This window comes from Delphinapterus leucas, chromosome 20 (genome assembly GCF_059928025.1).
Source record: "Delphinapterus leucas isolate spDelLeu-1000000601 "Yukka" chromosome 20, BTC_Dleu_Yukka2, whole genome shotgun sequence".
Taxonomy (NCBI): domain Eukaryota; kingdom Metazoa; phylum Chordata; class Mammalia; order Artiodactyla; family Monodontidae; genus Delphinapterus; species Delphinapterus leucas.
In genome coordinates this window covers 24283907-24351297 of record NC_143148.1, presented here as the reverse complement: position 1 = coordinate 24351297, position 67391 = coordinate 24283907, and the positions used below count along the sequence as shown (strand labels likewise).

The 67391-nt window shown below is 38.5% G+C and overlaps 2 protein-coding genes across 2 annotated transcripts; both read left to right on the top strand.

The window, feature by feature from the left end:
* Positions 1-7574: 7574 nt before the first annotated feature.
* HDIP1 (HDAC and MIER1 interacting protein 1) lies at positions 7575-58229 on the top strand. Its single transcript, XM_089902981.1, is given in 6 exon segments — positions 7575-7731; positions 8070-8274; positions 8277-8395; positions 13827-13923; positions 26086-26268; positions 32465-58229. Coding segments are annotated over 6 exon segments (789 nt in total). The 5' UTR covers positions 7575-7665; the 3' UTR covers positions 32584-58229.
* On the top strand, positions 56479-61418 carry CEACAM18 (CEA cell adhesion molecule 18). The gene is given in 5 exon segments (XM_089902469.1): positions 56479-56710; positions 57174-57213; positions 58019-58151; positions 58153-58537; positions 58540-61418. Coding segments are annotated over 5 exon segments (1026 nt in total). The 3' UTR covers positions 58776-61418.
* Positions 61419-67391: the final 5973 nt, after the last annotated feature.

Sequence of the window (67391 nt, the reverse complement as noted above, 5' to 3'; positions counted from 1 at the left end):
ACAAGCTGCCCATGAGTTTTGGGCTTCTTCACTGGAGGAATGTGGAGCAACCCAGTGTATTTGTGTGTGAAAGATGCTTAGGAGTCAGCCATGCAAAAGTCTGGGTAAAGTGGGTTCCAGGGAAATGAGCTGCCTCATTAGAGGCTCTGGGGCTCTCAGAAAAAAAAAATTTTTTTTTAATTAATTTATTTTTGGCTGCTCTGGGTCTTCATTGCTGCATGTGGGCTTTATCTAGTTGGGGCGAGTGGAGGCTACTCTTCGTTGCAGTGGACAGGCTTCTCATTGTGGTGGCTTCTCTTGTTGTGGAGCATGGGCTCTAGGCGCGCAGGCTTCAGTAGTTGTGGCTCGTGGGCTGTAGAGCGCAGGCTCAGTAGTTGTGGCGCACGGGCTTAGTTGCTCCGCGGCATGTGGGATCTTCACGGACCAGGGCTTGAACCCGTGTCCCCTGAATTGGCAGGCGGATTCTTAACCACTGCACCACTAGGTAAGTCCTCTCAGAGAATATTTTTTGACTAAAGAAATGAAAGTATGTTTCTAACACTAGAAGGCATGCGCACATGGCTCAGTGATGCTTTTGGGTGTTAATACTTACTCTGTCACACAGAGCCAGTCATTTCTTTCATATGTTTTCCATTCTGATTTTATATTTTTTTAAAATGTAGGTGGCCTGTCAGAGACCATAATTAATGGCCTCTTTATGATTTTTTAACTAGATTGCAGTTACTCTTTGTGGCATTTAGGGATTAAGTTGGGATAAAGATACCAGGATGGTCCTCTTCCTGCCTCTTTCACTCATGACAACATGCTATGTCTAATCCATGAAGGAGAGGAGAGTTAAGGAATCTTGAAAGGTTAAGAGGCGAGAGGACATCCTGGAATGGATCTTACCTGGAGGGAGAGAGAGACACAGAAAGGGAGGGAAGAAGGGAAATGGAGGGAGAGATGGAATGGAAATTCTCTAAAGTAGAATTGACTATGAGCCCAAGGATTAAGGACCATGGAATGGATTACTGCAAAAAAGAAAAAAAAATTGTCCTTTCCTTTGGGTAGATGCAACCCTGCACTATGACACATGGCTTGGTGAGCAGAGCATAGGGTGCTTTCAGTCCTAATTTATTCCCTGGCTGGATGCCCTGGTTGGGAGTCACGTGTTCATTTACTACTCCATCTTTGGGTTTATCAAGGAATCTACAGAGTTTCTGTGGACTCTTGCTTACTCCCAGGAGAGTGAAGCTTCTGATTAGTTCAGACTGATAGGGTAAGAGGACTAAGACCGGAAGTGTGGGAAGGACTTTACTTCAAAGGCAGCACAAGGGTGAGGCTAAATAGTAACAGGGTGAGAGGCAGTGGCTTGGCCAATGGGAGAGAAAGTGGTGTTTCTGGATGGTAGTTGTTCTATGACCCATCTATCCTTCCCTCAATTCTCAGACCCCTTGTCAGACTTCCAGAGCTGGATGCTGAATTTTGGTCTAAAACTATCAGTGGATATCCTTGTCCAGCCCAAATCAGTGTTTCCGGGATGGGTAGGAAACCCAAATAGGAGCAGTGAACATGATGAGACAGGAAAAGGAGCAAATATAGGATGGTGAGCTATCTTAGCCATCTTCCCTACCACCTCCAACAAGGGGTGTAGACCCAAGAGACAGAAACGGGCCCTGTGGTTCTTGTGAGGACATGGATCCAGTTGTGCCTGAAACTGGTACTACTTATCAGTGTTTTTTGGTTATGTGAGCCAGTAACCTTTTTTGCTTAAGCCATTTTGAGTTGGGTTTCTATTTGGGAAAAAAAAAATTCCTGACTGATAATGCTCCCTGAGCCTTACATTATTTAACTGTAACCTTTGCAGGGCTTGGGGAGGAAGAGGGACAATTAATGTAAAGGACAGGCACAGAGTAGATGCCCAATAAGTAGTATTTAATACTATGAGAGAAAAAGCAAAAGGAGGCAAAGCGAGGCGTAGGACAACTTTGGAGGCCCCTCTGTGTTCAGGGCAGGCCAGTGGGCTGAGTTCAGTGCTCAGCGAAAGCTGGTACCTGTCTCGTACTGTCCAGAGGTACCCAGCTGTAAAGGAGGGCTGGCTTCTTGAGTTGAGCCTGTGGCTTTCCTGCAATGAGTGTTCCCTGACCCAGTGTGTTACTGGCCTCACAGGAAGGAAAGAAAAGCTCTCTTTCAGGACAAAGATGGCATCTTCTTTGTTTGTTATTTGTATCTTTTTTTTTAAATCATAGACCATTCCATTTTGGAAATATGGAGTATAATGTGAACAGAATCAACACAAAATGACTACATTTTCCTCATTGTGATGATCATCTCTCTGTTGCTTTGGAAAAATAGGAACTACAGCTTTAAACTTCTAACTCTTTAATTTAGGAGCTATATTGGGTTTTCAAGAAAAATGAGAAATTTTATACACACCAAGACCTCCCAAGCATCCCAGTCCTCTTGTTATCCTTTCCCAGAAAAGAAAGAAAAGCTTTAAAAGGTTCCTTGGTAGAAACTTTGGTTTGTTTTAGTGTCAAAATAAAGGAGTTGAGATGGAGGCTGTTACATCTCACCTCCCCTTACCCCCCAGGAACTTGGGTTGTAATTACAAAAGGGGATAAAAAATGGCTTTGAGAGAATTCCCCGATGGTCCAGTGGTTAAGACTCTGCACTTTCACTGACAAGGGTTTTGGTTCGATCCCTCGTTGGGGAACTAAGATCCCACAAGGCGAGCAGTGCGGCCACAAAAAAAAAGAAAAAGAAAAAGGCTTTGAATAGCCATTTTGGTTTCTCAAGTACATAATGCCTATATTAAAATAGTTCCTGGGGACTTCTCCAGTGGCGCAGCGGTTAAGAATCTGCCTGCCAATGCAGGGGACACAGGTTCGAGCCCTGGTCCAGGAAGATCCCACATGCCAAGGAGCAACTAAGCCCCTGCCCCACAACTACTGAGCCTGTGCTCTAGAGCCTGTGAGCCACAGCTAGTGAAGCCCATGCTCCTCAACAAGAAGCCACTGCAATAAGAAGCCTGTGCACTGCAACGAAGAGTAGCCTCCCCTCGCTGCAACTAGAGAAAGCCCATGCACAGCAACGAAGACCCAATGCAGCCAAAAATAAATAAATCAAAGGAAATTAAAAAAAAAAAGTTCCTGCCTGGTCTAATTGCTTACTATGAGACTAGAGCACCTACAGCCACTTCAACAGCACACATGAGGATCTTGAGCAAAGTTAGAAGTAGCATCGAAAGCCAGTGGAAAGTGGGCTCTTCCAGCACCCATCCTCAGTATGTCAGATTCTCTCTTCCTCTTTCTTTTGGTGCTTCAGCCATAATAGCTTCCTTTCATTTCCTTTTACCTCAGTTAATTTGCCCATGCTGTTCCTTCTGGCTGAATATTTGCTACTCCTCTTTACCTCATTAACTCTACCCATCATGCATATTTCCTCCAGGAAGTCTCCACTTCCACAGGGAAGCCCCACCCTACCACAGGTCAGATCTCCTTGTCAGTGGCCTTAGAGCCCCAGAATAGTACCTTCATAATTGTGATCACTGTAGTTATATATTTATTTGTATAATAGTATGTGTTTGTATGAGATTCACAACAGCAGGAACTTTATTTTACTCACAAGATTGTATCCCCATCAAGAGCACAAGGTCCAGCACATAGTAGGTACCTAGTAAGTATTAAATGAATGAATAAGTGTCAGGGCCAGTATCATCCATTTTGTAGAAAGCCCTTGTTTTGATAATGGTGTAAGTAAGGAATATGTTTGACAGCAGATAATTGAAAACCTAATGAAAAGTGGTTTAAAAAGTAGGTCTTGTTTCCTATAATTTATGAAAAATTTCAGACATACAAAATACTTAAATTTTACAGTGGACACCTGTATGCCAACAGCCTAGATTGTACCACTGACATTTTACTATACTGTATTTGCTTTATCACTTATCTACCCACGTAGCCATCTTTTTTTATGCATTTCAATATAAGTTGCAGGCATTAGCACATTTCCCCATAAATACTTCAGCATACATATCATTACTTAGATTTCAATATTTGCTTAAGGTTTTTGTTGAGATAAAATTTAAATTCAATAAAACGCCTAAATCTTAAGAGTACTTTTCATTTTGACAAATGCCAGTACTTGTGTAACACAAACCCCTATTAAGATACAGACTATTACTATCAGCCCAGGAAGTTCCCTCATAACCCTTTTCATTTTATCCCCACCCTTATCCTCCAAGAGGCAAATGCTGCTCTGATTTTTTTCTACCATGGAATAGTTTTGCTTGTTCTAGGACTGCATATAAATGGAACTACAGTATGTGCTCTTTTGTGTAAGGCTTCTTTTACTGAGCATAATGTTTTTGAGATTCATCCATTTTGTTGTATGTATCATTAATTTGTTCCTTTTAAAAGCTGATTCATATTCCATTAAGTGAATATACTACAATTTATCTATTTATGTTTACCTATTGATAGACATTTGTGTGTTTTTTCCCCCATTTTGGGTCCATTATGAATAAAGCTGTTATGAATATTCTTGCACAAGTCTTTTTGTGGACATATATTTTCATTTCTCCCGAATAAACACTTAAGATTGGAAATATGGGTCATAGGCTATGTGTATATTTAGTTTTCCTAGACCTTTTTCGAAAGTAATTACAGTATTTTATACCCCCTTCCACTAACATTTGATGTTATTAGTCTTTAATTTTATCTATTCTAGTGGGTGTGGAGCTGAATCTTATTTTGAGCTATTTTCTGCCTTTCATATTATAGGGCATCTAGGGAGGCAGGTCACAACTGGGGTGCTACTCAACAATGAGCAACCCAGGCACTTTCTAGTTTTCTATTCATCCTTCTTAGTGGATTGATGATAATTCCATGCATGGCACCTAGGGTAGCCAGCCTCTAAGATGGCTCCCAATGATCTCTGCCTTTTGGTGTTCTTGCCCTTGTGTAATTTCCTCTCATTGAGTGTGGGCTGGACTTAGTGACTTGCTTCTAATAGAATACAGCAGAAGTGATGTGATGCCACTTCTGAGATTAAGTTATAAAAAGAATGTGGCTTCTGTCATTCTTTCTCGGATCACTCATTCTAGGGGAAGCCAGTTGCCATGTTTCGAGGCACATCTGTGAAGAGCCCATGTGATGAGGGACTGTGGCTGCCAACAATTAAATGAATGAACTTAGAAGTGGATCTCCGCCTAGCTGAGCATTCAGATGAGACTGCAGAACCACATCTGTTTTAAGCCGTTAATTTTGGGGGTAATTTGTTATGAAATGATAGATAACTAACACAACACCTCATTGTCTCACTGTCATAAGATGGCTGCTTTACCTCTAGGGCCTCATATTCATGCTCCAGACAGTAAGAAAAGTGTGAAAGGCAAAGGACAAAGAGGTTTTTTGGTCATGAATCACTTCATTTTTATCAGGAACTCAGAGCCTTTCCAAAAATCTCACTTAGCAGACTTCGGTTTACATCTTATTGGCCAGAGATAACACCACATGACCCACTCCTACTTAGAAGATGGCTAGAGAGAAGGGGGGACCTGGATGAAGTTTGCATCAGACAGCTGTCAGTGCCTGCCATGTAAAGCACTTCAAAAGCCCCACAGAGATGAAGACCTCTTCCTTAACACTCACACCAGCCAAGTGCCCTTTTGGGGAGATTTCCATAAAAAGGACCCAGTCAAATGAAATTTTCAGAAAACTCCTCAGGACCAGGATTGCTGGGCCTGGGTTCCCGATTCATGCCCTACACCATTCTCCTGGGAAAACTGAGGCACTATCTTCCACTGCTACTTCTATTCCTCCATTTCTTTGCATTGGAAACTTCAGAGTCATCCTGAAAATGTCCATGACCACCACTCTCCCCCAGCAAAATAGCTCCTTAAGTTTTGCTAATATTATGGCCTTCATATTTAAAAAATTCCGCCCCTCTCTTTATTGTCCATCCTCTCCCCATGCCTCAGGTCTAAAACCTGAGGTATTTTTCTGGCTCAATCATTATCAACTTCAAATATAATCCTGTTACTCCCCAATTTAAAACCCTTACTGCCCCATTGAACTCAGTATGAAGTCCAAACTCCTTCCCATGGTAGCAAAGACCCTGCCTGCATAGCTGGATATGATCCACATCTCCAGCTTTAACTGTTTGCCTTGCACTTTGGTGTGCTCACAACGCTAAACTCCTGACCTCTCTGCCTTTGCTTACACTGTCTCATCTGCCTGGTGAGTTCTCACTTTTGATTGGGCAATTCCACCTGACTTACTTAGGGATTCAGTTTTGGAGATAACTCTTCTAGAAAGCCTTCTAGGACCACCAACACCCTCAACAGTGGGTCAGGTGACCTCATTAGCTGTGTACAAATCCTTTTCCCTTTTGCGGGGGTGGGGGGTCATATTAGGTTAACCTAGTAGAAAATTCAAATAGTACAATAGGATATGGAATATGTCTCCCTCCTCTTCCTGCCCTCCAGTTCCTATTACCAGTTTCTTAATGTATATGCAAGCATAAATAAATATATTTTCATATTATTTTTGCACAGTCTTAAACAAGGTGTACTATACTTTGTTTTTCTAGTTAATACTATTTTGGAGATCATTATATCACTTTACATACATACATACACATACATACATACATACTGCAATGACATTTCGTTGTATGCATAACTTAATTTGCTCAAGCAATTTGTTGATGGACACATGGGCTGTTTCTGATTTTGCTTTGAAAAGCAGTGCTGCGAAGTGCAACATTTTTGCACAAATCCATTTGAGCACATGGAGAGTATCTTTCCAAATTCTTAGGTATGGGATTGCAAGATCAAAGGCGAGGTGAATTTTAAATTTTGATATAACACTCTAGTCAACCGACTTATTCTTTCCAACAACAACCCAAATCTCCTGTATTCGAATGTTGGGCCGTCTACACGTCTAGACTACGTGTTTGAGGGCAGGCACCTCCTAGTAGTCACATTTGTGTGGCAGAATTGGCCCTCAATACATATTTGACTTAACGAATTTTATACCTCGCAGAACCGAGTCCAGGGCTGGCATATAGCAGATTCATCAGATGTCTATTACAATTCCTCAATGATTAGACTCGCTAACATTTACTGAAGTTTATCAAACGGCAGGATCTGTGCCAAGCGCTCTACCTCCCACCGCCTTTTTCACTCACGTTTTCCTTCCTCCGGGGGAGGGGGAGGGCTCAGCACCACGACCCGCCCTGTCTGTGCATTCGTTGGTCGAACCTGACGCCCGTTACTGCCGAGTCCCGGCCAAACCACGCCTCCGCGCCGTTCGTCTGGCCCAGAGAGGGCGTGTCCATCGTCCCGCCGGACGATCCAGTCGGTCTCCTCTCTTGAGAATCGATACGCCCTAGAGGACCGGAGCGGCGTGGGTGGGGGCGTGTTCCGCGGTCCCTCGGAGCCCGCGCACGCCGCGCCCCGCCCCCTCAGCACGCAGGCTCCGCGCGAGCTCGCGCACGCGCGCGCGCGCGCGCTCTTCAGAGCCTCACTCTGGCCTGCGGGGACCAACGGGCGGAGGCTGGGTTGCTGAAGTACGAGGGGCGGAGCCCGGGCCGCCGCCGCCGCCGCCGCTGCCGCTACCGCCGCCGCCGCCGCCGCCGCCGCCGCCACTGCCGTCGCCGCCGCTGCCACCAGAGAGGAGCATGTCTGCAACTCGAGCCAAGAAAGTGAAGATGGCCACCAAATCATGCCCCGAGTGCGACCAACAGGTGGGCGCCGGGGGCCGGACACCGGGCACACGGGCCGGTGGGGCGGGTGCGCGCGGGCGGGCGTCCGTTGCCGGCGGCCGCTGGCTGTGGAGAGGCCGCCTCGCCGGGGTCCCAGCGGCTGAGCGTGTGGGCCGGCCCTTGAGCTCTGGCCATCATGGGAGCCCGTAACCGGCCGGATAGAGCCCAGGGGTTGCCGGGGAAGCGCCCGGGGCCGCTGCCCGGCCGGTGCCCACCTGGCGGCGGTCAGACGGGCGAGTATCTTGCCCTGTGGCCAGCCGCGTGAGAGGGGGCGTGGATTTATTGTGAGCTGACGGGGCGCCCTGTTCTGACCCTCCCAGAATCGCTTGTCCGGCTCCGGTGACAGCGGCAGGAGTGTGGGGCAGCAGCCCAAGTGGACGAGTTCGGTCCCTCAGCCCCCTTCTGCCCCGAAGAGAATCCCCGATGTGTCGACTCTGAGTCTGGGCTCCTGGCTCCGAAATCCGCCTTCTGCCAGGCAGGGTTGCTTTGTTCCCGTTTCAGATGTGTACGGTGGACCCCCAAAACTGTCCCCCCGCGACCTGGGCGGATGCTTAAATGTGACAGACAGGCCCGCAGTGTAATAGTTTTAAGTTTTGGCGAAATATGGAGATTTTTTTCTCTTAAATATATTTATTATATTTTTGACGTAAATAATCGTGAATCCTTTCTGTACATTGTTTTAAATGGAACGTTATTGAATGACGCCCCCACTGAAGCCCTTCCTGAGCGCTCCTCACTTGCCCCTACCCGCCGCGGTATCCACTGTTAAAAATTTGGCATTTTCTGCTTCCAGATCTTCTAAAATATATATATGTGGTTTTATGAATTTTAAATGACTGCTTTCTACACAGAATTAATGGTGTCATAGCTGTAAGTTAAAAAAATCTCATCTTACCGTTTTAGTTTAAGGATGCCTCATTTTTTACTAGAATAATAGAAGTTCCTCTAAACCTTATAATCGAATGAGTTAAGACTCTCAGTTAAAAGCATTAGTAAGGGCCCTATTTCACGCCAACATGCAGATCTGGGTGTGTTTTTTTCTTTTCCACTGAGAGGATTTTTTCAAAATGATTACCTCTTCTCCCTTTTTCTTTCCTTTTTTTTTAAATCAGGAGTAATTTGAAATGGATGAAGACTTTTTTTTTTTTTTCGTTACGCGGGCCTCTCACGGTTGTGGCCTCTCCCGTTGCGGAGAACAGGCTCCGGACGCGCAGGCTCAGCGCCCATGGCTCACAGGCCCAGCCGCTCCGCGGCATGTGGTATCTTCCCGGACCGGGGCACGAACCCGCGTCCCCTGCATGGGCAGGCGGACTCTCAACCACTGCGCCACCAGGGAAGCCCTGAAGACTTTTTTAATAAGCTGATTTTAGTGCATACTTTAAGGAGCAAGCTTAAAGGTTGATCAAATCTTTTAACAGAAAATGTTACATGTTTTATTCAGTATCTTTTATGGGCAATGATAGATATGCTGATCAGAGGAAGACTGTGCAAGGAGAATTACGGTTTATTGATTGTTTGAGTTTATTGAGTATGCATTCTAAAAACAATTTAGCCATGTTTTCCAAAACAGAGTTAAATTTCCTTTCTTTTTTTTAAAATTTTTGTTTGCGTTGGGTCTTTGTTACTGCGCGTGGGGCTTTCCCTAGTTGCGGCCAGCGGGGGCTACTCTTCATTGCGGTGCACGGGCTTCTTATTGCGGTGGCTTCTCTTGTTGTGGAGCACGGGCTCTACGCGCGAGGGCTTCAGTAGTTGTGGCTCGCGAGCTGTAGAGCGCACACACAGTAGTTGTGGTGCGCGGGCTTAGTTGCTTCGCGGCATGTGGGATCTTCCCGGACCAGGGCTCGAACCTGTGTCCCCTGAATAGGCAGGCGGATTCTTAACCACTGCGCCACCAGAGAAGTCCTAAATTTCCATTCTTACCATTAAACTAAATTTGTTAAATTCTGAAAAAGTTGGACTTTTCTATTTAAGTCTCCTTGTTGAAGATTATTTCAATATTTAAATCATTTCCATTTGTTCCGTTTAATTGTGCAGAAGTATAAGGTTTACATGGTATGCATTATGCATTACAGTTTCTGTAGGGCATCAGTTATTGCAAATCCTGACCTTGTTGTATTTGGCATACAGTAACCTTTTGGGGAAAATAACCTGTTTTTAATATCCTCGTTAAAAAAAGAGGAAAGGATAGTAAACTTGTAGGAGTCCCTGTAACTATTCAACAAAACGTGATCAGCATTTTATTTGGAAATATCACATTCTGTTTTGTTGTTACACACACAACCTCCACTCCAGCTGCCATAACAAAATACCATAGATTGGGTGGCTCAAACAACAGTAATTTATTTTGTCACAGTTCTGGAGGCTGGAAGTCCCAAGATCCTGGCAGAAAAGAGAGCTTTCTGGTGTCTCTTGCAGGGACACTAATGCCATCCTGAGGGCTCCACCCTCATGACCTCATCTAAACCTAATTATCTCATCTCCAAATAATACTATCACGTTGGGGGGTTGGGGCTTCAACATACGAATTTGTTGCTGGGGTGTTTTTGCGGGGTGGAGACACAATTCATTCCATAACAGGCTACAACAACATAATTTAAAATGTTGGTTTGTAGTGTTCTTTATTCTAAATACTTAAGAGAAGATAACATACATGGTGACTAATTCAAACTTTTGGTGATTCTTTTTTTTTTTTTTTGGTGATTCTTAAAAGCGATTTATCTTTTACTAAAAGTAACTCAATTGAAGAAAATAATAGATTAATTTTAGTTTTCTAGTTATTTGAAAGTACAGTTTCTTATAAATGAGAAAAAAATTAGAATCCAGAAAGCCATTTTTAAAAAAAGCTTTAGAATACTGCTGTTATTCTAAGTTGCCTGATGAATATTAAATTAGAATTTAGATATAGTTTATAAACATAAATATAAAATCTTTAAAGTTTGAGGAGATTGCCTCAGTTGAGTAGATTTACATAAGTTCTGTCTATGTGTGTGTAAGTTTAAAAACAGGTACAGAGATCAGCAAACAAGAAAGACCTAGATTTTCAGTTGCTTTATTACGTCCCCTTTTACATTCCCCCATTTGGAAATATAGTTCTGAAACATCTAAACCACAATACTTTTCATTTTCAACGGGTTTCACATCCACTAACTCAAGTACTGAGCCATTTTGAGTGTAGTAGTAGTCAGGATTCTTATTATTTTTCTGGGATCTCTGGTGTATGTTTCTGTTTTTGCTTTTTTTTTTTTCTTTATTACATCAGCTTTTTCCCCCTTTTAGGAAAAAATGTTAGGAAATTTTATGTGACATTTAGCAAATATGTCTGCTGTATGTAACTGATGCTCTTAGCAACAAAGAGTATAGATGGATTCTCTGTATTGTGGTTATTTTTGAGCTTTTTGAAGTCAGTGAAACAATATAGGGTCAGGATTTTGTTTTTTGCAGTTGTTTTTTAAGCCTGTCTTACTTGTAAAACATGCCTACAATCTAAATACCTATTTTTCAAGGAATAAATTGATTCACAAGCCATCAGTAAACAACACTTCAAAGTTTTTTCCTTGCATTTTAAAATCCTGCAAGTATAGCATTAGAACTTTCATTACTGTTGTCTTTGGCATTACAACTGAAATTTCATGGAAGTTTAGGTGTTTGTTTAAAATCCAAATTATACAATAATTTAAAGAGATTAATATAACTGAAGTTGTCTACCTCATTTAATAATTCTTTTTACAGGATCTGTATTGTGGTGGTGGTTAGTTGGGTTTTCTTCAGGGTTGGTGTGAGGGGAAGGAACTTTACATTTTCAAAAGGACCTTAGGGTGACTTAGCTCAGGCGCATGAATGTTCCTTGAGCATAAGACACTTTCATTAAGGGATGTAAATCAGCCTGTCAATTGAATTAGTCATCCCAAAGCCGAATGTACATTTCTCATCTAACTGTAGCACACTGTTAATTCTGGACATGGGTTGATATAATTTTTTTGTGTATAAGACAATTAAATTTCAATTTGTTGAGTTTCAATAGCTGAAAGAAAATGGTTGTTGAGTAGCAAAGGGTATGTTGAATAAGAACATCACGTTCTGTGTTTTTTTGGGTAGCATTAACTTAAAACAATTTATATTGCTGTGGATGCCGTTAATGATGTGTTTAAGTATAAAGGAAATGAGTCAGTACCTTTGAGCTTGGTTTCTCTGAAGATGTGAAATTTTTAAAATGACAAAACATACCTATTTTAGGCAGATTTTACACTATTAAGAAATGTAACATTACATTTTCTGTCATGGTTTGGAAGAATCTCGTTACATTCTTTTTTTTTTTTTTTTTTTTTTTTGCGGTGCGCGGGCCTCTCACTGTTGTGGCCTCTGCTGTTAAGGAGCACAGGCTCCGGGCACGCAGGCTCAGCGGCCATGGCTCACGGGTCTAGCCTCTCTGCGGCATGTGGGATCTTCCCGGACCGGGGCACGAACCCGTGTGCCCTGCATCGGCAGGCGAACTCTCAACCACTGCGCCACCAGGGAAGCCCTCGTTACATTCTTGATAAAGCAAGCTGTTAGACATACCTGGAGTTTGATTATTTTTATAGATTCATTGTTATTTTTCATAAATACAAACTAGAATACTTTGTTCAGTATTTTTATGCAAAGAAAAGGAATTCTGGCCAAATTCTGATTTAGCTTATTTAGATCACATATTTATATTCTAGAACATGAGGCATTCTCTACATAAATGGATGAAAGCTTTATAGTAGTGATTAAACTTTTACATAAGCAGGACAGTGGGCAAATGGAACTTATCTTACAAAGGGAATTGTAATTAGTATTCTGTGAGTACTTTTTGTTGAGATTAATTTCTGGTTTTCAGTGAATGTGCCCTGAGTCCAAGAATCATTAAGGTTAATATTAGTGAAACAATTGTGGAGGAAAAGCTAAAGCTTTTTTCAATGATTTTCAGTAATATTTGGCTTTATAAATTTATTTATTTATTATTTTTTGCTGTGTTTGGTCTTCGTTGCTGCACGCGGGCTTTCTCTAGTTGCGGTGAGCAGGGGCTACTCTTCATGGCCATGTGCGAGCTTCTCATTGCGGTGGCTTCTCTTGTTGCAGAGCACTGGCTTTAGGTGCTCGGGCTTCAGTAGTTGTGGCACACGGGTTCAGTAGTTGTGGCTTGCAGGCTCTAGAGCACAAGCTCAGTAGTTGTGGCGCATGGGCTTAGTTGCTCCGCGGCATGTGGGATCTTCCCAGACCAGGGCTCAAACCCATGTCCCCTGCATTGGCAGGCGGATTCTTAACCACTGTGCCACCAGGGAAGTCCCTAACATTTGGCTTTAGAAAAATATTGACAGACTTGAAATGGAGAAAGGAGACACTTGTAAAAATAGTTTACAGATTTAGAAACAGAAGCCTGAAGAGCTTGTGTTTTATCTGACGTCCTTCCTGGAGCTGAGACTGTAAGATACTAGATCTCAACTCCTGCTTTGTCCCACATTCTCTTTTGTTTGTACAACACTTTTGCCCCTCAGACGGGTTGTTGTAAACTTTTTTTTTTCTATTGGTAGTAATCGGCATCTTACCTGCTCATGTTGGAACCTGGGTTGTTTTCAGTTCTTTACCCTTTTGAAATGTCTTGTAGATCTACCTTCTCTCCATTTCCATTCTCACTATTCCAGTGGGGCCCATAATATTATGCTGGGATTACTTTAATGATTTCCCAATCATGCCCCCTTTTCCAATTTATTCTATATAAACTGCTTTCAAACTAATATTTTAGGAAATGCTACCTTTTTCCCCATATATTTTCCTTGGCTCTGACCCTATTGTGGTTTTCTGTTGTTCACTCACATCAGCACATGTTTACCATGCATTTGCTACATTCATGGTTATTGTAGTGTGTTACTAGAATGTGAAGATTTAGAGGACACAATACCCATCTCATAATTTGTTGTCAGGAGGTGGGGTTTAAATAAATCCACGATTCCTACTTCAAGTAATTTATCATTCAGTTTAGGAGAGTACATAAACACTGAGAAGTTTAAGAACAGAAAAATAGTAATAATAAGTTGTTTCTTTTTTTTTGTCTACAGGTTCCTGTTGCATGTAAATCATGTCCCTGTGGTTACATATTTATTAGCAGAAAACTTTTAAATGCAAAACACCCAGAAAAATCACCATCTTCTACAGGTAATTGTGAGAGTTTACCACATTTTTAGCTTTTTGATGTAGAAATTTAAAATTAATTTTTGTGAATTTACTATTCAATTTTTGTTGAAGTTAAAAATTAAAGTCTATTGAAGTATGTGTTTGGTTTTTATTAGCTATTGGAAATCAGCTTATGACATTAGTATGCCATTCATTCTATTTAAATGTTAACCCCCTTGTAATGCTGATAACGCTTGTAACAAATTTTCTATTTTTTATTTTTGGAGTATGGAGAGCCATTGAAGGGTTTTAAGCAAGGGAGTGACCTAATCTGATTTTTTTTAAAAAAATTTAAATGTTTACTAAAGGTATAATTGACTTCCAATAAATTGTGCATATTTAAAGTGTATGTTTGATAAGTTTTGTCATGTGTTTACACCAATCAGTCACCACAGTCAAGATAATGAACATGTCCATCATTCCCATAAGCTCTCTAGTTCCCCTTTGTAATCTTTCCATCTTGTTTCCCACTCCCCCAGATAACCACCGATCTGCTTTCTGTCACTATTTTAGAACTTTACATTATATAAATGGAATCATACAGTATGTAATCTTTATTGCCTGACTTCTTTCACTGAGCATAATTTAAGATTCGGCCATATTGTTGTGTATATCAATAAGAATTCATTCCTTTTTATTGCTTAATAGTATTCTTTGTGTGGATATGCTACAATTTGTTTATCTGTTTACTGCTTGATGGACATTTTGGTTTTTCCTCTCATAGTGCTGGTACAATGTGTAACAACTTTAAAGTAGGTTTTTGTGTTTTTTTTTTAAATTGGTGACTGAAAAAATATAACCTGATTTTGGTGTGAATATAATTTTTAGATACATTGGTTATTTTTTGTAATTCCCTGATATAGAATATCTAAAAAATTTTTTGTTTGAATTTTACCTTCCCATTAATATAGACAAATTGGATTTGTTCAGCAGATATATTTATTAAAAAATGAAATGTTGTTATTTGTTCTTTGATAAAGTCAGAACTTTATATGTTCATGATCCCCAAATAAGAGTAGATTGATTGCAAGTGTATATATGAGCACCTGCTGTATGCTAGGACTGTTCTAATGGGCCTAAAGTAATGAATGAATTTACTATCAAGGCGGGTTCACTGCTGTCATGGAGCTTAATGCATTCTTGTAGGCAGGAAATAGAGAACAGATAAACAGGGAGAATATCAACTTGTGAATAAACGCCTTGTAAGAAATTAAAATAGAGTGCTGAGGTGTGTGACTGGAAGGCTACTTTTGATTGAGTGGTTTGGAAGCTTCTCTGAGAGGTGACATTTTAGGCTGAGGCTGAATAGGAACAGGGGGGTAGTAGCCATGATAAGATCAGGAAGAAGACCATTCTTGACAGATGAAATAGCAAATGCAAAAATTTTAAGGTTGTTAAATTTTGGTATATTTTAGTAACAAAAAGTCCAGCGTGTTTGCAGTGTAGACAGTAAAACCAGGAGAGTGTTCGATATGAGGCCAGAGGGATAAGCAGAGGCCAGATTATTTATTTAAGGCTTTGTAAACTAGAGTAAGATTTTGGTTTTTGTTCTTACAGTGTGAGGAGAAACTATCCCTGGGATGTGCAATGAGGTGAGGGGAGGGTGGCATGCTCTGATTTGCCTTTTAGAAAGATCATTCTGACTTCTGTCTAGAGAATAGTTTGTGGGGTTACAAGGTGGAAGTGAGCTTTTGCAGTATGTTAACTGAGTGAGGATGCCGAGTTAAGCAAAGAATGGTTATAGTAGGAGATGATTCAAGAATTACATATATTTATGTCTGTGAGAGGTCTGTTTATCCTAGGTCTGTGGAGAGATGGGAGGAAAGCAGTTTTAATTCCATTTCTGCCTCTGAGTTTGCTCCCTTTCAACATGGTAATGGACTTACTATTAATTCATTAGTTCTTAAAGGCTGTTGCTGGATTGGTTATATAGGAGTCATCCAGAGAACTGTTAAAAATCAATTCCTGTTTCTTGTTTCCTAAGAGTATGATTTGGGTATGGGAACCTTGGAATGATTCATTCAGTAGATTTGCTGGGGTGGCATGTCAACTCAGTTCTGAGGCTCCAAAATGAATAAGACATGGTCCATGCTATTAGTGGGACAATTGTGTTTATTAGTTTTTCACTCAACAAATATTTTTGAGACCCTTCTATATACCAACAATTCAGGTGAGAAATGAGGTAAGGAAGAAATGTAAATGAGGACAGAGAAAAGGGACAGATGCTACAAGTGTTAAGAATTTAGAATCATTTGAAGGAAAGGGAAGACTTTAGAATGACTTCCAGATTTCTGACTGGGATTACTGGTTAGAAAGGGAAGATAAAAGGGAAGACAAGTTTTGAGGGAAAGATGAAGAAACTATGTTTGGATATAGTTGTGAAATATCATCCGTGTGGATTTTTTTTTTTTTTTCCCCAGTTGGACATACAGTCTGAAGCTCAGGGAATAGCCTCAGCCGGAGAGAAAGGTTTGAATCATCATGGTTGTTGATATCATGGAAATGGATGAGCCAGTTCTATAGAGTCTATAGGGTAGGAAGAGGAAGCAGGTTCAGGGACTGAACTCTGGCAGACTCCAATCTTAAAGGGTAGAAGTGGGTAGGGAGGTCATGTCAGCTGAGAAGAAATGTCAGCCGCAGGAGAACAGCCAACAGAGGTGGTGTTACATAAGTCAGTGTGATGAGTGAGAAGCAGTTCATTATTATTTTACGTTTGGAGTTTCCTAAGGTTCTGTTGTTTAATAAGAGTAGACTTGCGACCTTGAAGTGAAGATGAAACATTGAAGCCTAGAAATCCTAGGGAGGAGGAAGAAGAACCAGCAAGACAAAGAATAGAAAGGACAGAGAAATATCAGGGATAGACTGTGCTGTAGAACAAAAAGAGGAAAGGGTTTTAAGAAGGATTAAGAGTACTCAAAGCCTGGAAATCAGTTTGGTATAGTACAGCCATGTACTATATGTTGTTATATATTATATGAAGATCTGGCTTCAGATTCAGATTCCAGTTTGGACACTCTCTAACAGGTTAATTAACCTCCAGGGGCAGCTGCTGTTTACTTGTGTTTATGTAGGTTTATAGTACCAACTTAGAGGATTGAAGTGTAGATGAAGTGTATATGAAAATGTCTAACATAAAGAAAGCTTGGTATGTTATAGGTACTCAATAACTACTAATTTTTACAATTAAATTTCTTTTTAAAAATTTTTTCTGGCTGCATTGGGTCTTCGTTGCTGCACACGGCCTTTGTCTAGTTGCAGCGAGCGGGAGCTACTCTTCGTTGCTGTGCGCGGACTTCTTATTGTGGTGGCTTCTCGTTGTGGAACATGGGCTCTAGGCAGGCGGGCTTCAGTAGTTGTGGCATGTAGGCTCAGTAGTTGCGGCATGCAGGCTCAGTAGTTGCAGCATGCACAGGCCCTAGAGTGTAGGCTCAGTAGTTGTGGCGCATGGGCTTATTGCTCCACGGCACGTGGGATCTTCCCGGACCAGGGCTCGAACCCATGTCCCCTGCATTGGCAGACGGATTCTTAACCACTGCACCACCAGGGAAGTCCCCAAGGAAGGCTTTTATTTGCATAATTAAACATTTAAAACAAAAAAGAAACATCTTTAAAGCTCAGATTGCACTTATCTTAAAATCAAAGCTATAAAAGATTATTTGAAATTTCAGTGGGTTGAAACCTCTTATTTAATTATTGTAACTTTGTGTGACATGCAGGAGGAAAATAATCTGTTAAGTCATAGATTTATCTAGATTTGAAATGTTGAAAACTCACATTTTGCAAATATACTAATCATCTTTATATCTTCATAACATACATGAAAATAGGGAGGTGGGACGCTAGAACAATATAGAACTTTGCTAGCTGAAAATATAGATAAATAAAATCTATTATGGAAGTTAATTTTAAATTGTAAAAATATATTAATTTCGGTGAGAGGAAAAGATGAGTGTTACAAATAAAGCTGTATTAATGCTCAGTGTTTTGTACAAGTGCATAGAATCTCAAAGCAATTAATTATTCTTTGATTCCTTTCTAAATGAGTTAGGAATGTAGTATTGTTTCTTTTATCCTTTTTAGGGGGTCAATAATAAATGGAGATAAATTTTTAAAAATTGACTATGTTGTTCATGTAGGATTTCATTTCTAAATTGAATGGTTGACTGAGAGTTTAAAAAGTAGCCTTGAGGTTGAGTCTTCATCTGTCAATTTGAAGAAATTAAAAAAAAAAGAAATTAAAGGAAATACTGTATTTCCTAAAATTGAAAGTATCTGTACTGTGGCCTAAACCTTCAGTACTGTAGTAGTAATCTATTCAAGTATTTGGTCAGTTACCAAATACTGACAGAAGCAGTTTTTGGTGAGAACAAACTCTGTTCCAAATCTTTAAATTTAGTTTTCCAAATGGGTGTTCTGGGTGGTTTAGTGACATCAAGGGTGCTATTTTGCATTTAATAACAATGGATATACCTTTAAAAATTTTTCATTATAAAAACTGTAAAGAAAAAGTAAACTGAAAATCTAACTGAGATACTAGTTTATACAAGACTTCCGCTAAAGGTAAGAAAAAGGTTTAAAACGGTAAGGATTTCGGGGCTTCCCTGGTGGCGCAGTGTTTGAGAGTCCGCCTGCCGATGCAGGGGATACGGTTCGTGCCCCGGTCCGGGAAGATCCCACATGCTGTGGAGCGGCTGGGCCTGTGAGCCATGGCCGCTGAGCCTGCGCGTCTGGAGCCTGTGCTCTGCAATGGGAGAGACCACAACAGTGAGAGGCCCGCGTACAGCAAAAAAAAAAAACGGTAAGAATTTTGAATAGCTTATTAGTATTTAACTGTTAATTTCTCAGTGAGTATAAACTTTGGGTTAAGCTTAGTCAAATAAATAACAAAATTAAATAAATTCCATTTTTTATTGGGGGAAGGAAAAAGGGATAAAAATATTAAACCTAATTTTTAAATTATTCTCTAACAGGGAAAGGCTGATAAATAAGCAAAGTCTATAAATGACATACTCACTTTTGTAGTTAAGGAAGAAAAATGGGGAAATGATTATCACCAGTACCTTTTAGAAACCCAAAATGATTGAACGTTAATCAGTAGTAAGTGATCCTCAACTCTGAATTACTTGACAGTGAAGATTTGGTTTTGTTATTTCAGAAAACATTGTTCCTTACATGCTAATCACTTAAAATTGCTGTACATTCATATATGGAACATGTTTTTATTTTGCCTTTTGATGAAAAAATACATACCTTCATCTCTGTGCCTTTCTTTAAAGTTCTTAATCATATAGTTTATATAATGATATCTATATTTATCTTTAAAAGATATTTTTCATAGAATCCTCTGATTTCTTCTAATCAAGACTGATTTTAGATCTGCTGCACAGCTGTCATGCTAAAATTTCTTTCCATTGTACTATAAGGATAATCCTACTTTTTCTTTTTTCTTTTTTTAAAGATATTTTGATGTGGACCATTTTTAGTCTTTATTGAATTTGTTACAGTATTGCTTCTGTTTTATATTTTGGTTTTTTGGCCATGAGGCGTGTGGGATCTTAGCTCCCTGACCAGGGATCGAACCTGCACCCACTGCTTTGGAAGGTGAAGTCTTAACCACTGGGCCGCCAGGGAAGTCCCCTACTTTTTCTTTTTTTTTTTAAATTAATTTAATTTAATTAATTTATTTATTTTGCTGAGTTGGGTCTTCGTAGCTGGGCATGGGCTTTCTCTAGTTGCGGTGAGCGAGGGCTGCTCTTCATTGCAGTGCGTGGGCTTCTCATTGCAGTGGCTTCTCTTGTTGCAGAGCACAGGCTCTAGGCGTGTCTCAGAGCACAGACCAGGGCTCAAACCTGCGTCGCCTGCATTGGCAGGTGGATTCTTAACCACTGCGCCACCAGGGAAATCCCAGAATTTAGTATTTTAATCGTTTTAAGTTGTACGGTTTAGTGGCATTAAGTACATTCATATCATGTGCTTAATCATCACCACTGTCCATTTCCAGAACTCTTTTCATCTTCCCAAACTGAAACTCCATACACATAAAACAATAACTCCCCATTTTCCTCCCACTCCCCGCCCCCATCACGCCCCAGGCCACTACTATTCTTTCTGTGCTTGTGAACTTGAATTTGACTACTGTAGTTACCTTCTATAAGTGTAGTCATGCAATATTTGTCCTTTTGTGTCTGGTTTCACTTGGTATAATGTCTCCATCCACGCTGTGACGTGTCAGAATTTCCTTCCTGAATAATATTCGATTGTATGTACTTAACTACATTTTGTTCATGCATTGAACAGAAGTTTTTAATTTTGATGAAATCCAAGTTGTCTATTTTTTCTTTTGTTGCCGGTACTTTTGGTGTCATATCCAAGAAATCATTGACAAATCCACTGTCTTGAAGTTTTTCCCCTAAGCATTTTATAGTTTTAGTTGTTATATTTAGATCTTCAATCCATATTGAGTTAATTCTTGTATATCAGGGTCCCCAATCCCCGGGCCGCGGACCGCTACCAGTCCGCGGCCTGTTATGAACCGGACCGCAAAGTAGGAAGTGAGTGGTGGGCGAGCGAGCAAAAGCTGCTTCTGCTGCTCTCCATTGCTCGCATTACCTTCTGAACCGTCCCCCTGCCCCGCCCCTTCCCCCACCCCCGGGGGGGGGTGGTGGTGGTGGAATATTGGCTTCCAGGAAACCAGTCCCAACCAAACCAACCAAAAAGGTTGGGGACTGCTGTTGTATATGGTGTAAAATAAGGGTCCAGTTTCATTTTTTTGCCTGTGGATATCCAGTTTTCCCAATTACCACTTGTTGAAAGTACTGTTTTTTCATGGCTACTGTTATTGAAAATCATTTGACCATATATTAGAGGATTTATCTTTGGGCTATTTTATTCTATTGGTCTGTATGTCTCTGGTAAGGCAGTACTACTTTTTTTCCTTTTTTTTGCGGTATGCGGGGGTGTCACTTGTGGCCTCTCCCGTTGCGGAGAACAGGCTCCGGACGCGCAGGCTCAGCGGCCATGGCTCACAGGCCTAACCGCTCCACGGCGTGTGGGATCTTCCCGGACCGGGGCACGAACCCGTGTCTCCTGCATCGGCAGGCGGACTCTCAACCACTGCGCCACCAGGGAAGCCCAGTACTACATTTTTTTGATTACTGTAGTTTTGTTAGAAAAGGTTTGAAATCAAGAAGTGTGATTCTCTGTTCTCTTCCAAGATTGTTTTGGCTATTTGGGGTCCATTGAGATTCCATATGATTTTAGGATGGAGTTTTCTATTTCTGCAAAAAAATCTTAATGATATAGTACTTTCAGAAGGTATGCTTTGAAATGTTTTAAGATTTTTTTGTTTCCTGAACTACCTTTGTTCCTCATGTTTTTGTTTTTATTTTGTTTTTGGCCTTGACCAGGGATTTAACCCGGGCCACAGCAGTGAAAGCCCAGAATCCTAACCACTAGACCACTAGGGAACTCCCTGTTCCGCATGTTTTATCTTGCTCTTTCTCTCTCTCACACTTTTTATTTTCTTCAAATAGCTGGTAATCCTTAATTGCCTGTTGATATTTATAAATGAAGGTCTTGGTTTATCAGTGTAGATAACTTGCATGAATATCCTACACTGTTTTGAAAGTCTATTTTGACATCTCTTTAGTGTACAATTGGAAGAAGCTTATTGGCAGGCTTTTAGATGTAAATTAGGTGAGCTGGGGAATGCTGTTGAAATCCATGATTGCCAAAATAAGGAAGGTTTCATTCTGGGACAGAATGTGAGATCCTTTATAGTATTTCATTTTTATGAGGAACTGCCTTTTTTGTTTGTTTGTTTCTTCTTTCTGTGTTGTGGAGGTTCAAAGTCCCCTTGAACATCGCTTGATTCCCAAGAGCTTTACGTCTTTATGTGTTACTTTGTATACACAGGCCCAACTGTTCTGCAGTAGCTCTAGTTATTCTGATGATCACCCTGTGGCCTGCTGTTCCTTACTGTACTTTTCGTCCTGTCCTGGGAATATCTTTGGGAAGAAGAGCGATCCCTGCTATAGGAGATATCTCTTATTCTTATTTTGAATTTTAATTTTTTCTATTCTGGTTACTTAGAATCTGTCAGCTTGCCAGTTTGCTGAAATTCTGTAATTTCAGATCGTTAATAGCACCCTTTCCTGTTTCAAGCACTGCAGATTTATTTTCCTTTTTCCCTTTACCTTTTTACCCATGTTTGTGCTCATTTCAATAGGATTTTTGAGAAGATAGTGAAATAAATCATGTGTTCAGTCTGATATTATTTATTCAGCACCACTTAACATGTGTAGGTAACGTTCTAGGTTCTGTGAATGAGACAGACAAAAGCACCCCAGCTTTCATAGAGCTTATATTTTGATGGGGGAGACATATTGAGCATATAAATAAATGTAGTAGTAGTAGTAGAAGTAGTAGTAGAAGAAAATTATAGAAAGACTATAGTAGTAGTAGTAGAAGATTATAGAAAGTAACTTGGGCTGGGAGACTCAGAGGGGTGACCTATAAATTGACATCTGAAGGAAATAAAGCCTGTCTCATGAAGAGCCTTGGGAAGAAAGCTCTAGGCAGAAGGATTAGCAAATGCAGAGACTCAAGGGGAGGAAGGAACCTGTTTTATTAAAAGGAAGGCATATCTGGAGAGTACTGAACAAACTGGCTAGTGGTATGAGATTAGATGGGTGAGAGGCAAATGTCAGGTCTTATAGGGGGACTTATAGTCTTTGGTCAGGAAATTTGACTTTCTTTTAAATAAAGTGAAAAGCTAATGAAAGGTTTTAGAAAGGAAGCTTATTTATACAGTTTTTTTAAAAGATAATTTTGGCAGCTATTTAGGGAATGTGTTCGGTTGCCCATAGAAGTGGGAGAAATGAAGAAATTGTGGATGTATTTTGCACGGAGTACCTATGGACTTCTATGATGATAGAATAAACAAGCTGAGTCACAAATGACTACAAGTTATTTGGCTTTTGCAACTGGTTGGTGCTATTTACTAGTATAATGAAGGTTGGAGGAGGGAAAATCAAGAGTTACTTTTTGGCACATCTGAAATGCTTGTGAGTCATACAAGTGAAGCGTACAAGTGTTAGGTAGGCAGCCTAGAGCTTTGGGAAGAAGTCAGGGCTGAAAGTAGAAATTTTGGAACGATTATAACAATAATTTTTAATGTTTTGGGTCGGGTCCATGGTTTATCTGGCCTCAGGACAGAGTCCTAAGACTTTAATATTAGAGATGGAAAAGAACCTGCAGGGAGGAGAAGACAGCAGAGGCGATAAAGAGGAATGGCTGGTGAGATGGGAGATTTGCAGAACCTGAAAATCAAGTAAAAAATTAATTTCAAGGAAAAGAGGGGGCTTCCCTGGTGGCATAGGGGCTTCCCTGGTGGCGCAGTGGTTGAGAGTCTGCCTGCTGATGCAGGTTCGTGCCCCGGTCCGCGAAGATCCCACATGCCGTGGAGCCTGCGCCTCCGGAGCCTGTGCTCCGCAACGGGAGAGGCCACAACAGTGAGAGGCCTGCGTACCGCAAAAAAAAAAAAAAAAAAAATTAATTTCAAGGAAAAGAGTAGTCCTGTGTTGAATTTTTGAGAGATGGTATTAAGATGATTAAAGAGAGGTGTCTATTAGATTTGCTGACAGAGGAGAGATGGGTGGGTAGCTGAAGGAACAAACTTATATTCAGTGTTAAACTCTAAAAGGCATACTATAAAAAGCTTTACCTGTTACTATTTCTTTCAACTTTTTTTTTTGAGAAATTCTAAGCATACTCTGTCCCATCCACATCCACTCCTTCTCTTGTATATTATTTTAAAGCAAATTTCATACAATTTCAATTATAAATATTTCATTACATGTTTCTAAAAGACAGACCTTGGGACTTCCCTGGCGGCCCAGTGGTTAAGACTCCATGCCTCCAATGCAGGGGGCATGGGTTTGATTCCTGGTCAGGGAGCTAGGATCCCATATGCCATGCGGCACAACCAAAAAGAAATAAAATTAAAAAAAAAAATAATAAAAGACCTTTAAAAACTTAAGCACAATAAAAAATTAACAATAATTCCATAATATCAAATATCCAACTGGTGTTGAAATTTTCAGGTTTCTCATAAATGGTTTTTAAAAACAGATTCCAAACAAGGTCCACACGTTGCATATGACTGATATCTTTTTTGGCTCTCTCTTTATCTATTATTTTCTCTTTTATTCCTTGCAGATTATATGTTAAACTATCACTTGTCCATTTGGATTTACTGTTTGTGTCTCCATGGTGTATGTTAACACATTCTTTGAATGATTTCTCTTTTTCTTATAAATTGTAATTTGGATCTAAGGGCTTGATGAGATTTGATTTTTTTTTTTTGGCAAGACTACTTAGGTAGGTATTCTGTAAGGAGGCACAAAGTCTACTTATCTCTGTTTTTGTGATGTTAGCAGCTGTTGATATTTACATTTAGTTCATTTCAAGTTGAAAATGGTAATACTCTTATTCCTTCTTCAGTTTTTTAGCCACAGTGATTCTAAAATGAGAAATTGCTCTTCATCTACCCTTTCATTACCCAGTGAGTGGTACAGTTTGAATAGAAAAGGCAGGGTAAATGCTTTATTCTTTTCCTTTATTTCACTTTTCAAAATAGTGAGTTGGTTCTTTAGGTGTTTCAGTCTATTATAGTTATTATTTTTATTGATGCTCAAATTATAATAGTCAACAGGAGCCTCTTCAAGTTAGCCCTTGAGTCCTTTAACAAGATTCTGGTGATCTTAGATAACTTTCTTACAGTTTGGAATAACTAGGTATTCTTGCATTATCTGGTATATGTTAATCTGAGACCTGGAATTAACTAATTCTCCAAGGATATGGTATTTGGAAATAACTATTAATATTTTACTTAAATTTATTTTATTTTATAGTAGCCTATTAAGCATACTTAATTTATATAGCCTTTTATTTCATTTTATTTTTAATTTATTTACTTTATTTATTTATTTTTTGCTGCATTGGGTCTTTGCTGCTGCGCGCGGTCTTTCTCTAGTTGCGGCCAGTGGGGGCTACTCTTAGTTGCAGTGTGCAGGCTTCTCATTGCGGTGGCGTCTCTTGTGGAGCACGGGCTCTAGGCACGTGGGCTTCAACAGTTGTGGTAGGTGGGCTCAGTAGTTGTGGCTTGTGGGCTCTAGAGCGCAGGCTTAGTAGTTGTGGTGCACGGGCTTAGTTGCTCCACGGCATGTGGGATCTTCCCAGACCAGGGCTCAAACCCATGTCCCCTGCATTGGCAGGCGGCTTCTCAACCACTGTACCACCAGGGAAGCCCTGTATAGCCTTTTAAATTGTTCTCTTTAGTTCTTGGGATATGAATTTTCTTATATGTTTTGCCCCTTTACCACCATGGTTTAGACATTTGGTGAATTTTCTTTCTTTCTTTTGAATTCAGGTACGTATGAAAGCAATTAAAAAAAATTGTTGTTTGTCTTATCCAACCTTTTGATCTGTTTGGAGTGAGAGGGGTGGCTCCTTGCATTAATTAAATCACCATGTTGAGTAAGGTTCCCCTATTGCTATTTATTTGGGATAAACATGCTCTTAGAATGTCAGAAATGACCTCTTCTGTGGATAAAGTGAAAACTGCTTACTTCCCTAGTATTTTTATGTTTTCCCTAGATACTTTCTGTTTGGTTTTTATTGGGAAGTTTAATATAAATATTATGGCTAAGGTCAGTTTTGCTTCTGTGTATTTGACATATTTCAATCTGTAGTTTGGGTAGGGGGAAAAAAGGAATGGAATATTTATTTTCCTTTTGTAATACTTCACCATTTTTAACTTGGTTACAGTGAGAAGGAAAAAGGTTGCTGTGGAATTGTGTGAACTTGTAGGGGCTGAAATTAAAAGTATCAAATAAAGAATCTTGTCTTCTGTTACAAGATTCCTACTACCTCATGTGTTAATGTGGATCTGAATTCTTTCGAATTTCTTTTTTTCCTGCATGGGTGTGAGGGACATATAGATGTTATGGTTGTAGTTTTATAAAATATGCCAGGCAGCAAACTCTAGTGCTATTTAGAAAAAAAAAATAAGAAAGCAATGAGAACATGGGCAAACAGTTCTTGCTAAGCCCTAAAATATATCACTTTTATTCATCCATACAGAAAACAAGCATGAGGCCAAGAGGAGGCGAACAGAGAGAGTTAGGCGAGAGAAGATAAATTCTACAGTAAATAAGGATTTAGAAAACAGAAAGAGGTCTCGAAGTAACAGCCATTCAGATCATATCAGACGAGGAAGAGGAAGACCTAAAAGTGCATCTGCCAAAAAACATGAGGAAGAAAGAGGTATGAGTAAATCCAAGCAGTTGTGTTTTTTTTTTTCAGGTATTAAAGTTTTCTAACATCTAAATTAGATAGTAGTGAAGAAAGTGTTTGGTAGGCATTGAACTCCTGGACTTAAAATTCCAACTCATATTTTAGTTTGTAAAAGCATTTCCTCTCAGGTAGATGTTTGTTTTAAAAAAGTCACATAAATTTAATTCTTATTGGAAAACTAAAGGCTTAAATTAGGTAAAATTCACCTTGCTATAAACTGATGATAGTAAAGTTCAGAGATAATTTGTGTATGACATCCTGGATAAGTCTGTTAAAATAGTTATACTTTTTTAAAGATAAATCTGAATTCTGTTAAGACTTATTTCAAACTATTATACTGTGAGTTTTAAAAATTTACTCTCAAGTGTTCTTCAGTATGAATTTTTAAATTACTCCTATTCTGTTTCCTATTTTGAGGCAGCTTTTGGATAGTAGGGTGAATTCTTCTTGGTCTAAAACATATTCATATTCTCCTTATAGATTTTCTCTTTTCTTCTGATAAGTAGTGTGTCTACCAATAACTTGTTTGTAACCATCAACTAAAACTTCTCGTTTTCTTTGATTTATACATCTTTTAAAAAACCTTTTATTGTGGAAAATTTAAAAGATTACACAAAAGTAAAAAGAATGCTATAATGCACCCCATATGCCCATGAATATCTTTTTAAAAGTGGGACTTTCAAGCCAGTAATTAAATGAAAAAACAAGAGAGTTGCTTTTTATAATTCTTTAAAAATCTCTCTCAAGTAAATCAACTATATTTCAATTAAAAATAAATAACAATGTTGTTAGGCACCACAAAAACCTCTATTAAAATAATTTCTTCAGTGAAATGTGTTTATAACTTCTTATGTTATTTGTGAGTTATGCTTTGCTTTTTCAGGTATTCAGTCTTAGGTATTCAAATATAAATGTATTTTAGACATTGAGAATTTTTTACCTGTTCACCGTTTCTCTCTGCTTTGTGTGCTTCTATTTGAATAAAAGTGCTACTGTTAGGGAAAATAACTTCACTGGTATAGCTTTTATCAAAGTTAAAGATTTTTTAATATTGTATGGTTAAAGGACTAAGGTTTATAATGTCTTTGACTGTATTCTGTGAAGACTGTGCTTCTATACTCCTTAATTTCCTTGGGTAATTTTACTGCTTTTTCTCTTTCCTTCTATTATGCTGATCTTCCAGAGAGTTTGAATTGTTTTCTCAACTTGAGGGTGCTTCTTTAACAATGGGATGATCAGAAAATATATGCTAAAGACTGTTTCAGAATGAAAACTAGGTAAAGAAAAGTCAGCAGAGGGGCTTCCCTGGTGGCACAGTTAAGAATCTGCCTGCCGGTGCAGGGGACACGGGTTCAAGCCCTGGTCCGGGAAGATCCCACATGCCACGGAACAACAAAGCCCGTGCACCACAACTACTGAGCCTGTGCTCTAGAGCCCGTGAGCCACATCTACTGAGCCCCACATGCCACAACTACTGAAGCCCGTGCACCTAGAGCCCGTGCTCTACAACAAGGGAAGCCACCGCAATGAGAAGCCTGCACACCGCAACGAAGAGTAGCACCCACTCGCCACAATTAGAGAAAGCACAAGCACAGCAACGAAGACCCAATGCAGCCAAAAAATAAAATAAATACATTTTTTAAAAAGTCAACGGAGAAAAAAGAAAAGAGGGAAATACTGCTTGGCCCAGAAAACAGAACATTCTTTACAGTTGAAGTAAAGGGAATATAACCCAAAGAATGGAAAAGGAATGCTTCTAGTCAGAGGAGATGAGAGAGTAGATAATGACAGTCTTTTATTTGGGGAAACGAAGGCTCTGTAGTTGTGGTAGGACTATATATGCAGGTTTGGATCTTTTATTTCATGTTAACTTGAAAAAAGTGTTTATTTGGTATAAGTTGGTTTCAGGTATTTTTAGTTTATTATAGAAAAGTTTTAAGAAAGGTATTTCTAGAGTAAGATATGCTTTTAATACAAACAGGGAGGACCTCAAGGAATTTTTGTATAATAAAATAGAATCTTTTAATGTAGGCCAGGGGCAAGGGCATTCAGCAAACTTTTTCTGTAAAGAGCCAGATAATAAATATTTTAGGCTTCGTGGGCTATAGGGTCTCTGTCATAGCTAGTCTGCTCTGTCATTGTGTCTGGAAAGCTGCCATAGAGAATACGTAAATGAATGGGCATGGCTGTGTTCCAGTAAGACTTTGTAAAAACAGGTGGGAGGCCAGATTTTGCCAATTGTATTTTACCAATTTTGCAGGCTGTATTTTACAAACCCTTAAGGCAGACCATGTTTTCTAAATATAATACTGATAGAAAATATGAACTTTTGAAATGTCTATATATTTTAGAATAGACTTCTTTGATATGCTTCTTAGTGTTAAGTAGCTACTTAAATTCAGTATTTATTGATTCCCAGCTCATAGGGCAGTTGAAGAATTTGAAGCAAGCTTTACCTTTATTCTAATAAGGAAAACCTGACAGTGTGTCTAAAAGCACATTTTTAATTGGCTTTACTGTTTCCTATGTTTTGAAAAAAATAGGAAGAATAAGGAATGAAAAGGAAATCTTTTTAGACATCTAGATAACAACATTATGATAAAAGCCAACCATTAAACTTAACAGTTTTGGATGGTTTAAAATAAGTCTTCATTTTATATGTGGCGGGTATGATTATTCTGGATATTAGTAAAGTAGGAGTGACATTTTTTTTTTTTTTTTTTTTTTGCGGTACACGGGCCTCTCACTGTTGTGACTTCTCCCGTTGCGGAGCACAGGTTCCAGATGCGCAGGCTCAGCGGCCATGGCTCACAGGCCTAGCCGCTCCGCGGCATGTGGGATCTTCCTGGACCAGGGCACGAACCCGTGTCCCCTGCAGCGGCAGGTGGACTCTCAACCACTGCGCCACCAGGGAAGCCCCAGGAGTGACATTTTGACTGACTGAAATATATTGGGCAATTCTGAATACCTTATTAATGAACATAGAGAGTTAATATAGACTTCACGTTAAAGATGGTGGATTGAATAAACACATCTAGCTCTGCACCCTCCCCAAATCCTAGTAAAATGACAAGGATGAAAGGGATTTTTTTTTAAAGGGCCAAGTCCCACAAGGACAAGGAGTGGGAGAAGCAGCAAAATTCTGCAAAGTGCTAACTTCTTTAGCAGACCCAAGAAACCCAAATTGTAAACTCCTTTGAGGAAAGCTGAGAAAGAAACTGATTTTTGTTTCACATCTGCCTAAGGTCAGGAATTTTTACCTCAGTTATTGTCTGAAAGTGTAGAGGTGAAGGTGAGGCTAAAAACAAGACTGTTTGAAGTCTGTGTTTTAATTGCCTGCTAGGGCTCTTTACCCTGACCTCCCCTCCCTGCAAGTTTATCCTTTGAAAGGGAAAACACAGTCTCTGGTCTAGGAAACACCAGGCATCATTGAGGGCAGGAGTACCAAATTAAGATGAGGAAGATTAGGTGAAAATTGGAGATGGTAAATACTGAGTTCTCCAGTCAGGCTTTCACAGAGGAATAAAAAAATAACTTGGATATGATAAGTTTTTGCAGGGAGAAGAAAAAAATTAAAACTACCATTAATATTCTTTGTAAGAGAAGGTATGGTAGTCATGAAAGAAAAACAAGATGATGTTTAAAAGGAATTGCAGATGTCAAAAAAGTACCTGGAAAATGAACTTTAAAATGAGAATCTCAATATATATATATATGTATGTATATGTCTATACGATTTGCAGAAATGTAAAACTTTAACAGAAGCCTTATAGACAAAATTGAAGAAATGTACCGGAATGTATAGCAATAGGAAAAGAGATGAAAAAATGAATAAGAAATTTAGAGGACCAGTTCGAGGTCCACATCTGTAAATAATTGATGTTGCAGAAGAAGAACATAGAAGATGAAGTAGATGGGAAGTCATCAGTGAAATAATTCAACTAGTTTTCCCAAACGGGAAGGACATTGAGTTTCCATATTGAAATGCCTCACCAAATTCCCAGACCAATGGATGGTTAAAACTAGATATTATGCCAAAGCATATCATCATAAGTCATATCTCTCTGGTTAAAGGGAAGGTCCTTCAAGTGTTCAGAGAAAATAATCAAAGTGGTACAGTGGAATACTACCCAGCAAGGAACAAACTACTCATGTATGAACAACATCAGTGAATTTCAAAAACATGTTGAATGAAAGAAGCTAGACACAAAACAGTACGTACTATACCATGCCACTTATATGAAGTTCAAAAACAGGCAAAATAAATCTACGGTGGTAAAACAATGGTTGCTGGTGGGGTGGGAAGGGATTGACTGGAGAGGAGCATGAGGGATTTTCTGTATCTTGATTGTGGTATGGGTCATCCAGTTGTACACTTATGATCTGTATATTTAACTGTAGTAAATTTAGCAATAACTTAAAAAATAACTGTAAAAAGTGGTATATGGTTTTCTTAACAGTGACACCAGTAGTTGGAAGACAGTATTTTGCCTTTAAAATACTAAGAGGAGGGCTTCCCTGGTGGCGCAGTGGTTGAGAATCTGCCTGCCGATGCAGGGGACACGGGTTCATGCCCCGGTCGGGGAAGATCCCACATGCCGCGGAGCGGCTGGGCCCGTGAGCCATGGCCGCTGAGCCTGCGCGTCCGGAGCCTGTGCTCTGCAACGGGAGAGGCCACAGCAGTGAGAGGCCCATGTATCGCAAAAAAAAAAAACAAAAAAAAAACTAAGAGGAAATATTCAAGTCTTTACTCAATCACACTATTAACTAGTGTGAAGAAAGACTAAAGACACTTTCTGATATTCAGGGTCTCAAAAAATTTGCTACCCATACTCCCTTTCCCAGGAGGCTACTACAAGATATATGACATCAGTGAAGAAGTAAACCAAGAAAGTATCCTGGACCTACGACACGGGGTCCCCACTCAAGAGAGAGATGAGGAGAATCTCCAGCATGATGTTGACGAGAGATCTCCAGATGATAATTGTGCAATAGGCCTAGAAAGCAACCATTTCACATTGGAGCATAGAATTTCTTCAAGAAGATAAGATTGATATGTGTAAACATTCTGAAAGATTTATCCAACTAGGAGAGAGTTTGGGTTCAATTAGTAATGAAAACTAAGCAAGTGAAAAAAAAGAATCTCTTCAGTGAAAACAGTGTACAGGAAAAGTGAAATCATTTACACAGTGAATAATGTAAACACAATATTGATCTCATCAAAATGGTAATATAACTATAATGGGAAGATGTGATAAGAAGAGTATGGTGGGGGCAAGAGACAGAAAACAATAAATCCTAATATTTCATGTTGGAAAGTCAATTAATAATGCCTATAACCAAAAATCCAAGATGTTGCATCAGATAAATATGTTACTTAGGTAAAAACCAAAAGGAATACCTGGAAAATAGTTTTATTTGAAGAGTAGGAAATGTGCATGAGGGAAAGAGGACTTCTGTTTTTTTTGTAACACGTTTTGTAAAAATAATTTGACTCTAAACTATATTCATGTTTAACTTTGATTAAAAAGTCAATACAAAACAAAAAATGAGACAAATGTGGAATCATAGTAGAGCCTGAAAAAAATCATTTGGGAGAATATACACAAAAGATGTTAATCGTGATTTTAGCTGGCTCATAAGATAATAGGTGATTTTTCTTTTTTATTTTTCTGTATTTTTCAAAGTTTCTACCATGGACTTGGATTACATTTGTAATCAGGTGGGGAAAAGTAGAAATAAATGTTGGTTATTCATATTTTCCATAGCAGGGCTAAGGTGAAGAACTTAATATATTCATAAAGGCACCATTGATGTTCAGAAGGGACCATATTTAGGGTGAGGAAATTCATTTTGATTGAAACAGCTCATGCTAGTGAGGAGAAAGAAATATTTGAGATTCTTACAGAAATGATATCGATATTAGACTGTGTGTATAGAAATATATACAGTCTCCATTTAGTCTTAGAATTGAGTTCATGGCATTTTAGTAACTCCTTTGTGTAATTTAAAAATTTCAGTTCAGTAGCATAATACTTTATAGCAGTTAGTGTATGTTGTAGTATTATGTATTATATTTATTGTCATTTAAAGGAATACTTTAAATTAAAAAAAATACTGCATCTACTGCCTTTATATTAAAAGCTTTCCCTTTTTCTTTTAACAGAGAAACAGGAAAAGGAAATTGACATCTATGCTAACCTCTCTGATGAAAAGGCTTTCGTGTTTTCAGTCGCCTTGGCAGAAATAAATAGAAAAATTATTAATCAAAGACTTATTCTCTGATATTTGTCTGCAAAATGTGTTGAAACTTTCTTCAGGATTACATCAGCAAATTCTCAAACAGTTATGAACTCCCAGGAGCATTCTGACTGCATCAATAAGGGCCATTGATTGTTTTTTTTCTTTATCATTTAGCCTGTGGCACACTTCGGGAGCAAAGCTGCAGGCTTGGACTCTTCTGGGATTTCCTTGTTTACCAAGGAGTATTGTCAGTGTTTTGTGTTTGGGATATAGTGTATTAACCCCCACTCCCCCACCCCCCACTGAAAAAAAGAAAAAATGCTGGATGGCTTTTACAAGATTAAGGGGTAGGGTTGGGAGTGGAAGTAAGGAAACTAGAGAAATAAAATGATAGTTTGCAGGTTTGCCACCAGAGATGCAATATTTTAAATACTTTGAGAAAGAGTGACTTTTAAAAATATATATTTCAGATTTTCAGCACTAACATTGCATATTTGCAGTTCATTTAGTAAATTGGCAATTGATATTTTATTGAATGGGGAATTAATAATATAAACTGTAAATTTTGTCTTAAATTGATTTTTTTCTTGGCCTTTATTTTTATAACTTAAGGTATGAGTTATATTTTAGAAGCTACTTTCTAGTTTGGAAGTTTGGGTGCTATATGAAGAAAAACATTTAAGGATATATCATACTTCAGATATAAACACCTTGTTTTCTTGAATGTAATTTATTTATTAATTAAAAAAAATACTTTTTTGCTCTCAAGATGGTGCCTGTTAACCTAAACATAAAATATATTTATTACATGCAAAATATTTCTTAGATAGCCACTTTGAAGCAGTAATGTTCTTTCTGAATGGATGTTCATTTATACATCCTGAAAATTATTTAAATTGTTACTTAACCTCACTCTGGAGGAAAAAAATAAACCTTAATATTGAAACTAATAGATTAAATAGTTTGGTATAAGCTTTTTGTTCTAGTGAAGTTTTGTGAACTGTATTTAAATTATTAATTTTCTAGTGTTAAATGATAATTGTTTATATTTGATTTATTTTATATAAATGCTTTTGCATTTTTGTATATCGATTTAATGCTTAACATATTCAAACTTGATAATGACTTCCCTTATTTTAAGTCGACTGTGGCCTCCCTGCACCCCCCTCCCCCATCTGTTTGGAAGTCCTGAAGCCTTACTACAGAATGTAGGCAGCAGTTAGACTTAGCCCTTACTTAAGAGAACTTTCCTTTCAATTTCAACAACAGCATTGTCAGCTTCAGAGTGCATCTGCCATTACCTCCCAGAAGAAAAGAGGTTTACCTTTTTTTCTACTTTATTTAAATGGTAGCCAGCAGAGGGAGCTTAAGAGGTTCTCTAGGTAGGATGTAGGATTTTCCTAAGAATTCCTTTTCCCTCAATCCCCATATTTACCTGCAAGTACTACTACAATTATCTTGTATGCATTTTAAAGCCCTAGTAATAAAGTTTATTCCCAGAAATGTTAATGTGATTTTATCTATGAAATATAAGAAAAGTTTAAATTTTGAGAAAAAAACTTAAGATTAATATCTAAAAATGCTTGTGAACTTAATACAGGCATACCTCCAAAATATTGTGGGTTCAGATTCAGACCCCTGCAATAAAGCAAATATTGCAGTAAAGCAAGTCACATGAATTTTTTGGTTTCCCAGTGCATATAAATGTTATGTTTATACTGTACTGTAGTTTTTTCAGTGTGCAATAGCAGTATGTCTTTAAAAAATGTATATACCTTAATTTAAAAAATGCTTAATTGCTAAAAACTGCTACCCATCATCTGAGCCTTCAACAAGTCATAATCTTTGCTGGTGGAGGGTCTTACATTGATGTTGATGCTGCTGACTGATCAGGGTGAAGGCTGGGGTGGCCGTGGCAATTTCTAAAAATAAGACAACAATGAAGTCTGCCTCAGCGACTGGCTCTTGCTTTCATAAATGATTTCTCGGTAGCATGTGCTGCTGTTTGATACCATTTTACCCATAGTAGGACTTCTTTCAAAATTGGAGTCAGTCCTCTCAAACCCTGCCCTGCTTTATCAACTGAGTTTATGTAATATTCTGGATCCTGTGTTGTGATTTCAACAGTCTTCACGGCATCTTCACTAGGGGTAGAGGCCATCTCAAGAAACCACTTTCTTTACTCATTCATACAAAGCATTTGTTAAAGTTAGATCATGACATTGCAGCAATTTAGTCAGATCTTTAGCCTCCATTTCTGATTCCAGTTCTCTTGCTAGTTCCACCACATCTTTGGTTACTTCCTCCACTGAAGTCTTGAACCCCTGAAGGTCATCCATGAGGGTTGGAATCAACTTCTTCCAAACTCCTGTGTATGTTGATATTTTGGCCTCTTTCCATGAATCACAAATGTTCTTAATGGCTTCTAGAATGGTGAATCCTTTCTAGAAGGTTTTCGATTTACCCAGATCCATCAGAGGAATCACCTGTCTATGGCAGCTATAGCCTTATGAAATGTATTTCTTAAATAATAAGGCTTGAAAGTTGAAATTACTCCTTTATCCATGGCCTGCAGAATGGATGTTATGTTAGCAGGCACAAAAACAATATTAATCTTGCTTGTACATCGCCAGAGCTCTTGGGTGACCAAGGTGCATTGTCAATGAACGTTAGTATTTTGAAAGGAATCTTATTCTGAGGAGTAGTTCTCAAGAGTGGGCTCTAAATAGTAAACCATGGTGTAAACAGATGTGCTGTTATCCAGGCTTTGTTTTTCCATTTATAGAGCACAGGCAGAGTAAATTTACCATAATTTTAAAGGGTCCTAAGGTTTTCAGAATGGTAAATGAGCATTGGCTTCAACTTAAAGTCACCTACTACATTAACTCCTAACGAGAGACTGTCCTTTGAACCTTTGATGGCAGGCATTGACTTCTCTCTAGCATGGAAGTCCTAGGTGGCATCTTCCAATATAAGGCTGTTTTGTCTACATTGAAAATCTGTTGTTTAATGTAGCCATCTTCATTAATTAGACCTTCTGGATAACCTGTTACAGCTTCTGCATCAGCACATGCTGCTTGCATTTTTATTTTATGGAGACAGCTTCTTTCCATAAACCTCATGAAACAACTTCTACCTTCAAACTTTCTTCTGGAGCTCCCTCACCTCTTGGCCTTCATAGAATTGCAGAGAGTTAGGGCCTTGCTCTGGATTATGTTTTGGCTAAATGTTGTGGCTGGTTTGATCTTCTGTCCATATGGGAGATCTCCATAGCAGCCTCCATAAGGCTGTTTCTCATCATTTATGTGTTCACTGGAGTAGCACTTTTAATTTCCTTCAAGAAGTTTTCCTTTGCATTCACAACTTGGCTAACTGGTGCAAGAGGCTTAGCTTTCAGCCTGTCTTGATTTTCGACATGCTTTCCTCACTGAGCTTAATCATTTCTAGCTTTTTTTTTTTAATTTTTTTTAATTTTTTTTATTTCTAGCTTTTGATATAAAGTGAGAGACGTGACTTCCTTTCACTTAAACACTTAGAGTCCATTTAGAGGTATTAATTGACCTAATTTCAACCTTGTTGTGTCCCAGTATAGGGAGGCCAGGGGAGAGGGAGGAAGACACGGAATGTCTGGTGGTGGAGCAGTCAGAATACACATATTTATTAAGGTCGTTATGTTGGCACAGTTCATGGCACCCCAAAATAATGATAATAGTAACAGCAAAGTTCACTGATTGCAGTTCACCATAACAAATATAAAAATAATGGGAAAGTTCAAAATATTGTGAGAATTACCAGAAATGACACAGAGACACAAAGTGAGCAAATGATGTTGTAAAAATTGCACCTATAGACTTGCTTGATGTAGGGTTGCCACAAGCCTTCAATTGGTAAAAAAAAAAAAAAAAAAAAGGAAGTCTCTGCGAAGCTCAATAATATGAAGTATGCCTATGCCTATGGAGGTCCCCAGGAAAGGCAAGAATAGCTTATGGGGTAGGCATCTCTTTAAGAATTATTGATGTCAGAGTCATTCCATTTAAAGCTGAAGACCCTTAGAGGAAAGTCATGTTAAAATAGTCATTGGATACAATAAGGGAGGAGACTGGTGACCAGGCTAGAGTTTGCCACTTAGAAATGTAATTGTTTCAGATGTTCAAATCATTGGCTTATTTTAAAAGTTCTTTGACAGAGGGGCAAACTAGTCTTCCCCTGTTATGTGATGTAACCTATTTAATCATTTTCTCTAAAAATCATATTTGCTGATAAATATGTATATAAGCTAACTCTTTGTAAAGCTGAATTTGTCTATGTATATTGTAGTGGTCTCAGGAAATAGTACTTTGTCACTGGTGTTGAAGAAACCTTTCTTGTCAGCAGATGTCCTAAAAGCATAATTATAGTAATTTAATTAGATAATCCAAAGTTTGTTCTGCTCTAATATTTGTAAGTGATACAATTATTCAGAATGTTCTAAAATGATTCCATAATTAGATTAGGTCTGTTGAAGGTATGTTCATTCTTAAATGTGAGCAAGATTAAATAAAAGTTATTTGGGGGTTGTTAGGCTAACCTATACAAATTTGTGTTTACTTACCCAATCCCATACTATTCCAAAATGTTTTGGGGGGCACTTAAGTGCTTGAGATTTGATTTTGTGTGCTTTTTTAAAAAAGTATGAACATTTCCTATATTTTTATGGGCAGGTGAAAATTATCTAAAAGTAAGGGAAATACTGCAGATTACTTCTTTGCCAATCAGTGGAAATGATCACACAGCTTGAGGCAGTTTATATCATGATGAAATAAAAATTTTAAATACACATGACTTAGAAATTTAGCCAAAGTAAATTCACGTCTTTAAATTTCAGAAATACTTTAAAAAATAATGGTCGGTATGGCATGACATCTGTGTTTCTTCCTAAAAGTATTATTAGAAATGTTTTTCCTGAGATAAGAATTCCAATGGAAAACTACTTGACTTTCTAAACTGTGGTAATTGCACTTAATTCTCCAATTCTTACTGTAGAAATGTCTCAGCAATATATTTAATTTTTACTTTCCTCCCACCCAACCTGGTTGTTTATCCTTTAAATTTGGAGAAATTAAGCTCTTTACATAACTTCATACAAAAGTATTAATCAAATTTGTTTGATTCTGCATTCAAAATATGCTGAAGATACAGGTAGTCACTCACACTGCCAAATTTAATGTGTTCTTCCCTAAAACGTGTCTATTATTCTTTGAAATTCCTTTACAGTTATTATTTTGGGAATTCCTGGTGGTCCAGTGGTTAAGACTCTGTGCTTCCACTGCAGGGGGCATGGGTTCGATCTCTGGTCAGGGAACTAAGATCCCACATGCCGCCCGGCATGGCCAAGAAAGAAAAAGAAGAAAAGAAAAAAATGTTAAAAAAAAAAAAGTTATTTCCATTCAGCCTTCTGGTTTTGGTTTGATGCCTTATTTTCTTGAAGTTTCACTAGCATTTTCTATCTTTTTAGCCTTTAAAACATTTTTTATAAACTAATCTCATTTTAATTAAACTTTTTTTTGTGTGTGGCTGGTATTTTTTTGTTTTGTTTCTCTCTTACTACTGTTATATGCCTTGTTTTTACATTTGGAGGTATATTTATAGTATCTATATACACACACTTTTTTTGGAATGTATTCACAGTATATTTTATTTAATTAATTTATTTTAACATCTTTATTGGAGTATAATTGCTCTACAATGGTGTGTTAGTTTCTGCTTTATAACAAAGTGAATCAGCTGTACATATACATATATCCCCATATCTCTTCCTTCTTGCGTCTCCCTTCCACCCTCCCTATGCATATACTTCTTTAAAGTTATTTTGTGCTGTTTAACCCACTTAGTTATTAGTAGTATTTATTGCTCAAAGATTACAATTACAATAATGAGTATTCTAACATACAAAACAAACTCTCTGGAATGAAAAGTATGAGAAACATAATGAAGCTCTAGGCTGGACTGGAACAATTATTCTTTTTACCACAGTCAAATATTTTCCTTTTGTATTATTAAGGAATCTATTTTATTCTCTTATTGTTGAGGCGTCCTCCCCCACCCCGCCGCCACCTCCTTAATGTTTTATTAGTTTACAATCTGTATGCCTTTTATTTCTTATCCTTGCCTTATTGTACTAGCAAGGACTTCACTCAGTACAGTGTTGAAAAAGAACGGTGAGAGAAGAAATCCTTGCCTTGATTCCAATATTGAGGGTGGGGCGTGAAATTCAGTCTTACAGCATTAAGTATGATGTTAACTATAGATTTTTGTTGCAGAATACTCCTTATCAAATTGAGGAAATTCCATCTATCACTGTGTGCTGAGGTTTGTTTGTTTTTAATCTGTTTTATTTGAGTCCAATCTTATTACATGTAAAATAAGAGGAAGGACATGTTTCCTCCTCCCATCATTTTACAGTTACATTGAACTTTCCTATGAAATGACCCTATTTTATTTTTTAATTTTTAATTTTATTGAAGTATAATTGATTTACAATGTTGTATTAGTTTCCATTATACAGCAGAGTGATTCAGTTTTATATATATATATATATATATATATATATATATATACACCCTTTGTCAGATTCTTTTCCCTTATAGGTTTTTTTTTTTAAATTTTTTATTGGAGTTTAGTTGATTTACAATGTTGTGTTAGTTTCAGGTGTACAGCAAAGTGAATCAGTTATACATATACATATAGCCACTACTTTTTAAAGATTCTTTTCCCATATAGGCCATTACAGAGTAGAGTTCCCTGTGCTATACAGTAGGTCCTTATTAGTTATCTGTTTTATATATGCTAGTGTGTATATGTCATTCTGAATCTCCCAATTTACCCCTCTTCCTCCTTACCCCTGGCAACCATAAGTTTTCTACATCTGTGACTCTGTTCTGTTTTGTAAATAAGTTCATTTGTACCCTTTTTAAGATTTCACATGTAAGCAATATCATATGATATTTGTCTTTGTCTGACTTACTTCACTCATTATGACAATCTTTAGCTCCATCTAATGTGGCTGCAAATGGCACTATTTTGTTCTTTTTTATGGCAGAGTAGTATTCCACTGTATATATGTACCACATTTTCTTTATCCATTCGTCTGTCAATAGACATTTAAGTTGCTTCCCTGTCTTGGCTATTGTAAATAGTGCTGCAATGAACATTCGGGTACATGCATCTTTTCGAATTATAGTTTTCTCCAGGTATATGCCCAGGAGTGGGATTGCTGGGTCATATGGTAATCCTATTTTTAGTTTTTTAAGGAACCTCCATACTGTTCTCCATAGTGGCTGTATCAATTTATATTCCCACCAACAGTGCAAGAGGGTTCCCTTTTCTCCATGCCCTCCAGCATTTGTTGTTTGTAGATTTTTTGATGATGGCCATTCTGACTGGTGTGAGGCGATACCTTATTGTAGTTTTGATTTGCATTTCTCTAATAATTAGTGATGTTGAGCATCTTTTTAAGGCTGGATACTATAAAACTCTTAGAGGAAAACAGGCAGAACACTCTCTGACATAAATCACAGTAAGACCTTTTTTGAACCACCTCCTAGAGGAATGAAAATAAAAATATATAAATGGGACATAATTAAACTTAAAAGCTTTTGCACAGCAAAGGAGACCATAAACAATGTGAAAAGACAACCCTCAGAATGGGAGAAAATATTTGCAAATGAAGCAACCAACAAGGGATTAATCTCTAAGATATACAAACAGCTCATGCAGCTCAATATCAGAAAAACAATCCAGTCAAGAAATGGGTGGAAGATCTAAATAGACACATTTCTCCAAAGAAGACATACAGTTGGTTAAAAAGCACATGAAAAGAATTCCCACTTTTACTGCTGCTATTCAACATTGTAATGGAGGTTTTAGCCAGAGCAACGAGACAGGAAAGAGAAAAACATGAAAATTGGAAAGAAGCAAAACTGTATGTGCATAAAACATGATCCTATACATAGGAAATCCAAAAGAATCCACAAGAAAGCCACTATAGCTAATAGACAAACTCAGCAAATATGATCATATGACTTTTACCTTTCATTTTGTTAATGTGGTGTATCACATTGATTGATTTATAGATGTTGAATCATCCCTGCATCCCTGAAGTAAATCTCACTTGATCATGGTGTCTGTTCCTTTTAATGTACAGTTGAATTTGGTTTGCTAATATTTTGTTGAGAGTTTTTGCATCTGTGTTCATCAGGGATATTGGCCTTCGATTTTCTTGCAGCGTCCTCAACTTGTTTTGGTATCAGGATAATGCTGGCCTTGTAAAAATGAGTTTGAAAGTGTTCCATCCTCTTCAGTTTTTTGGAAGAGTTTGAGAAGGATTGGTATTAATTCTTTCTTAAATGTTTGGTAGAATTCACCAGTGAAGCCATCTGGTCCTAGACTTTCCTTTATTGACAGTTTTTTTTTGTTTTTTTTGTGGTTTTGTTTTTTTTGTGGTACGTGGGCCTCTCACTGCTGTGGCCCCTCCCATTGCAGAGCACAGGCTCCGGACGCGCAGGCCCAGCGGCCATGGCTCACGGGCCCAGCCGCTCCGCGGCATATGGGATCTTCCCAGACCGGGGCATGAACCCGTGTCCCCTGCATCGGCAGGCAGGGGAACTCCCAACCTCTGCACCACCAGGGAAGCCCTATTGAGAGGTTTTTAATGATTCAATTTCCTACTAGTAACTTGTTTGTGCAGATTTTCTGTTTCTTCATATTCAGTCATCAAGGTTGTATGTTTCTAGGAATTTATATATTTCTTCTATGTTGTCTAATTTGTTGATTGTATAAGTGTTCATAGTAGTCTCTTATGATCTGTAGCTCTGTGGTATCAGCTGTAACGTCTCCTCTATCATTTCTTTTTCTTTTTTAAATATGAGTCCTTTCTCTTATTTCTGGGTAAGTCCAGCTAAAGGTTTGTCTATTTTGTTTATGTTTTCATAAAACCAGCTTAGTTCATTTATTTTTTCTATTGTTTTTTCTTCTCTTTCATTTACTTGCACTTCAATCTTTGTTGTTTCTTTCCTTCTTCTAACTTTGGGTTTAGTTCTTTTTCTAGTTCCTTGAGGTGTAAAGTGAGGCTGTTTATTTGAGATCTTCCTTGTGTCTTAATACAGGCTTTTATTGCTATAAACTGCCCCCTTAGAACTGCTTCTGCAACATTTCATAGGTTTGATATGTTGTGCTTCAGTTTTCACTTTTTTTCATGATATTACTTGATTTCCCTTTTGATTTCTTCTTTGATCCATTGGTTATTCAGGAGCATGTTGTTTCATCTCCACGTATTTGTGGATTTTCAGCTTTTCTCTGTTAATGACTTCCACTTTTACACCATTGTGGTCAAAAAAGATACTTTGTATGATTTTAATCTTCTGAAATTTGTTAAATGTTGTTTTGTGACCTATCATGTGATCTACTCTGTAGAATGTTCAATTTCTGCTTGAGAATTATGTGTATTCTGCTACTGTTCAATGGAATGTTTTATGTTTGTTAGGTCCAGTTGGTCTAAAGTATGATCAAGTCCAACATTTACTTGTTGATTTTTCTGTCTAGATGATCTAACCATTGTTGAAAGTGGGGTATCGGAGTCCCCCTATTAAACTGTATTGTTGTCTGTTTCTCCCTTCAGATCTGATAGTATTTGCTTAATATATATTTAGGTACTCCGATTTTGAGTGCATATATATTTATAATTGTTATACCCTCTTCATGAACTGACCCTCTTAGCATCATATAATGACCGTCTTTGTCTCGTTACCATTTTTGGCCTAAAACTTATTTTTTCTGATGTTACTATAGCTACCCCTTTTCTATTTTGGTTTCCACTTGCATGGAATGCCTTTTGCCATCCCTTTACTTTGAATCTATGTGTGTTCTTGGAGCTGAGTCTTTTGTAAGCAGCATATTGTTGGCCCTTGTTTCTTAATCTATCCAGCTGCTCTATGCCTTTCAATTGGAGAAGGCAATCCATTGACATTTAGAGTAATTGATAGGTGAGACCTTGCTTAATACCATCTTATTGTTTTCTGGCTGTTTTATAGTTTCATATATTTTCTTCCTCTCTTGCTGTCTTCTTTTGTAAGTTGATGTTTTTCTGTAGTGATAGTATGGTTTCCTTTTCTTTATCTTTTGTGTATGTATTGTAGACTTTTGCTTTGTGGTTACCATGAGGTTTACATAAAACATCTAATAGATTTAATAGTCTGTTTTATGGTGAAAACAGTTAAACTTATATCACCTATAACATATCATATATAAAATATTCTTTTACTCCCCCCTTTTATGTTTTTGATGTCACCATTTACATATTTTAATTGTATATCCATTAACAAATTGTTGAACTTATAGTTATTTTTAATACTTTTGTCCTTTAACATTTATTCTACAGTTAAGTAGTTAGCACATCACCATTTTACAGTATTAGGGTATTCTGAATCTGATTATTTGTTAACCTTTACCAGTGTGTTGTATGTTTTCATGTTACTAATAAGCATCCTTTTCTTTCAGCTTGAAGGACTCCTTTTAACATTTCTTGTAAGGTAGATTTAGTGGTGATGAATTCCCTCTACTTTTGATTACTAGGGAAAGTTTTAATTTTGCCTTCAGTTCTGAAGGACAGTTTTGCTGGGTTAAGTATTCTTGGCTGGCATTTTCTTTTTTTTTTTTTTTTATTGGAGTATTGCTTTACAATGTTGTGTTAGTTTCTGCTGCACAGCAAAGTGAATCAGCCATATGCATACACACATCCCCTCCCTCTTGGACTTTCACCATCCCACCCAACTAGGCCATCACATAGCACAGAGCTGAGCTCCCTGTGCTATACAGCAGGTTCTCACTAGCTATCTATTTTACACATGGTAGTGTATTTATGTCAAACTTAATCTCCCAATTCGTCCCACCCTCCCCTTCCCACCCCGTGTCCACATGTCAGTTCTCTATGTCTGCCTTTCTATTCCTGCCCTGCAAATAGGTTCATCTGTACCATTTTTCTAGATTCCACATATATGCATTAATATACGATATTTGTTTTTCTCTTTCTGACTTACTTCACTGTATGACAGACTCTAGGTCCATTCACATCTACACGAATGACCCAGTTTCATTTCTTTTCATGGCTGAGTAATATTCCACTATATATATGTAACACACCTTCTTCATCCATTTGTCTCTTGATGGACATTTAGGTTGTTTCCACGTCCTGGCTATTGTAAATAGTGCTGCAATGAACATTGGGGTACTTGTATCTTTTTGAATTATGGCTTTCTCAGGGTGTATGCACAGTAGTAGGATTGATGGATCATATGGTAGTTCTATTTTTAGGTTCTTAAGGAACCTCCATACTGTTCTCCACAGTGGCTGTATCAATTTACATTCCCACCAACAGTGAAAGAGGGTTTTCTTTTCTCTGCACCCTCTCCAGCATTTGATGTTTGTAGATTTTCTGATGATGCACCATTCTAACTGATGTGAGGTGATACCTCATTGTAGTTTTGATTTGCATTTCTCTAATAATTAGTGATGTTGAGCATCTTTTCATGTGCCTCTTGGCGATCTGTATGTCTTCTTTGGAGAAGTGTATGTTTAGATCTTCTGCTCATCTTTTGATTGGGTTGTTTGTTCTTTTGATATTGAGCTGCATGGGCTGTTTGTATATTCTGGAGATCAATCCTTTGTTGTTTCGTTTGCAAATATTTTCTCCCATTCTGTGGATTGTCTTTTCGTCTTGTTTATGGTTTCCTTTGCTGTGCAAAAGCTTTTAAGTTTAATTAGGTCCCATTCACTTATTTTTGTGTTTATTTTCATTATTCTAAGAGGTGGGTCATAAAAGATCTTTCTGTGATTTTTATCAAAGAGTGTTTTTCCTATGTGTTCCTCTAAGAATTTTATGGTGTCTGGTCTTACATTTAGGTCTCTAATCCATTTTGAGATTATTTTTGTGTATGGTGTTAGTGTGCTAATTTAATTCTTTTACATGTAGCTGTCCAGTTTTCCCAGCACCACTTACTGAAGAGACTGTCTTTTCTCCATTGTATATTCTTGCCTCCTTTGTCATAGTTTAGGTGACCACAGGTGCATGGGTTTATCTCTGGGCTATCTATCCTGTACCATTGGTCTGTATTTCTGTTTTTGTGCCAGTACCATACTGTCTTGATTACCGTAGCTTTGTAGTATAGTTTGAAGTTGGGGAGCCTGATTCCTCCAGCTCTGTTTTTTTTCTCAAGATTGCTTGGGCTATTCGGGGTCTTTTGTGTCTCCATACAAATTGTATAATTTTTTGTTCTAATTCTCTGAAAAATGCCATTGGTAATTTGATAGGGATTGCATTGAACCTGTAGATTGCTTTGGGTAGTATACTCATTTTCACAATATTGATTCTTCCAATCCAGGAGCATGGTATATCTCTCCATCTGTTTATGTCGTCTTTGATTTCTTTCATCAGTGTTTTATAGTTTTCTGAGTACAGGTCTTTTGCCTCCTTAGGTAGGTTTATTCCTAGGTATTTTATTCTTTTCGTTGCGATGGTAAATGGGTTTGTTTTCTTAATTTCCTTTTCTGATCTTTTGTTTTTAGTGTATAGGAATGCAAGAGATTTCTGTACATTAATTTTGTATCCTGAAACCTTACCAAATTCATTAATTAGTTCTAGTAGTTTTCTGGTGGCATCTTTAGGATTTTCTATGTATAGTATTATGTCATCTGCAAACAATGACACTTTTACTACTGCTTTTCCAATTTGTATTCCTTTTATTGCTTTTTCTTCTCTGATTTCCGTGGCTAGAACTCCCAAAACTATGTTGAATGAGAATGGCGAGTGTGGACATCCATTTTTCACCATTGAGAATGATGTTTGCTGTGGGTTTGTCATATATGGCCTTTATTACTGAGGTAGGTTCCCTCTGTGCCCACTTTCTGGAGAGTTTTTATCATAAATGGGTATTGAATTTTGTCAAAAGCTTTTCCTGCATCTATTGAGATGACCATATGATTTTTATTCTTTAATTTGTTAATATGGTATATCACATTGTTTTGCGTATACTGAAGAATTTTTGCATCCCTGGGAGAAATCCCGCTTGACCATAGTTTATGATCCTTTTAATGTGTTGTTGGAGTCTGTTTGCTAGTATTTTGTTGAGGAGTTTTGCATCTATGTTCATCAGTGATATTGGTCTGTATTTTCTTTTTTTGTAGTATCTTTGTCTGGTTTTGTATCAGGGTGATGGTGGCCTCATAGAACAAGTTTGGAAGTGTTCCTCTCTCTGCAGTTTTTTGGAGGAGTTTGAAAAGGATAAGTGTTAACTCTTCTCTAAATGTTTGATAGTATTTGCCTATGAAGCCATCTGGTCCTGGACTTCTGTTTGTTGGAAGATTTTAAATTACAGTTTCAATTTTATTACCTGTGATTGATCTGTTTATATTTTCTAATTCTTCCTGGTTCAGTCTTGGAAGGTTATACCTTTCTAAGAGTTCATCCATTTCTTCCAGGTTGTCCATTTTATTGGCATAGAGTTGCTTGTAGTAGTCTCTTAATATCCTTTGCATTTCTGTGGTGTCAGTTGTAATCTCTCCTTTTTCATTTCTGATTTGATTGATTTGAGTCCTCTCCCTTTTTTTCTTGATGAGCTTGGCTAAGGTTTATCAATTTTGTTTATCTTCTCAAAGAACCAAGTTTTAGTTGTATTGATCTTGGCTATTGTTTTCTATGTTTCTATTTCATTTATTTCTGCTCTGATCTTTATGATTTCTTTCCTTCTACTAACTTTAGGTTTTGTTTGTTCTTCTTTTTCTAGTTGCTTTAGGTGTAAAGTTAGATTGTTTATTTGAGAATGTTCTTGTTTCTTGAGGTGGGCTTGAATTGCTATAAACTTCTCTCTTACAACTGCTTTGCTGTGTCTGATAGGTTTTGGATGGTTGCGTTTTCATTGTCATTTGTTTCTAGGTTTTTTTTGTTTTGTTTTGTTTTTGCGGTACGCGGGCCTCTCACTGTTGTGGCCTCTCCTGTTGCGGAGCACAGGCTCCAGATGCGCAGGCTCAGCAGCCATGGCTCACAGGCCCAGCCGCTCCACGGCATGTGGGATCTTCCTGGACCGGGGCACGAACCTGTGTCCCCTGCATCGGCAGGCGGACTCTCAACCACTGCACCACCAGGGAAGCCCTGTTTCTAGGTATTTTTTGATTTCTTCAGTGACCTCTTGGTTATTTAGCAGTGCACTCTTTAGCCTCCATATGTTTGTGTGTTTTATAGTTTTGGTTTTTTTTTTTCTGTAATTGATTTCTAATCTCATAGTGTTCTGGTCAGTAAAGATGCTTGATACAATTTCAGTTTTCTTAAATTTTCCAAGGCTTGATTTTTGACCCAAGATGTGATCTGTTCTGGAGAACGTTCTGTGTGTACTTGAGACAAAAGTGTATCTTTCCACTTTTGGGTAGAATGTCCTATAAAAATCAATTAAATCTACCTGGTCTATTGTGTCATTTAAAGCTTCTCCTTATTATTAATTTTCTGTCTGGATGATCTTTCTGTTGGTGTAAGTGGAGTGTTAGAGTTTCTCAGTATTATTGTGCTACTGTTGTTTTCCCCTTTTATCACTGTTAGCATTTGCCTTATGTATTGAGGTGTTCCTATGTTGGGTGCGTAAATATTTATAATTGTTATGTTTTCTTCTAGGATTGATACTTTGATCATTATGTAGTGTCCTTCCTTATCTCTTGTAACAGTCTTTAAAGTCTGTTTTATCTGGTATGAGTATTGCTACTCCAGCTTTCTTTTGATTTCCATTTGCATGGAATATCTTTTTCCATCCTCTCACTTTCAGTCTGTATGTGTCCCAAGGTCTGAAGTGGGTATCTCGTAGACAGCATATATAAGGGTCTTGTTTTTCTATCCATTCAGCCAGTCTGTGTCTTTTGGTTGGAGCATTTAATCCACTTACATTCAAGGTGATTATTGATATATATGTTCCTAGTACCATTTTCTTAATTGATTTGGGCTTGTTTTTGTGGGTCTTTTCCTTCTGTTGTGTTTCCTGCTTAGAAAAATTCCTTTAGCATTTGTTGTAAAGCTGGTTTGGTGGTGCTGAATTTGCATAGCTTTTGCTTGTCTGTAAAGCTTTTGATTTCTCCATTGAATCTGAATGAGATCCTTGTTGGGTAGAGTAATCTTGGTTGTAGGTTTTTCCCTTTCATCACTTTAAATATATCCTGCTACTCCCTTCTGGCCTATAGAGTTTCTGCTGAGAAATCATCTGATAACCTTATGGGGATTCCCTTTTATGTTATTTGTTGATTTTCCCTTGCTGCTTTTAATATTTTTTCTTTAAATTTAATTTTTGTTAGTTTGATTAATATGTGTCTTGGTGTGTTTCTACCGGGGTTTATCCTGTATGAGAGTCTCTGCACTTCCTGCACTTGGATGGCTGTTTCCTTTCCCATGTTAGGGAAGTTTTCAAGTATAATTTCTTCAAATACTTTCTCAGACCCTTTCTTTTTCTCTTCTTATTCTGGGACCCCTATAATTCGAATGTTGATGTGTTTAATGTTGTCCCAGAGGTCTCTGAGACTGTCCTCAATTGTTTTCATTCTTTTTCCTATATTGTGCTCCATGGCAGTTATTTCCACCATTTTATCTTCCAGCTCACTTATCTGTTCTTCTGCCTCAGTTATTCTGCTATTGATTCCTTCTAGAGTGTTTTGGATCACCTATACTATCATTACTCTGAATTCTTTTTCAGGTAGGTTGCCTATTTCCTCTTCATTTATTTGGTCCTGTAGGTTTTTACCTTACTCCTTTGTCTGTAACATATTTTATTGTCTTTTCATTTTTTTTTTGATGGGCGGGGCTTTATTCCTGTCTTACTGGTTGCTTGCCCTGAGGTGTCCAGCACTGCAGTTTTCAGGCAGTTGGGTAGAGCTGGGTCTTGCTGCTGCTATAAGGAGCTCCAGGAGGCCTCACTCCAATTAATATTACCTGGAGTCTGAGGTTCTCTGTTAGACAAGTGGTTTGCACTCAGTGCTCCTACCACAGGAGCTCAGGCCTGACCCTAGCCTGGGAACAAGGATCCTGCAAGCCATGCAGCACAGCAATAGAAGACAAAAGGGAAAAAAATGAGCGTACAATATCAAAGAGTAAAAAATTAGAGCAGAAGCAAGAAGAACTACAATCCTGCAGCCTGTGAAACAAAAACCACATTCACAGAAAGATAGACAAGATGAAAAGGCAGAGGGCTATGTACCAGATGAAGGAACAAGATAAAACCCCAGAAAAACAACTAAATGAAATGGAGATAGATTCTTTCCAGAAAAAGAATTCAGAATAATGATAGTGAAGATGATCCAGGACCTCAGAAAAAGAATGGAGGCAAAGATCGAGAAGATGCAAGAAATGCTTAACAAAGATCTAGAAGAATTAAAGAACAAATAAACAGAGATGAACAATACAATAACTGAAAGGAAAAATACACTAGAAGGAATCAATAGCAGAATAACTGAGGCAGACGAATGGATAAGTGACCTGGAAGACAGAAAGGTGGAATTCACTGCTGCAGATCAGAAAAAAGAATGAAAAGAAATAAAGACAGCCTAAGAGATCTCTGGGACAACATTAAACGCAACAACATTTGCATTATAGGGGTCCCAGGAGGAGAAGAGAGAGAGAAAGGACTCTAGAAAATATTTGAAGGGATTATAGTCGAAAACCTCCCTAACATGGGAAAGGAAATAGCCACCCAAGTCCAGGAAGTGCAGAGAGCCCCATACAGGATAAACCCAAGGAGAAACACACCGAGACACATAGTAATCAAAATGGCAAAAATTAAAGACAAAGAAAAATTATTGAAAGCAGCAAGGGAAAAACAAATAACATACAAGGGAAGTCCCATAAGGTTAACAGGTGATTTCTCAGCAGAAACTCTACAATCCAGAAGGGAGTGGCGTGATATACTTAAAGTGATGAAAGGGAAGAACCTACAACCAACATTACTCTACCCAGCAAGGATCTCATTCAGATTCAATGGAGAAATCAAATCCTTTACAGACAAGTAAAAGCTAAGAGAATTCAGCACCACCAAACCAGCTCTACAACAAATGCTGAAGGTACTTCTCTAAGTGGGAAACACAAGAGAAGAAAAGAACCTACAAAAGCTAACCCCCAAAATCAAGAAAATGGGAATAGGAACATACATATCGATAATTACCTTAAATGTGAATGGATTAAATGCACAAACCAAAAGACACAGGCTTGCTGAATGGATACAAAAACAAGACCCATATATGTGCTGTCTACAAGAGACCCACTTCAGACCTAGGGACACATACAGACTGAAAGTGAGGGGATGGAAAAAGATATTCCATGCAAATGGAAATGAAAAGAAAGCTGCAGTAGCAATACTCATATCAGATAAAATAGACTTTAAAATAAAGACTGTTACAAGAGATAAGGAAGGACACTACATAATGATCAAGGGATTAAATCAAGAAGAAGATATAACAATTATAGGTATATATGCACCCAACATAGGAGCACCACAATACATAAGGCAACTGCTAATAGCTATAAAAGAGGAAATCAACAATAGCACAATAATAGTGGGGGACTTTAACTCCTCACTTACACCAATGGACAGATCATTCAAACAGAAGATAATAAGGAAACACAAGCTTTAAATGACACAATAGACCAGATAGATTTAAGTGATATTTACAGGACATTCCATCCAAAAACAGCAGATTACACTTTCTTCTCAAGTGTGCACGGAACATTCTCCATGATAGATCACACCTTGGGTCACAAATCAAGGCTCAGGAAATTTAAGAAAACTGAAAATATATCAAGCATCTTTTCTGACCACAACGCTATGAGATTAGAAATCAATTACAGGGAAAAAGACGTAAAAAACACAAACACATGGAGGCTAAACAATATGTTACTAAATAACCAAGAGATCACTAAAGAGATCAAAGAGGAAATCAGAAAGCACCTAGAGACAAATGACAATGAAAACACGATGATCCAAAAACAATGGGATGCAGAAAAAGCAGTGCTAAGAGGGAAGTTTATAGATATACAAGCCTACCTCAAGAAACAAGAAATACCTCAAATCAACAATCTAACCTTACACCTAAAGGAACCAGAGAAAGAAGAACAAACAAAACTCAAAGTTAGCAGAAGGAAAGAAATCATAAAGGTCAGGGCAGAAATAAATGAAATAGAAACAAAGAAAACAATAACAAAGATCAATAAAACTAAAAGTTGGTTCTTTGAAAAGATAAACAAAATTGATAAACCATTAGCCAGACTCATCAAGAAAAAGAGAGATGGGACTCAAATCAATAAAATTAGAAATGAAAAAGGAGAAGTTACAAGAGACACCACAGAAATACAAAGCATCCTAAGAGACTACTACAAGCAACTCTATGCCAGTAAAATGGACAACCTGGAAGAAATGGATGAACTGTTAGAAAGGTATAACCTTCCAAGACTGAACCAGGAAGAAATAGAAAATATGAACAGACCAATCACAAGTAATGAAATTGAAACTGTGACTAAAAATCTTCCAACAAACAAAAGTCCAGGACCAGATGGCTTCACAGGTGAATTCTATGAAACATTTAGAGAAGAGCTAACACCCATCCTTCTCAAACTCTTCCAAAAAATTGCAGTGGAAAGAACTCCCAAACTCATTCTGTGAGGCCACCATCACCCTGATACCAAAACCAGACAAAGACACTGCAAACAAAGAAAATTACAGACCAATATCACTGGTGAATATAGATGCAAAAATCCTCAACAAAATACTAGCAAACAGAATCCAAAAACACATTAAAAGGATCATACACCATGATCAAGTGGGATTTATCCCAGAGATGCAAGGATTCTTCAATATACACAAATCAATCAATGTGATACACCATATTAACAAATTGAAGAATAAAAACCATATGATCGTCTCAATAGATGCAGAAATAGCTTTTGACAATATTCAACATTTTATTTATGATAACAATATTTATTTATTTATGATAAAAAACTCTGCAGAAAGTGGGGATAGAGGGAACCTACTTCAACATAATAAAGGCCATATACAACCCCACAGCAAACATCATTCTCAATGGTGCAAAACTGAAAGCATTTCCTCTAAGATCAGGAACAAACAAGGATGTCCACTCTCACCACTATTATTCCACATAGTTTTGGAAGTCCTTGGAACAGCAATCTGAGAAGAAAAAGAAATAAAAGGACTGCAGATAGGGAAAAAAAGAATTAAAACTGTCACTGTTTGCAGATGACATGATACTATACATAGAGAATCCTAAAGATGCCACCAGAAAACTACTGGAGCTAATCAATTAATTTGGTAAAGTTGCAGGATACAAAATTAATGCACAGAGATCTCTTGCATTCCTATACACTAATGATGAAAAATCTGAAAGAGAAATTAGGGAAACACTCCCATTTACCATTACAACAAAAAGAATAAAATACCTAGGAATAAACCTACCTAGAGAGACAAAAGACCTGTATGCAGAAAACTATAAGACACTGATGAAAGAAATTAAAGATGGTACCAAGAGATGGAGACATATACCATGTTCTTTGATTGGAAGAATCAATATTGTGAAAATGACTATACTACCGAAAGCAATCTACAGATTCAATGCAATCCCTATCAAATTACCAATGGCATTTTTTACAGAACCAGAACAAAAAATCTTAAAATTTGTATGGAGACACAAAAGACCCCAAATAGCCAAAGCAGTCTTGAGGGAAAAAAACGGAGCTGGAGGAATCAGACTCCCTGACTTCAGACTATACTACAAAGCTACAGTAATCAAGACAATATGGTACTGGCAGAAAAACAGAAATATAGATCAATAGAACAGGATAGAAAGCCCAAAGATGAACCCACACACCTATGGTCAACAATCTATGACAAAGGGGGCAAGGATATACAATGGAGAAAAGACAGTCTCTTCAATAAGTGGTGCTGGGAAAACTGGACAGCTACATGTAAAAGAATGAAATTAGAACACTCCCTAACACCATACACAAAAATAAACTCAAAATGGATTAGAGACCTAAATGTAAGACAGGACAGTATAAAACTCTTAGAGGAAAACTTAGGAAGAACACTCTTTGACATAAATCACAGCAAGAAATATTTTGATCCACCTCCTAGAGTAATGGAAATAAAAACAAAAATAAACAAACGGGACCTAATGAAACTTAAACGCTTTTGCACAGCAAAGGAAACCATAAACAAGACGAAAAGACAACCCTCAGAATGGGAGAAAATAATTGCAAACGAATCATCGGACAAAGGATTTATCTCCAAAATATATAAGCAGCTCATGCAGCTCAATATTAAAAAAAACAACACAATCCAAAAATGGGCAGAAGACCTAAATTGACATTTCTCCAGAGAAGACATACAGATGGTGAAGAAGCACGTGAAAAGCTGCTCAACATCACTTATTATTAGAGAAATGCAAATCAAAACTACAATGAGGTATCACCTCACACCAGGTAGAATGAGCATCATCAGGAAATCTGCAAACAGCAAATGCTGGAGAGGGTGTTGAGAAAAGGGAACCCTCTTGCACTGTTGGTGGGAATGTAAATTGATACAGCCACTATGGAGAACAGTATGGACTTTCCTTAAAGAACTAAAAATAGAATTACCATATGACCCAGCAATCCCACTACTGGGCATATACCCAGAGAAAACCATAATTCAAAAAGACACATGCACCCCAATGTTCATTGCAGCACTATTTACAATAGCCAGGTCATGGAGGCAACCTAAATGCCCATTGACAGACGAATGGTAATGAAGATGTGGTACATATATACAGTGGAATATTACTCAGCCATAGAAAGGAATGAAATTGGGTCATTTGTAGAGACGTGGATGCATCTAGAGACTGTCATACAGAGTGACGTAAGTCAGAAAGAGAAAAGCAAATATCGTATATTAACACATATATGTGGAACCTAGAAAATGGTACAGATGAACCGGTTGGCAGAGCAGAAATTGAGACACAGAAATAGAGAACAAACGTATGGACACCAAGGGGGAAAAGCAGCAGGGGGTTGGGGTTGGGGTGTGATGAATTGGCAGGTTGGGATTGACATGTGTACACTGATGTGTATAAAATGGATGATCAATAAGAAAATAAATAAACATTAAAAAAATTTTTAAGTTTTAGGAATTAGAAAGATAAAAAATATATTAGGAAAAATAAAAATATAATTGAAAGAACTACAACAAGGTATAACAGAACCACAACAGAAAAGAGAAAGAAAAAAAAGAAAAAACAAGAGAGGGGGGAACATCCCCAAAGGAGAAGAACAGTAACAAATTATAAATAATAAAGTAAAATTAGAAAAATGAAAGATTTATTAGAAAAAAGTATAATATAGATGAATCAGCAACAATGGGTTAAAACAGAACCACAACCTAAAAGAAGAAAGCAAAAAAAATGCCAGAAAAGGCCTTGGCTGTGGGGGGCAGAGCTTAGGCGAGGTGGGGTTTAGGGTGGGCGTGGGGACTAGGCTCAAGACCCATGGAGCTGGAAAAGGCCTTGGGGGCGGGGCCTAGGCGGGGCGACATTCAAGAGTGGGGTGGGACCTAGGCTTAGGACCTGGTGACAGGGGAAAGGCAGTTCTGAGGGGGGCCTTGGAGAGTGGAGCTCCAGAGTTTGGAGGTAAGCTGTGAGTGAGCGTTTGTGGGTGAGGTTTAGGCCCAGTGTGGTTGGAGCGGGTCTCAGAGGTGGTCTCTGAGTGTCGCTTGTAGAAGTAGGGCTCTGAGTGGGGGTGTAGGGGCAGGGCTTAGGGTCTGCAATGCTGGAGGGAGCCTCTGAAGGCACAGTATTAAGCCCAGGAGACCAAGAGGCTCCCTGGTGCCCAAGTCAGCAGGGAAAGTGTTGGCCATGCTCCCTTCCGTTCCTCCACTCTCCCAAGCATCTCCCCTTGCTGCTGAAGCGTGGATGGGTCCCACCATGTGTGGGAACTTCTACTCTCCACACACCGCCCCCCAGGGGTGCCAGTCCTGTCCATCTGGCCTTTACTTTTGCTCCCCCTTCCCTCCCTCCCACTCCCTCAGAACCCATGCTGTTGGAGGGGACCTTGGTTGGCAGAGGATCAGGCCCGGGATCTCAGCAGGCTCCCCAGGGCCCAACTGCACAGGGGAAACGTTGGCTACACTCCCTTCTGATCCTCTGACCTTCCAATGGTGCCCCCCTTTCCCCCTCTGGGCGTGTGATCCCTTCCTCTCCCCCAGCCGCCCCTCAGGGGCACTGGTCCTGTCCCCCCTCCACTTCTCCTCCCCCGTCACTCCCCACCCCACAACCTACCTGGTCGCTGGGGATTCCTCCCATCCCCTTAGGTGTCTGTGGTCCCCCACCAGTGCCTGGTAGGTGCCCTAGTTGTGCAGAGACGCGAATTCCACGTCCTCCTAGTCCACAATCTTTGGTAGTTTATTTCTTTTAGCACTTTGAATATATTAGCTCATTCTCTCCTGGGCTGTAATGTCTCTGCTGAGACATCCACTGATAGCCTTATGGGGGTTCCTTTGTATGAGAGATATTTTTTTCTCTTGCTTCTTTTTTTTTGGCCATGATGTGCAGCATGCGAGGTCTTAGTTCCCTGACCAGGGATCAAATCCGTGCCCCCTGGAGTGGAAGTCTTAACCGCTGGACTGCCAGGGAAGCCCTCTCTTGCTTCTTTTAAAATTATCTCTTTGCCTTTGTTTTTAGACACTTAAAAAAAACGTAATTAATTAATTAATTTTTGGCTGTGTTGGGTCTTCATTGCTGTGCGCAGGCTTTCTCTAGTTGCAGCGAGTGGGGGCTACTCTTCATTGTGGTGTATGGGCTTCTCATTGCAGTGGCTTCTCCTTGCAGAGCAGGGTTCTAGGAACGTGGGCTTCATTAGTTGTGGCACATGGGCTCAGTAGTTGTGGCTCACAGGCTTTAGAGGGCAGGCTCAGTAGTTGCGGCACATGGGCTTAGTTGCTCTGCAGCATGTGGGATCTTCCCAGACCAGGGCTCACACCCGTGTCCCCTGCATTGGCAGGTGGATTCTTAACCACTGCACCATCAGGGAAGTCCTAGACACTTTTATTACTATGTGTCTTAGAGAAAAACGTTTTGGATTGAGAGTTTGAGGCAACATATTTGCTTCATGAACTTTGATGGCCTAATCTCTCCCCATATTTCAGAATTTCTCAGCCATTATTTATTGAAATAAGCTTTCTATTCCTTTCTCCCCTAGTACACGTTATTTCTTTTGATGGTGTCCCATAACTTCTGTAGGCTTTCTACACTCCTTTTCATTCTTTTTTCTTTTTGCTCTTCTGTTTGTAAAATTTCAATCAATCTGTCCTCTGGATCACCAATTCGCTCTTCTGCTTGTTCAAGTCTGCTCTTGAAGCTTTCTATTCAATTCTTTATTTCAGTCATTGTATTCTACAGCTCCAGATTTTCTGTTTGGTTCTTTTTTTATGTTTTCTATCTCTTTTTTGAGGTTCTCATTTTGTTCTTGTATTGTTTTCCTGATAGCATTAAATTTTTCATCTGTGTTCTCTTGTAGCTCTCTGAGTATTCATAGAAGAATTCTTTTGAATTCTTTGTCAGGCAATTCCTGGATTTCCATTTCTTTGCAGTCAGATACTGGAATTTTACTGTATTCTTTTGATGGAGACATGTTTCCCCTGATTCTCCATGATCCCTGTAGTGTTGTATAGGTATCTGCACATTTGAAGAAGCAGTCACGTCCTCCAGACTTTACCGACTGATTTTGTTAAGGGAAGCCTTCTACCTGCTGATAGGGACCCATACTGGTTATTCTATGACCCTGATCTAGTGATGCAGAGTGCCATGTGGAAAGGTGCATGGTGGCACTGGGTCCAATGGTATATGACGTCTCTTTGGCTCCAGGACATTGGGGTCCACAGTATTGACAACTGTGTGGTCCTTGGCAAGCACTGCAGGAATTCTGTGGCTTCAAGATCTTTTGGGCTCCTAAGTGGCACCTCCAAGACTGGTAGCAGGGCAGGCAGTGGTGGTGGATGGAGCCAGTGGTGTGCACATACTCGGCTGCAGGGGCCAGCTGCAGGTGCCTATGTAGTGCCAGAGGGGGCCAAAGCAGGTAGCAAGGGCTGGGGCCAATTATAGGCTCACTGGCATTTGCCAGTACCATACTGTTTTGATTACTATAGCTTTATATTATAGCTTAAAATCAGGAAATGTGATGCCCCCTGCTTTGTTCTTCTTTCTCAGCACTTATTTGGACATTCAGGGACTTTTTTATTTCCATATAAGTTTTATCCTCCTTTCTCATCTCCCTAAGACAACAGTATGATGATTGGGACAGGCTTGAATCCCAATGAGAAAAATCTATCAGATCCTTAGAGGGGTAAGGTCCTTGCTTGAATATCTTCACTTCCATTCAGCCTTCCACCCTAGTGATAATCCCATTTGTTTGGGCATTATCTCTATCAATTGACTGTACTCCTTATGTAACCCACAATTTCCTAAGTCTTCTCTAAATCTTATGCTAGGGACATAAGCTCCTGGATTGTCCCTAACTCAACTCTCCACATTTTTTGCAGTTGACAGTGAGTGTTCACCTGATAGACCCTTCACTTGGCTGTAATATGCCCTCCACATATATCTTGGTTTGTAAAGCTTTCTAGACATCACTACTGCATGGAACTGACTAGGGAATTAACCAAGGTCATTCTTATTGGCCATGTGACCTTGAACAAGTTACTTAGCCTTTCTGAACTTCTGAGGTGGACATAATAATTGTACCTAATTCATATAGTTGTTACAGGATTAAATGAGTTAACGTAAAGCACTTGGTGCCTGACTTGTTTTAGGTGCTTAGAGGTAGTGTGATTATGCTGTTGCTACTACTGCTGACTACTTCAGCTTTAAAACTTGCACTTGCTTGTTTCTTCATTGACATCAAGCCTTTGCCTACAGAGCCCTTTCTCTTTGTCCCATCACCTTTCTTTCTCAGGAGCCCCAATCCTTTGGCTGCCTGAATGTATGTTGAAGAATGGAAAATTCCTGTGGTTTTGTTGAGCTGTGCCTTCCATATTGGGGGTGGGGGCCTGAAGGGATAGGGGTGCCAACCTGTTCATAACCAAAAGGCCAATAAAAGTGTCTTCCCAAATGAAGTATTGAACTTCATTAAATCTAAGACATCATCAACTGTGAGCCACACCCTTATTTTATGTAATACTAAGAAAGAAATAAGCAACCTTTAGAATTTTAATTTTATACTTATTTAAAAGTTATTTTGATGCAGGTCTGTGAAGGGGCATAAGAGGCTTCCTGGTCCCTAGAGAGACCCCTCCACCAGGAGGACGTACGCAGTTCATGGACCTTTCCAGACATAGATGCAGCCTCTGGGGGGAGCTGGTCCTTGTGACAGGTGACTGCTGATCAGGGGGTCTCAATTAAGTGACACAGGGAGCTACACTGTGTGGGTAGAAGCCCGCAAAGGGACCCAGAGAGCAACTGGCTGGCCTGAGATTCGAGAGTTGGAAGTCCCAGGCATCTCAGTCAACATTAGCTCCGTGGGCAGAAAACATGGATTCCGTGGCTGCTGTCTGCCATACCAGTGCCACCAACGTCAAGTGGTATGTGAGTTACACACAGGTGTCCAGCTATGACCACATGACAGTCTCCCCAGACAACAAGACACTCATCATCCAAAGGATCAGTAGCTGCAACTCACCACTTCAGTGTGGGATAGAAATCCTCCCACAGATTATTGAGAGAAGTGAAGTAATCTTTCCGACATTGACCTATGGTCCCCCCAGTGTGCTGATCAGGAGTAAGCGCCGTAACTTCAATGGCATCCTGCCTGCTGAGATGGGCTCCCAGGTGGAGATGGAGTGTATCTCCTATTCCAGACCAGAATTCAAGTACCAGTGGATCCGCAACGGCTTCCTCCTGAACTTCTCAGAGAAAAAATTACCTTCCTGAATCTGATCTGGGACCACATGGGCAGATACAGATATCAGGAAGTCCAGCTCCAGGTGCCCTGGCACAGGACTGCTTTTAGCAAAGGTTTCACTATCTCAGGATCCTTGCTGGTATTTCTCATCATGGTGACAGCAGTGGGCGGTGTCCTCTTCTGTGCATTCCTCATTCATACCCTGATCAGACATTACTCTACCAGGGCAAATTGGGCTACATGACCACCCACCTCAGACATAGAAGACAAGACCAGATGGGCAAGGAGGGTTCCAACTCCCCCACTTCCTTATCCGACACCATGGGACCATCAGGTATGCCCCATCTCAACATTGCCAGGGACAGAGAAACGGAACAACCTATACATGCCCAATAACCGGGAATTGCTTAAATGGGATGCAGCACATGTTGAGTGAATCTGTCATTGTTAGAAACCACGCTGGGGAAAGCCATTTACTGATGCAGAGAATGTTCACAACTTGTTGCCAGGTTAGAAATGCATAATGCAAACCTGCATCTGATAGTATCATATTGTGAAAAGTATAGATTAGTTAATTGATATAGATGTAATATTACAGTGTGTATGTATGTATGTGTTTTCCAGTTTTATGTGTACACACACACACACATATATATATGTATATATACACACATATATATGCACCTGTGCAAAAATTGTGGAAAATATTACCTATCAACAGTGTTATCTCAATTTCCTTCTTTGCACTTTACTGTATATTCTGAAGCGTTTTTTTTTTCTTCACAAAGTATATAAATTGTTCTTATTATTAGAAAACAAACCCCAATAAAGGTAAAACAGCATGAAGTTAAAAAAGTTATTTTGACAGAGATGAGGATGGTGGTCACCAGGGGCTGGGGGTGGGGGCACTGAGAAGATGCTGTTTAAGGGTACCAACTTACAACTAGTGGATAAATAAGATCTGGAAATCTGATGCACAACATAGGGATTATAGTCGACAATACTGTATTACAACCTTCAAAATTGCTAAGAGACTAAATCTTAACTATTCTCACTATAAAAAAAGAAATTATAAATATGTGCCATGATAAAGGTGTTAGCTAGCACTACTGTAGCAACCCTATGGCAATATGTAAATGAATCAAACCAACACATTGTACAACTTAAGCTGTACAATGTTATACGTCAGTTATAGCTCCATAAAAAAGGAAAAATATATTTTGAACAACTTTTTGAAAAAGTTATTTTGGACTTATTTAGACATAGAAACGATGATAATGTGAATGGCTATGGCTGAATTCACTCACGTAAATTGATAGCCACACCATAAACTGCTGCCTGGGTGATGGTCAGACACTATTGGTTATAAGATGCACATGAACTTCAGAGATGCTGAAATGTGAAAAATGAGAAAGTACATCTTAGAGTTAATGAAAGGTATTCTGTTTCCCTTCAACCAATCTTCTAGAATGTAGAAACTTCATTTTCTTTGTATAGTCACATATCTTTGATACATGAATTTTTGTAAAATAATTTCCCTCTATTCAAGACTTCAGGTCTTCCTAGCTTTAAATCTTCCTAGCTTTAAGAGAAAATACCTTGGCTGAGGCAAGTGTTTGTTGTTGATTATCATCTCTGAGGCAAGTGTTTGTTGTTGATTATCATCTCAGACAATAGTAGAGGCTCTGTGATTGAGCTACTAATTTTGTCTTTTTCATTTTATTAGATGGAAAGCAGGCTGAAAGTTATATCCCTCCTACAGAGATATATGCTGTTTGATACTTAGCCGCAATTTCGTAACACTTTAAATTTCATCTCAGTGTTGTATAAAGAACAACATTTTGGAGTCAAACAGACTTAGATTTATATTCTGCTACTTACTAGTCATGTGACTAGGTACATTACTTCACCTTCCTAGGCCTCAGTTGCCTTATCTGTAATCTCATCATAGATTAAATAAATAATATATATAAAGTGTAAAATGTTTGCCTATAATAGCTGTCCAGTAAACCGCTGTTTTGATGGGAATGATGTTCTACTGGAGAACTAAGAATATGTTCTCTGGAAAGGTGGATGTCAGACTTGGCAGCAGTGTTGCCAGAACCTTGCCTGGAGTCAATCTGGCCTGGAAGCACTGTTTTCTTATAGGTCATTCCTCGAGAAATGGTGAGGTGACTACTTTTAGGGAAAGACAGTTAGTACTAATAAATGCCTTATTGTTCAATGGCAACATTATATTAATCTGGGAGCAAAAGGAAATGTTGCGAATGCAAAAAGAATGGTTTTGATCATTTGAGAAGGATTTTGAAACAGGAATTCTTTACTAAAGGTTAGGAATGGATAAAATTATTCATTAACTCATAAAATATGTATTGAGTACCTTCTCAATGCTAGGTGCTCTGCTAGGTCCTGGGAACACAGTGCCTATGTGTTTGTTCTAGTAAAGAATGCAGAAAAGGGCCTGTCCTTGTGGAGCTTACACTGAGGGGAGGATTTAGGGATATGCAATAAAAAGTAAACAATTTTTAAGACAAGATAATTCCATAATGCTACTTAAGGTTTGGTGGTAAGGGAAGGCTTCTCTGAGATGGTGCCATTTTAGCTGAAACCTGAATGACAAGGAGTGATTTTTCTTATCCTTTGTGTTCATTAAGCTTCTCATATATGTGGATTTACAGTTTTCATCAAATTTGGAAACTTTTTGTCCATTATTTCTTTCCCTCTCCTTTGGAGACTGATTATACACATATTAGGCCTCCTGAAGTCCCATATCTCACTATTGCTCTCATCTTTTCTTTCTTTCTTTGCTTTTTTAGAGTCTCTCTCTCTCTTTTTTTTTTTTTTGGTATTTCTTTTTGGATAGTTTCCATTGCTTTGTCTTCAAGTTCACTAATCTTTTCTTCTGCAACATTTAACCTGCCTTTAATTCCATCCAGTGTATCTATCATCTCAGATGTTGTAGTTTTTATTTCTAGAATTTCATTTTAAGACTTTTTAATATCTTCCATGTCTCTACTTAATACATTCTGCTTTTTCTCTAGGTTTCTGGAAACTGGAGCAATCATGGGGTTCACCTTGTTTGCTCCCCATCTCTCATGCATCACTGTCCTTTATTGCCTGATGGCTAATGTCTTGAGAACTGTTCTTTCATATGCTTTGTCCTGATTTTTAGTTGTTTCAGATAGTAGGGTAGGGACTTCCCTGGTGGTCCAGTAGGTGGGATTTCGTACTCCCATTACAGGGGGCCCGGGTTCGATCCCTGGTTGGGGAACTAGATCCTGCATGCATACCACAACTAAGAAGTCCACATGCCACAACTAAGAGTCTGCATGCCACAACTAAGAAGTCTGCATGCCTCAACTAAAGGATACCGCATGCCGCAACTAAAATTAAAAAAAAAAACTGATAGTAGGGTAAATCCAGTCCTTACTCCATCTTGGCTGAAAGTAGGAGTGTTCTGCCTCTATTATTTACCTCATAATTATTCTCAGGTTTTAAAATGTACAAAAAGGCCACATATTGGTTTTAACCAGTTGCTATCAATAGAAAACACTTTAGAGTCTGATTATACATGTTTTCCTGATGTGTGATAAAGCACATGCCATCTATTTGGTCTCTGAACTAATCTTTGTTCAGAATCTATTAACAACATAACCATCAAAAAGCTCTAATATTTTTCTTCTTTTTTTTAATGAAAAAATTCCATCTGTTTTAACCAGTAAGAGAAATCTGCTTCAGAGCCTTTTGGTATTTATTATGCTATTATGGTATCACATTCCTGGGCTGAGCTGCTTGCCAGATGTAGTTATCAAACATTTTTGTGGCACTATACATGGCCCAAGGACTTTAGACGTCTTATTTTAGTTTTATGTGGGTTGAGGTGGATTTATGTTTTTTTAAAATTGTGGTTAAAGTCTATATAACAAAATTTACCATTTTAACCATTTTTAAGTGTATAATTTGTGAATGTCATAAAGTACATTCACAATGATGTATAACAATCACCACTATCTATTTCTGAAACTCTTTCATCATCCCAAAGAGACTCTGTATGCATCAAACAATAACTCCCCATCCTCTCCTCCCCCCACCTCCTGGTGATCTTTATTCTACTTTCTGTCTTTATGAATTTGCCTAGTATAGGTACCTCATATAAGTGGAATCATACATTTGTCCTTTAGTATCTGGCTTATTTCACTTAGAATAATACTTAAGGTTCATATTGTAGCATGAATGAGAATTTTATTTCTTCTTAAGGCTGCATAATATTCCCTTGTATATATATAACACATTTTGTTTATTCATCTATTGATGGACACTTGGGTTGTTTCTACCTTTTGGCTATTGTGAATAATGCTGCTGGGAACATTAGTATACAAGTATCTACTTTCAGTTCTTTTGGGTATGTGCCTAGGAGTGGAATTGCTGGATCATATGGTAATTTTATGTTTAATTTTTGAGAAATCACCAAACTGTTTTACATAATGACTGCACCATTTTACATTCCCACCAGCAATGCACAAAGGTGCCAATTTCTCCACACCCTTACCAACGCTTGTTTTTCTTCCTCTCTTCCTTCCTCCATTTTTTTAAAAAATAGTACCCATTCTAATGGGTGTGAAGTGTTATCTCATTGTGGTTTTGATTTTTATTTCCCTAATGACTAGTGATGTTGAACACTTTTTCATGTGCTTACTGGCTATTGTATATTTATTCACATCCTTTGCCCATTTTTGAATTGGGTTGTTTGGTTTTTGCAGGAGAGCTGTAAGCCCAAATCTATATGTTCTTCAAAGATCTGGGAGTTTAGATACTCATTTGGTATTTTATATCTAACATATCTAGAAAATGCTCCACAGAAAATTTTTCCATGTTTCTATAACAGTGGTGTGACATATGTGGCAGATCTTTCTTTGTAATAGATGAAGCAGACAGTGATTCCAAGTTGCTTCCCATGTATCTGGGCTGTTTTCAGTGTTCTCCTTTTGTTTCTACATGGCAAACTTCCAGAAAAGAATGGTTGACTAGACTAATGGAAGTGATTGTGTGTGAGACTCCCAAGGCTCCAGTTATAGACCTGTTAAACTTCACTTTTCTTTGGGTTGGAAAATTTTATCTCAGTGAAATACAAAACATAAACAAAACAAACAAAAACACCTTTACTCTTTGGTTGCTAATTAGACTTGCAGTTGAGAAATTCACTTTCTAAATTTCACACGTCATTATTGAGAGAATCTGCTTCTGCTCCAGCAAAGGCAGCTCTGACACAAGTTTGCTAGGAGCCTCTTTTAACTCAAAAGCTACAACCCGAGAGCTATATAAATTTGGTGCTAAATATGTTGATAAATGTAACTAACTTCTGACCTTCATCAGGGAGCTCAGGGTTAAAAGTTTTAAGTGTGATTTTGAGGCTGTAGAAATATAAAGCACACTTAAAAATGTCAAACATGTTTGTAACAAATGAATCAGTTGAACACATCTGAACACATTTGTTTATGTCTTTTATGGTAGTGCCAGCGTTTGAGTGCAAATAAAAGGAACAATAGCAGAAACAATGGAAAAGAACTACCATTTATGGAGTACTCACTATGTCCCAGGCACCATGCCAAATGCTTTCCATGTATGATTGTGTTTAATAATTACAAATCAGGAAAATGAAGCTCAAAGATTCAAGAAAGTTGCTCAGGTCACATACTTGGGAAGTGGCAGAGACTGGATTCAAAGCCAGGTCAGTGTGACTCCAACTTCGTAACAGAAATACAACATCTTGTTGGATGGAGGAGAAACAGGGAAATACATTTCAAATAGCTTAATATTATTGCGACTGGCTGAAGGCAGCATAAACATCATCTAGAAAATAGTAGGAGATTTAAGTAGACAGAACTTGTTGTTTTTTTTTAACTGTGTTGGGAATGTTACATAGAAATGCAGAAAGCCAGGCTTCCCTGGTGGCGCAGTGGTTAAGAATCCATCTGCCAATGCAGGGGACACGGGTCTGAGCCCTGATCCAGGAAGATCCCACGTACCGCGAAGCAACTAAGCCCATGCACCACAACTACTGAGCCTGTGCTCTAGAGCCCGCAAGCCACAAATACTGAGCCCGTGTGCCTAGAGCCTGTGCTCCACAACAAGAGAAGCCACCAAAATGAGAAGGCCGCGCACCACAACGAAGAGTAGCCCCTGCTTGCCACGACTAGAGAAAGCCTGCACGCAGCAATGAAGACCCACACAGCCAAAAAAAAAAAAAAAAAAATGCAGAAAGCCAAGTGCTCATCTTAACCTTCTTGATTGATGCTGGTATCTTCTTTAAGTGTGTTGCAGTTTTTCTTTTCGTATTCAAATTTTGGATTAAAATATTTTGTTTACATTTTGATTGGCTTTTATACTGACTATTATGCTCTCCTCATTGGCCTTACCACCACTTTCTGAACAAAATGCTAATTCAAAATTTCCTTTCCTAGGAGTTCTTACCATGCCCCCATCTTTCAACTCTAAGCCTCGACTGCTTCCCTAACCCTGTCTAATGGATTCCGTTTCTTCATCTGAGGTTTGAAAGTCTCCAGTTAATCTACCTTTGCCTATATTATAGTTCTTGGTTCTTGACAACCATACTTTTGAGACTTTTGTCTTATACTTTCTCACTTGTGGCATTTTCTGTTTTTTTTTGGCTTTTTTCTACCCTGTCTCTTTGAATTTATGGGAATTCATGGCCCTTCTCTGTAGGTTGAAACCTAAAGACTGTCTCCAGAATCTCTCTTACTAGACCAATTTTCAACTTTCTAGAATGGCAAAACCAGTTGTTTCTAATTGATCAGAAATCTATTCTTGAATCAGTCAGTCATGACAAGTTGAGTAGGGACCAGAATCCCATAGTACAGACATGGCTGCTGGGAGTCTACTGACTTCATTAGGGGCTTTCCTGGAAAAGGCAGAATGTTTACTAGCCAGGTACTTATCCAAGAGGTGCCTTCTTTACTCTGTAGACCAGGACACTGGAAAAAGTTATGATATCCTTGTAAACAAGATGGAGAAACATGAGCTGAATCCTGGGGAATTGGGTGCAATTGTAAGTAACTGAACAATCAAATCCAAAGAAGGTGTACTGATGTTAGCCTGAAGGCAGGTCATTAGTGATGAGCTGAAAGGCTCTGCTCACCCTGCCCGGATTTTAACGTTTCTTTCAGTGATTCAGATGAGCTATCCCTGAAATGCAAGTTCCCACAAGAACAGAGGCTATAGGACCCTGGCTTCCTTGGTGATATCAGGGCACATTAAAAAAGTGATAGCCATTTGCCATTTTCTGGCCACCCTCAACTCCCCTTCCTGAGCATACTACCCCTCAGTCGTGATGGGAATCCCATTAGAGCTCCCCGGGAAATGAGTGATGCAAAGATGGGAAAATGGCTGGAGTTCACTCATCCCTCCCCTCCCACTCCCAGCCTTTCCTCTATACTTTTCTCCTGGGACTCCATTTACTGAAGCTTGGACTTTCAGATTTTATCTGTTCTTTCACATTTTCTCTCTTTTTATTCTATGCTCTAGGAGATGTTATGATTTGTGAACATTTTATTTCTGCTATCATATTTTAAATCTCTAATCGCTTCTCTGATTATTCTTTTTTCAAATCAACATCTTCTTCATAAAAATCTTTCTTAAATCTCTTTGAGTCAAGTTTTCTTCTATTCCCTGATTATTTTTGTTTTCACCAGAATTTGTTTTTCATGTTTATATATCTTGGTCTTTCCCTTTCAAGCTGCTGGATCTGCTAATATCTTGGTGATCTTTGCTTGTCTGGTCATATTTAAGAAAGAAGGCCCATGCAATTGGAGTGACATCTCTCCAGTGATAATTCTGACTGGGTGCTCTGGACATGAGGTGGGGGAGGTGAGTGGGAACTCATTTTTAGGCTGAGCCCACCTGATGGCTAGAATGAGAACTTTACTGTGAGACATGAAGTTGATGACTAAAAACCTTAGATTCTCCAATATGGAGAATTGTTTAATTTCTTTAAAGAAGAGCTATCAGGGACTTGTTTGTTTACTTTAGCCTGAGGATAAATGCCAGCTGCCTGTACTTACTGGGTATGAGGGAGGGACTGGAGGGTGGAAGCCGGTGGTGGAGAAAAGCAGGTGGGTACTGTTGATCCACCTTCAGAGCTTGCCCGGTTCTCCAGGCTAACTGGCAGCCCTCCTCTGCAGCCCTCATAGCTTGTCCTGGGCTGGCTGTCTAAGGCATCCTTTACCTGTTAAACCTCTTCCATCAACTTTCTGGCTTCCAGAAAGTTGCTAACTTGCTGGCTTCCAGATGTATGCTAACTATCTCATCCCCAAGTAATACCTCCTTACTCTGTTCTCCTTTAGGTATGGGTTTATTCCTTTGTGTACTTCTGTTCCTTTAGTACGAAGAGTCAAGGCAGAGAGAGCATGTCTGGTTCATTAATAAAAAGCAACAATACACATTTACTGTTTATTATCCCACAAATAATATTTCTAGCAAAAGAACTATAAATTAATGTAATGGTTACATTAAAATAAATAAATTATTTTTTATTGCTTAAAAAGTGTACAAGTAACATATAAAAACATGCTCCTTATAAAAATACAAAATCATGTAGACTATAAAGGGAAATTGGCTGTTCCCTTCTTTTTTTCCCCAATGCAATTCTGCTCTTTTCCCAGGAAGTAACTGCTGTTAATAACTAGGTATATATATCCTTGACTATTGCTAATGTATTTATATATCTGTATCTGTTTGGTTATCAGGCTGTTTGTCTTTTTTATTTAGATAGATCAAGTTTTATAGGTGGTTTTGTGAATTTTAACTCGACCATATGTCTTGGATAGCTTTTCATGGCAGTAGA